The sequence below is a fragment of the Cheilinus undulatus genome, linkage group 21 (assembly GCF_018320785.1).
Source record: "Cheilinus undulatus linkage group 21, ASM1832078v1, whole genome shotgun sequence".
NCBI classification, from domain to species: domain Eukaryota; kingdom Metazoa; phylum Chordata; class Actinopteri; order Labriformes; family Labridae; genus Cheilinus; species Cheilinus undulatus.
The window spans coordinates 14,059,770-14,131,858 of NC_054885.1; the positions used below are offsets into that span (position 1 = coordinate 14,059,770).

At 38.1% G+C, this 72,089-nt stretch overlaps 2 protein-coding genes across 2 annotated transcripts; both read right to left on the bottom strand.

Annotated features, from left to right (window-relative positions):
• Window positions 1–5,365: 5,365 nt before the first annotated feature.
• atf7ip2 (activating transcription factor 7 interacting protein 2) lies at window positions 5,366–20,315 on the bottom strand. The gene is made up of 14 exons (XM_041778075.1): window positions 20,296–20,315; window positions 18,827–18,865; window positions 15,336–15,408; window positions 15,114–15,245; window positions 14,390–14,449; window positions 14,197–14,234; window positions 14,019–14,080; window positions 13,876–13,931; window positions 10,480–10,525; window positions 10,156–10,241; window positions 9,810–10,022; window positions 9,536–9,729; window positions 6,498–6,750; window positions 5,366–6,462 (listed from the first exon to the last, which is right to left on the bottom strand). Exons 3-13 carry the CDS (start codon window positions 15,405–15,407, stop codon window positions 6,540–6,542), a joined length of 1,170 nt encoding a protein of 389 aa, XP_041634009.1. The 5' UTR covers window position 15,408; window positions 18,827–18,865; window positions 20,296–20,315; the 3' UTR covers window positions 5,366–6,462; window positions 6,498–6,539.
• A 447-nt stretch (window positions 20,316–20,762) lies between these two features.
• Window positions 20,763–42,060, bottom strand: emp2 (epithelial membrane protein 2). Its single transcript, XM_041816854.1, has 5 exons — window positions 41,877–42,060; window positions 25,489–25,778; window positions 25,305–25,413; window positions 24,692–24,832; window positions 20,763–23,068 (listed from the first exon to the last, which is right to left on the bottom strand). Exons 2-5 carry the CDS (start codon window positions 25,564–25,566, stop codon window positions 22,899–22,901), a joined length of 498 nt encoding a protein of 165 aa, XP_041672788.1. The 5' UTR covers window positions 25,567–25,778; window positions 41,877–42,060; the 3' UTR covers window positions 20,763–22,898.
• Between the last annotated feature and the right edge of the window lie 30,029 nt (window positions 42,061–72,089).

Genomic DNA, 72,089 nt, shown 5'->3' on the forward strand with positions numbered 1-72,089 from the left:
ATTATTTCCTGTTTCCTAACGGGTACTGATATAATTTTACTTTTACTAGTTTAATATCTAAATTCAAAATTAAGGTACTGTTACAACCCCATAAGGATACACACTCTTCAGATGATCTTGTTTTCTCCTAAAAGAATCAAACGTGGCTGGCTGGATGGTATTTTGTGCCCTCAACTTCGCCTGTAAGGCAATAGTGATGGGTGTTTGTGAATGAGCTGGTTCAAAGAGCCGGTTCGTTTATGTGAATGAAATGAGCCTGATCCCATTTGACAGCAGTTTTATATCATTATTACTACTTTTATTATTATTATATTTTTTTATATAATAAAATATTTTATATTTAATTTATATAATATATGTTGTGTGTGTCTGTGTGTTATTTGATTGATTAGTGGAGATGATCTTTTCTCCAGGCACACCATGCTTAAGAGACTCATGCCTGATAACATTAATGTTATATATCAGGCGTGACAACAGCCCAGCCAGTGAGCAGATTTCATCTGACCCACAAGGTGTTTTGGGGAAACGGTACATTTTGAAAAATAATTATTCGACATTTACATCAATAAAAACATGAGCAAGGTGAGTAAAATACCTGTCCAAATATGAATCATTTGTCATGACATTCAAAAATCTGGCAGGTGCAATGAAGCCAAAGTGGTACCTGAATGAAGACCGTTTGGGAGCCAACGGAGCCGGCTGCTTATGCTGAACCAAACCAAATGAACCAGTTCACTGTAAAGAGCCATAATTCCCATCATTAGAAGGCAGCGGTTGCCTGGAAGGCACGTCCAGTCCTCCAATCAGGTGAAGTCATGCGCTTAACTTCTCATCCAATCACCAGTCACCAATGTATCGACTATGCAACTATGCTACTATGCTAGCTTGCTTGCTATCTTCTCTATTAGGCAGAAGTTTGTTAATATTAGCTACTTTAAGTCAAATCTGAATCATGTCATAGATTTAAACAAACAAGCAAACAAAACCAACTCAGTTGACTCTCTTTAGGAAATTAAGAGAAGCTTACTTCTTTGGTAGGATGCTTAGTAACTTATTATAACTTATTATATGATCTAGCTGACTTCAAGGAAGCCAAAGACATGGTTGGGACATGTGAATGTCTTTCAGGCTGCTTATACTGGCTACCTGCCAGGCAGCCTGTTGATTCTAATGCATTTAGACAAAGTGATCAACTATGTAATAACCATCAACCCAAAAAATAAAACCAAATGTCTCCAATTTCCGTGAAAATTTTTGAAAAGTTAAAAACGAATTCCTCCAGACATCAAAATTTCTTAAAACTTCCATGAAATGTAAAATTTCGGAGAAAATTATCCTAACATTTCAGGCAAATTACTTTACCTCCAGTGGACATTCTGGACAAACACTAGTGTTAGTGTTTTTGATGCAGTAAAACAAACATTTTTTAAGTAAAACACAAAAGTAGACAGAGTGCAGCAATGCTGCTGTCAGCGGACTAGAATTGATTGGAACACACATTTTATAAAATACACTGTATGGAACAGAGGTAGTGGATTAATGGTATAATAAGACTTTAAACCTTGTGGACATAAGAGCTGTGACTAAAATAAGCATATCCCTTTAGATTTTAGCTGTATAACATTCTTAATTTCAGTCTGTACTGATGGAAAATAAGAGAAGTACAAATATGTAATCACAGTTCAAATAAAATCACTTAAGTAAGGTTAATTTTGCTAAATAATTTCACAATAATGAAAGGATTGTGTCTTTAACGTGCTGAGTTTCTCCAGATTGCACCATGAATCTCTGTGTTCGCCTCCACACACTGACTCCTTGATCTTCCAGGTGATTAAAGCTTCTGTCCACCTCCCTTAGGCTGCAGACCTCAGAGCCGACACATCCATCTCCTGTCACTTAACAGAATGACGGCCTACAGAAATCAAACCGCTGACATTTTAAGTGTGTAGTGCATGCCCTTATCAGCTGCAATTTTATCTTGTTAACGTGACACAAGACCCATTTAAGTGGTCATTAGTCAGGATTTTCTTTTTAAGCAGAAGCAAAGGCGCCATACCTTAAAGGGATAAAGGCAGTTTTACTATACATATAGTTTTACTGGTATCATATCATTGCTGTTTTGACTAAAACTAGTAAAACTAGCACTAACATGCATTTATTTTGCCCTAATTGGTGAATGAAATACATTTTTATAATCTGTAAAATCTGTTAATGATTTATGATTTATACCAACATACATGCACAAACAAGTAGGATGGGTCATTAAAGGTGTGTAATCATTTTGACAACACACATAATTTTTAAAGTATTTAAGTATTTATTTTAGGGGGGATACACCCAGTATAGTAGCACTAATCAGTGAAATTCTGTTATTAGCCACAAATATTATTGCTGTAGTTTTGATTGTCCAACAGCAATCTGTATGTGATCAAAGAAGTGTCCAAAATCATTTTCCTGTTGTACTGATGAGTTAACAACACAGTCCACAATAGAAAACTACCTACAGTATATGGACAAAAGTATTTGGACGCCTTACCATCACACCAACATGGACTGTAAGGAAATTGTATTCAAATACATGTACTTCAATATGGAGTTTGCCCCCCTTTTTGCAACTATATCAGCTTCCACTCTTCTTGGATGGCTTACCACAAGACTTTTGAGTGTTTTAGCGGGAATTTGTGCCCATTCATTTTGTAGAACGTTTATTAGGTCATGCACTGATGTTGGAAGAGAGAGCCTGGTTTGGAATCTCCATTACAGTCCATCCCAAAGGTGCTTGATGGGGTTCAGGTCAGGGCTCAGTGCGGGTCGGTCAAGTTCTTCCACACCAAACTCATCAAACCATGTCTTTATAGTCCATGCTTTGTGCACTGGGGTACAGTCACATTAGAATAGAAAAGAGCCTTCCACAAAGTTAGAAGGATAGCAATGTCAATGTCTTGGTATGCTGAAGCATTAAGAATGCCCTTCACTGGAGATAAGGGGTTGAAAAACAGTCCCATACCATTGTCCCAAACTGAGTTATTGCAAAGGTGGCATCCATCACATGTCACATTTCCATGGAGACTGCATGACTAGTTGCTTGATTTTATACACATGTGGAAGCAGGTGTGATTGAAGCACCTGAATTGAATAATTAACAGGTGTGTCCAAATACTTTTGTCCATATGTAGGGAATAGGTATTAGGAAATCCATGTGTGATTTCAGATTTCATTTTCAAGATACAAAGTCCTCATCTACCCTTCAATAGTCGCCTATTGTCCCCTTCAAAAGCAAAAGTACAAAGCAATTTCCGAGGGGATCTTTGATGTGGAAAGAGATGAAGTAGTACGGCAAATATTAATAGATTCTGTGCTTCATATTGAAATCCAAACTCAGTTATAAAGTGTTCTATATATTTCAAGGATTAATGGTCCAAAGTAGAACGTAAAAGCTCCCGAAATTGAGACAAGTGGGACATTTTCCAGCAAACCTTTGTGAAAGCAGTAATATTCTTTCCACTTAATCCATTTTACAAGAGGAAAGGGACTGAGGAAGCAGGTCACCATTCTGCAGACACTTCACTTTAAAACTTTAAAGAACACATTTGCTCCCTAATCACATCTCTGCTCCACCTCTGCTTTTTTTTTCCTGTCAGGTTTTTCTGCGCCATCCTTTCATAAGCTCTCTCTCCTCTGCTGTCAGCTCTAATTAGGCCACTGTGTGAGCCTGTAGTGTGTGTGTGTGTCAGTGGGGGTGGGTGTTTTTTAAGTGGTCTTAGGAGGCCAATCACTCTGCTGTGTCCTGCCGGTCAAGAGAGACGTACGTACGCAGGGACTATTGCTGATGCACAGTGCAACTGTTCAATGTGGGTCTAATGACTCCCTCTACAGTTGTTCTCCCACTCCTTCATACACAGCGTAATATCACTACAAGCCTGAGAGCAACACAAAAGCACACCATCTTTGACACCAATAAGTCTGAATGGGTACAAACTTTATCAAAGGCTCACGCACACAACCTATGGGAGAGAAAACAACAGTAATAGTAGCCTAGCCAGAAAACTTCCTGACATGCTTGATCTCACTTGTCCCTCAGAGCAAGTTTTCCTGCATTTCACCTGTCAAGAAGGAAGGGAAAATTCAGGATGAAGAGTGTAAAAAAGAGCTTTCTCTCACATTCTGATGCTCAGTTTGAACCTCTGCAGATCATCTTGACCAGAAGCTAGAAATACAACAGTCTCTCCAATGTTACTGGCTTTTAGATAGTTGTATTAATGAGCACTTAAACAGGTAAATAAAAAAAGTTGACTGCCTTGAATCTTGAATATAAGTTAACAGAGTATATGAGCTCTATTATTGGCATGTAAAATGTCTTTGGATTGAGGTCTGAGCCATAATTCTCTTTCAGACTGAACAAGACTGTCCACCTACAGTATATTTTGCAGCATTCATTTTACCCTCTACTTTTACAAGCCTTCCTGGGCCATCTGCCTAGAAGCATCCCCACAGCATGATGCTGCCACTACCAAGCTTCACAGTGGGGTTGGTGTGTTTGTGGTGATGTCTTGTCTGATGGTCAAAAAGCACCATTTTGGTCTCATCGGACTAAAAATCTTTCTCCCACTTGACCATGGAGTCTCCTACATGCCTTTTTGCAAACTCTCATCAAGATTTAATCTTCAACAGTGGTTTTCTCTTTGCCACTCTCCCATAAATCTTTGACTGGTGAAGAACCCAGGCAACAGTTGTATGCAGAGTCTCTCCCATCTCTGCTGCTGAAGCTTGTAACTCCTTCAGAGTAGTCATAGGTGTCTCGGTGGCCTCTCTCACCAGTATCTTTCTTGCGCAGTCATTCAGTCTGTGAGGATGGCCTGATCTAGGCAGATTTACACATGTAACAGTTCTTCCATTTCTTGGTGATGAATTTAACAGAAGTCCAGGGGATGTTCAGTGCCTTGGAAATGTTTTGTAACCATCTTTAAACAACTTTTTCTTGTTTCTAGGGTTCTTGTCTTCATGGTGCAATGGTAGACAGGACAACTGATTAATCAGTTACTGCAGTTACTTAATACACATCCACTAAAAGCACTTACTGTAATGACGTTGCCGTCCCAACCCTATTTTCATGTCACCTAGGTATATAAGCTCAACAAGCTTTTTTAGATGAGAATTAGGTAATAAAATGTGTCTAAGACCCTGTATTTTACAGTATGTGAAACTGAAGGACACTAGAAACTGTTATTTCACCCATGAAGGCAACAAAAAAGACAGAAAGAAAGAAAGACAGAAAGAAAGAAAGAAAGAAAGAAAGAAAGAAAGAAAGAAAGATCTACTTCATAAGAAAAGACTCAACTAAAGTGAAAAATTCTGAAATAACAAATTTAAATACTTTTGATTTTATTACAACATTACAAAAAACAAATGTTCAACACATTGATGAAATTATGTTTACATAAGTTAGTTGAGGTAGGACGAATAATGACTGCTGGTCATGTTCTTATGAAAGATTTGACAGACAAAACAGAGAAAGAAACCTTATAGGAGACATATCATGAAAAAAACAACTTTTCAGAAATTCATCACATATTTTTGAGCATCTGGAGTGTCCACCAAACTAAAAAAATATAAAATAAGCCAGTCCATTCAGAATCTGCTGTCCTTGAGATATCATAGTGGTCACAACCTACTTTTTACACATGCAATAATGAAATGTTCTGGAAAATTAAGTGTAAAGCTGGACATACACTGTGCGATTTTTGGACAAGCCAGGCACAAATTTTGAGAAGCACAACTCGCAAGGAAGTCGTATTGACTTTCAGCCTGATTGTGCATCGTTTGTCATGCAGGGTAGAGGAGGGCAAGACAGCCAACCTATGAAGCATGCTGTCTGGACATTATTAACCAGGATATTAAAGCGCTGTTTTCACTAACAGTTTGATAAGTGAGGTGGAATTTTATGGTAGTTATTATTAATAAAGGTAACTGTTTCATCTCTAGTGAGCACTCAGGTCGTGCGCGACCATCAGACCATATCGAATGAATACATAAATCATGGGAGATGGTTGTGCATTGTAAATGATCCAGTCGTACAGTATGAACTGACATTTCCCCATGACTGTTACAAGGTCGGCTAGAAATTGCACAGTGTACATCTGGCTTAATGAACGCAAAAAAATCCTCATTTGCTTGTTCACATTTGTTCCTCATAGCAAGAGAGGGTGTTTTTCATCTGCTCCTTGGTCCATATCACATTTTGACAACATCAATGTTTTATTTGTACTGTGTTCACAGGTGTAAAGCGGTATATGTTGCCTTTAAATTCACATACAACAAAGGGACACTCCAGCAGCAGTCACGCGCCTATTTACAATTGCTTTCATTCCCTTTTATTTCATTTTAAAAAAATCAAAAATGCTGGAAACCTTCTTTTGGTATACACCTTGAGGCATTTTGAAATACTTCTTTGTAGTACAAAAGACAGTGGTTATGAAAAACTATAGGAATAATAATTATAGGTATAATCAACCCTGAAAGAACCCCTTTCCTCCTATCAGTTACTCAGGTAAGGCAGCAGTTACTACTTCACTGTAGGGTCCATACCTGCCAAATTTGTCTATGCCCACCACAGCCACACACAGCCTGTGCCCGGGCTTGTACTTGCTTATAAGCGCACACATGGGCAGACTGCGTGCTTCCACTTCTCCAAGGACGTTCCACATAACGAAGATGCCGCTGCCCTTCCCTTTTTCCATGGTGAAGTAGATTCTGCAGCAGGAAGAGAGGGAAACAGCAAGTTGAAAAAGGCTACTGACTTGATTGACTCTGCCTCCATCTGGTGGATGTTCACGTAAGTAGAGCAGTGTAAAGGTTTCTCTCCTGGATATTACCTGGGTGAGACTTGTCTCAGAAGCAGATGTTAAAACATCTGGCACTCTGCTGGTCTCAGGCGGCAGCAGCATTAGGGACTTCATAAAGCAAATTATTTCTTTTCATGTTACTCAATTAGCTTTAAAACTATTTGTCCATGAATCAAATACTCAATCTGCAGAAAATGGTCATCACTACTTCTGAAAATTAGCTGTTAAAAATGCAACATTCAATACTTTCAAACCTGAAACAGAAAGCAAAATCCAACTCCTATGTGCAAGGCCTGCTTATTTCTTTCATGTATATTTATGTGGTAAATCTTGTTAAACCAACATAACGAAAGCTCACAAACATTTTAAACATGCAACTTTTGGATGTAATGATCCCACAAATGTTACAAATTTCCGCAGTGATGTCACCTCTCAGGCTCTGTAGGATTAGACGATGGTTGACACAACAGACGTTTACTTACAGACCGTAAATCTGGTGTATAAGTCACACTTTTAATACCTATTTTTTCATCTGAAATGGTGGCTAGAGCTTGAATACTAATGTGACCACTAAAAAGTGCTGAGACATGCAACGTCACTACCATAAGTGCATGGAGCTGCACACTGCACAAGACTTTACATGATTGAGAATTCAACCCAATCACTGTATACTGCAAGCTGCCACTTCGACTTCAGCTTCTCTGCACAGAACATGCTGGGATGCATAATGATACAGACCACACCTGCAGGGGGTTGGGGCAAATTTTATACCGCTTTTCATTCTTGTTAGATCATAACCTTGCATTTAAAGTAAGTTCTTGTGGGCGGTAAACCAGTATCAATACAGTCGCTGGTGAAATTTCTGCCATGGCATGGATTTTTGCAACACCAGTTTAAAAGTTTATGGTCTGTTGTGGTGCACACTTTTCACTCTGACACTTAAGACCAGCCAGGTAACAGGCAAAACATCACCCATTTGTGTCAGTGTAATCATGTTAATTAATTAGGCACAGTAACGAAATAAAGGGGTGTTCTCTCCTCCCAAGGTTAATGTCTGTAATACCAGCAACATGACTCTAGTGTTTGCTTTGCACAGGCCTGGCTCAAAATAAACCATCTTCAGCCCAGAGCTGCAGTGACTTGTATTACAACAGCTTGTGATACTGTTTGAATTAGAGATGCATGATATTGGATTTTGCTGATATTGAATATGCAAAAACATTTTTTTCATTTTAAATTTAGTCAATACCGATATTTAAATGAGGTTTAAACCTAAAACTTCAGTCCTTAAAATACACAATTTAAAGTTCAGTTCAGCTATAAAGAAGTGAAAACAGAGAGATGTATAAAACCCCTTTCCTGTGATCTAATGCTCAGACATTAGTATGAAATCACAGAGGGTTTTTCGGGGGAGAAGGAGGTTGTTACCCTGGAAAAGCATTGAAATGCATTATCTTTTTCAATTTTGTAATACTGCAATATAATCCTGTTACTGCTGAGGGCAAAAAAGCATACGTGATATGATATTTAGGCCATATCACTCAAGCCTAACAGAGAGTATACAATTAAATAAACAAAGCCTGCAGAGTGCTGGCTTGACTGAGAACATTCCTCAGTTAGGACAAGTGACAAGTAGATGATGGCTGTGATTCTGTCTTACAACAGTCACTGCAGAGTGAGCTAAACTACCAAGCTAACGCGAGTAGATGCGCAAAAAAAGACGGTACTAAAAAGGCAACACAGCTGCACAGAACCTGCACGTTTTAAATTCGCCAAACACAATGGACATCATCATACAGGAAGATGGTTTAAACCATCTGTCCCTTTAAGAGAATACAAAAAGATACTGTATTTTACGGTAGTTTGGTGGTATTGATTGGCTACCTATGTGGACAGTAAGACTGGGCAATTAATTTAGAAATTTAGATTAAATCAAAATACGTCCTACCGCAATTTTCAAATTGCAAAAGGTGCAATATTTCTTTGAAATTAAAATGTGTTAAAATACCAGTTTAATAAATGTTTTATGCAGCAGAGATATGTTCTACCCATCATGCAGACTTGTAAGTGTCAAATTTTTTTACAATAATTTGCAAAAATCCTACTTTCCTTATTTTTCTAAGTTTTTCTAAAGCAAAATGAGATTGATATGAAAATGTTAATTTCTTTCAATACAACAATTCATACTGAATTTGCAATATGAGTCAGAATAATTGCAATTAAATCTTTTTTCAAAATCATTTAGCCCTAGTTTAATCTATTTAACATTGCGGGGGTTGAAATACAGAATTATTTACTGCTTATGTTTGTTGAAAATACATAAGATGAGGAACTTAAAAAAAAATAATTGCACATTAAATAGCCATCGCAATATTGGAAAATATCATCACAATTAGAATATTTTCCCAAATCATTCTGCCATAGTGGAAAGATAAAAACTTTAAGCTTTCACAACTTTTTGGACATCCCACAAATACAACCACAAGTGGTTGGTGAGTCTATATTCACCTACTTGTGTTTCTGTGCTGCTGCAATACTTGAATTTAGAGATTAATAAAGGCTTGTCTTATTTTGATATTGAGAGTAATGTGAGGCCAGAGATCCCCCACACTGTGCAAAAAAATCATCAAAATCTGCTTAAAATCTTGATATGTTTAGCTTCTTTACAGTTGGACTCATGTACATCTTCTCACTTGTAACCCTGCATCGGTGGAGCAGACGGGTCTTCCTGCTGTACGTTCCACATCACTGAGAGGCCTGGAGGATTCCTGATGAGAGCCAGACGGACGTGCACCTTCTGTGGGATGTTGTATGATGCCGCTTCCATATTCAGGGTCGAGGGGAAGGAGGGGGTAGGGAGAGGAGGGTACTGGAGGTTGTCCTTTGGCTAGGATAAAGAAGAGGCAGTAGGGTGAATGCGATAGGCCAACAATCCCATGAATTTTGTCTCTGTTTTCCCACTGTTACCTGCTCTGTGGTGTTGGGATTGGAGCTGTTGGTAATGCCAGCAGGGAACAATTTCTCTTCCTTAATCACTGCTTTCCGCTCCTCAGTCTTCATCACCTCTCTCTCTACTTTCTGCTCCTCGGTCTTCATCACCTCTCTCTCTACTTTCTGCGCCTCAGTCTGCATCACCTCCTCATAATTGTTAACATTTTCCAGTTCATCTTCTGGCTCTTTCTATAAACAATAAAACAGCATTGAAAGAACACGATGCAAAAATACATAAACAATGGGAATAATTCAATAAGGTAATGCAGAATGTCATCAATGTAAGTTGTTTAACTTCAACTTGTTATTTTCTATATCCTACCTTACACGGAAAAGACTGAAAAGGAGATAAAACTGGAGGAGGCAGCTCCTCTTCTTCTGTAAAATCTGCCATGGCAGCCGTCAAAGCTTAACAGGGATTATCCAAAATGACGAGTAACAGAGGACGGGACAGGAAGGAGTAAAGAAGAAAAAAAAAAAGGGTGTTAGTTATTTATTCATGCTCTGTCTGACTCTCTTTATTTAATTAGGGTCATTATAGCAGCTTAACATGTCAGGTTTTCTTACTACACGCTGTAATGTCACCAGGAGCTTCTTTTAACAGTCGTTTACAAACTTCATGTTTGAGTCACTAAAATCATCTTACCTTCCTCTTCTGCATGGAGCTTCTCAAGTGCTCTTCTGGACTTTTCCTACACAGAAAGGCAAAGGTGGACCAAATTTTTGAAGCTTTTTGATCCCAAATGTTTAACAATGGTGCAATCTTGATTTTTTTAATGAACAATAGCATACAAGAGTACCAAAGTTTTAAAAAAGAATCTACAGATCTTCAGTTGTATCCAAAGATGCATTGAGATAGAGAGTGTAGTGGATTAATCAAATAGGCCAGACTGGATTCAGTAGAAAAGTTGTCCAAAAATGTTGAAGTCAAATATCAGGCAAAGAACTGCTCAGCAGGCAAAGGTTTCTGATGCAAAAAAGAGTTTATTTAAAGTCTCAGGTGAGCACAAGCAATAAACTCTGAGTGGAGGCACCATACAACTGAAGAATTGTCTTTGTGCATCGCCTTTTATACTCTTTGGGTCTCTTAGACCCACCTCTCAGAGGGGCAGAGCTCCTGCCCCTAGTTGCTTTAAAATTCCCATATTCTGAGCTAGTTTATAATGGTGGCTTATTTGCTCCTCCCTGGCCACCATTATAAACTAGCTCAGAAGACCTTGATTTTTAAAAAATGTATTTAATTTCATATCTTATACATGTTCCTTTGGTTTACTAATTATTCTACATTCATCAGAGGGTTGGTTGCATGTTTGGCTTGTTGCTTCTCACTTATAAATGCAATCAGAGGGTTATACAGTGTATATTCATGGATACATTGGATACATTCAATACAAAGTACCATTTGTTATAAGTCACAGTAAAAGTAAATGATTAAGACATAACTTGTGTTCAAACATGGTACTGTTAAGTGTTAGGATATAATGCTGATATTTGATTCTTCCTCTGCTCACCCAGCACACACCTTCTCTTAACAATTCAGCAGTTCCCCTGGGAGAGTACATATTGTTTATATATTAGCAAGAGTGGGTGCCTCTCTGTGCCTACTACAGGAGAGCATCTACTCCTGCACCTGCGTTCCCCTGGGAAAGTGCATGTTGTACATACAGTACATGTTGTTTACATATCAGTGAGAGTGGGTGCCTCACTGGGCCTGGGTACAGGAGAGCGTCTACCGTCTTCTGCACCTGGCCTCATAAATCCAAATGTAAATATTTTGGAGATAGGGGCATTAGTGGTTGTTAGAGAGGGTCTAGTGTCAGGTAAGTGAGTTAAGACTGTAATATAAGGCTGCAGCTGTACGTACCGTACAGATGAGGTGATGCTTGGTGGGAGCTGAAGACAGTAGCTTGTAATTTTCTTCTCTAAATGATGTTTGGCCTTTATCTTTCTTACGGGCCTCAGGATGTCTCCTATTTGACTTTTTCCTAGATATGCTTGGGTGTCGTGTTAGATGTGGTCAACAAGTATGCCTAGTCCTGGTCTCTTTCAGGTGTATGTAAGATGTATATTAATATGCTCATTCTATTGTTCAAACATGTATTCTAGGTGTAAGCTTATTGCTCATTAATTTATCCAAAGATGCATTGAGGTGGAAAGAAAGTGCAGTGGTCATTTCAAATTCCCTGGCTGGTTCAGTGAGATTATCAGTGAAATACAGTTGGAATACGACCCCAAGTCGAAAAAGCTGAGCCATTAAGAAAATGTGAATACAAGCAGGATGCTATGATTTTCAAATCTGAAGAACCCATACTTTATTCACAATAGATCATACACAACTTATCAGATGCTGAAACTAAGACATTTTACCATTTCATGAAAAAATGTAGCTCATTTTGAATTTGATGGCTGCAAGGCATCTCAAAAAAGTAGGCACAGGGTCATGTTTACTACTGTGCAGCATTCCCTCTTCTTTTATCAACAGTCTGTAATCATCTGGGAAGTGATGAGAACAGTTGCTGGAGTGTTGGGAGAGGAATGTTGTCCCATTCTTGTCTGCTAAACAGCCCTGGGTCTCATTTGCCGAATTTTTCATGTTTACATCAAAAGGCCGGTTGGTGAAAGGTCTGGCTAAAGCCAGATCAGCAGCCGGACTCTTCTACTGTGAAGCCATGCTGTTGTGATGTATGTGGCACGTGGCACTCCTTCTCTAAAAGAGATGACTTAATGTAAACATATGTTGTTCTCAAAGCTCTATACTTTTCAGCATTGATAGTGTATTGAAAGATGTGCAAGCAGCCCACCAGATTGGCACTAATTTTACCCCATACCATCAGAGATGCAGACTTTTGAGCTGTGTGCTGAAAACAAGCTGAAGAGTCCCTCTCCTCTTTAGTCCACAGGACACGGCATCTGTGATAAATTTCAATTTTGATTCATTTGACAGCAGAACAGTTCTCCATTTTGCTCTGGCGTATCAGTATTCTGTTCACATACAGCTTCAACTTGCATCCGTTGATGTCATGGTGAACTGTGTTGACAAACTATGATTTCTGGAAGTGTTCTTGAGAGCATGCAGTGATTTCCAGTACAGAATCATGCCTGTTTTTAAGGCAGTGCCACCATCCAATATTGACCTTAAGCTTTAGATCCTTTGTGCACAGAGATGTCTCCATATTTTCTGAATCTTTCGATGATATTATGAACTGTATATGGTGGAATATTCAAATTTTGGAAAATCTTTCTGAAATTGTTGCACAATTTTTTGCACTTTGGTGAACTTCTGCCCATCTTCACTTCTGAGAGGCAGTGCCTCTCTGAAATGCTCCTTTTAAACTCAGTCATGTAGCATACCTGTTGCAAATGAACCAACTTAGCTGGAAAATGCTCCTCCAGCTGTTGTTTATTAGCACCAATTACACTCTCAGCCTTTTGTTGCTTTTTGCCTACATTTTTGAGACCAGTTGCTGCCATCAACTTCAAAATGAGCTGACATTTTTTTAAAGAAATGGTCAAATGTCTCAGTTTCAGCATCTGCTATGTTGTTTATGTTCTATGATGTGAATAAAATATCATTTATGAGATTTGGAAATCATTGCATTTTGTTTTTATCTACCTTTTGCATAGCACCCCAACTTTTTTGTAAAAATTGGGTCAAAACCTGGTACTAAAACAATGCTGGCATTTCTGTGACACAGACAACACTGAGAAGTGCGCTCCACACTTTTAGTAATTTAAAACCAGTCATCCATTATCCGGTGGCCTAGGATCATAATGTTGCCATTGAATCAAAACAGACAGTGTTTGAGTTTTACCAGCATTAGAGAGGATATTTAATAATTTCTGTTGTTCAAGTTACAACACATGGGTCTTCCTAAAGTCATGACACTATTATCTGACCAGCGAGTGCACCTGTTTAATGTGTTTTATTAACCCCTCTTCCTCATTTTTCTTCAGCCTATTACTTTGACGCTCTTTTACACCACATACAATTAAACATAATTTTAAACAAAAACTATTTTAAAGATGAACAGGTAATATTTACCTTAATTTCAAAGTGATTTGCTCTCTTCACTTTGGCCCCTGTGCTCTTTCTGCATGCTGAAAAAGAAAAAGACACTCAATGAATTTGTTGGGTTTTTTTACCCAAAAATGCAACTACTTCTGAGCTTTACACATGATTCTCACTCTGCTTTGCTCTGCTCTTTATTTGTGGTGCAGTTTCCATTGGATCACCAGCAGGGCATGACCTTTTAAGTAGACAACAAATAAAACAGTTTGATAAATAATCAGTCAAGAGAAATCCAAGTAAAAAAAGTCAAATGATTGTATGTTGATTTTAGTTAAGGACTAAATGTATACATACTTGACAATGGCCATGTTAACCGGACATGGTACTGCACCCTGAAACACAAAACAATTGTTTATTCATGTGCTCAAATACATTTACAGTATTTACCTATTTATACTCAACAGAGCGAATCTGATTACAGTGGAAATACATGTCAGCCTTCACACAATAATGTAAGTGTTTTGAGTGTGTCTTTCTGCATTCAAACCTTGTCTGCGGGGTGGGCAAAAGCTGTGTCCGCCCTCCTGGTTATCATGTTGATTTTAGCCTGTGGACAAGAGGAAAATTTAGTATAAACGTATTGCATACAAGATTCATTGTCAAATATTTGACATGTGTAATCAATTGATGTCTAAAGGTCAGGGCTAAAGACAACACAGCAAACACAGCTAAAGCTACATAGTGCTCAAAGCACGAGAAAAGTGGGCATCTCTCACTTTTGAAAGTAACTGTGCTGACAGGTTGACTTTGAAACTACTATTTTAGGGTGGAGAAGTTAGATATCACTGCTTTAATTTAATTCTTTGGGCTTTAAGAGGCATGAAAACAGGAAAATTTCCACCAAGAGGTTTTTGTGAATAAATAAATTATGAAAGTCTGAATGTTTTTCATTGTAATAAGAAAAATAGAAGTGATGGGGAAGATTGATGCTTTAAAGATTAACCAGCAGCTGTCAAACTTGAAGCAAGCGAAGGCAGAGAGAAGAAAGAAACAAAAGAGGCGAAGAGACTGCTTTTAAAACAGCTTGATGGAATTAAAGAATGATGGAATTAAACAAGAAAAACAAAAGAAAGAGGAAATTAAAGGAAGAAACAGAGACAGCAGTGAACATTTCAAAATTTTATACAGGAAATTATCGTCAACCGGTTGAATCCTTTCAGATTTAAGGATTTAAAGAGAATTAGAAACTAAAAAATAATGATTTCACTGACCTCCAGTTTCTGGTTGGATCCTGTAAAGTCAATGTACTGATCCAGCTGGAGAAGGGACTGCATTAAACCCTGCAGCTTGGTTTCTGACTGTTTAACTGCAGTTTGAACCTCCTGCTCGATCAGCGCTTGCACCTACACACAGGAAAAAAAAAAAAAAAAAAATTTATACATGCAGGAAGACAGCAGGGATGTAACTGTACTGTCTCTGATATGGTTTCTTACTTCAGAATTGGAAATTTTCATCTTTTTGTCCCTGGATCCAGAGGAAGCTGAATGGGAGGATGAGTTCTCCATGCTTCATTCATGAACAAAGAAAAACACATAAGGAGAGTGAGAGAAGGGGAAGGGAGGGGCTGTTATGATGATTTGATATACAGATAAGGACAAAATTATTAGCTTTGTCTTCCAACACAACAATGACCCAAAACATACGTGGCTCCTGGTGAAGAACTACCTCCAGAAGAACAAAGTGAACGTTACTGACCGATCTGAACAAAGCCCTGATTTTAACCCTTGGGAAAACCTGTGAGGTGAGCTTAGGACCAAGGTCCATGCCAGAAGGCCATCAATATCGGCCATGAGAGATTGGCCAAAGAAAAATGGGCTGGGATTCCTCAGGAGACGAGTCTGAGACTTGTAGTAAACTACAAGAGAAATAACTACAGGCTGTCCATCAAGCAAAAAGGACACACAACTGACTATTAGCATCAGGGGATAATGATTCTTGTTTTTTTTTAAATAATATGTTTCTGTTTGCAAAGTGCAATAATGTCCATCCATCCATGTTCTTCCACTTATCCGGGGTCGGGTTGCAGTGGCAGCAGGCAAAACGTGTCAACCCAGACGTCCTTCTCCTCTGCAACACTTTCCAGCTCCTCCTGAGGGATTACAAGGCACTCTCAGGCTAGATGGAATGCATAATCCCTCCAACAAGTTCTTGGTCTGCCTCGGGGTCACCTTCCAGCTGGACGTGCCTGGAAGACCTCCACAGGAAGGTGCCCAGGAGGCATCCTGATCAGATGCCTGAACCACCTCATATGGCTTCTTTCGACATGAAGGAGTCACAGTTCTTCATCAAGATCCTTCTGGATGTCCAAGCTCCTTACCCTTTCTCTAAGGGTATGGTACAGTGCCTGCAATACTGCTGACACCGCACCAATCTGCCTGTCAATAGTACAATGTAAGTATCCAAAATAAAACTAGGATGTCTGGAAAAATCTTCATTGCTCTGTTTGCAGCACTAGGAAAATACTATAAAAATTGATATTTTCATTGGAAAGCTAAACATTTTGTCCTCATTTGTAGGGCAGGACCCGAGATTATCTCCGGTCCAGCCCTATAAACGTTCCAGGTCACACTCAAAAAACAAGATCACACACACTATGCACTGGTGTGCCAGAGGATAGCTATATGTCAGAAAGTAAGCATAAAGGAAGAGAATAAAGCGTGTGTTTAAAGATAGATTTACTAGTATAAGAAAGTGTTTGTGGGATAACATGGAAAAGACTGAATTAAGCTTTGTAGCAAAGGAAAAAAATGAGGATTAGCAGTAAAAAAGAATGAAAAACTTGCTCAGCTTCTACAATAACAAAGACCTTTCCAGTCCATACTAAGGTGTCATCCATGAAACAACACTACAGAGCATCCCAGATCAAGCTGTTTGACTCCTTTCAAGATGTCAGAAACAACTAAAAAACAAGGTTCATAAGAAGACAAACATTCTATGAGAGTTTATCCCATGCTCTTAGCAGTTTGAAAATGCATTTAATACCAGGGTTATTAAATTTTTGACACTGTCATGTGAGTTTTTGGCGAAATGAAATCTCTTCTTTGTCTGTAAAGTTAAAAATAATGAATATATGTAATACATTCACAGAGCTAAAACCACATCTTTTCTTCACACCTGTGCACAGGAACGAATCCATCAAACGTTTCAAGTAGGGGTTCTCCGATTGCAATTTTCTGGCCAATCACCGATCTTTAAAAAGCCTGATCTGCCGATTCCGATTTTGGCCGATACCGATTTTTTTTTTTTTATATGTAACTGATGGCATACACCTTCAATGTTCCAATCTTATTTTATTGAAAAACATTGAACAATACCCATGAAACAATACAAACTTGTTGTTTTAACTGCACGAAAAGTTTAGAGCATTGCTGTCCAAACTACTAAATTATATCAGTTCCTTTAGTCTTTTATTTTACACATTTTAGTAGGCAGAGGCATATGAAACTGATCTTATCCACCGATCTTATTTAACTATCAGCCGATCACCAGTCCCCCAAAATTAAGGACATTGGCGCCGATTCCGATTTTGGCCGATCGATCGGTGCACCCCTAGTTTCAAGTAAACACATAGCCTGCTGCAAGGCAATATTTGTGCAATTTAGACATTGTGAAGGAGTTTGATTGCAATTTCTAATCAATGAAAACTTGAACTTTCCCAATATGGAATCTATGGCCTCTGTTTTTTGGGGGGATGGTATCAATATCTTTTGATTTGTACCATATCATGGATCAATTAAATCATATTCTGACAACTCTATATCATGTAGCCCAACATTTAGAAGGACACTCACAAAAGCAGGACAAACACAGACAGCATCATGCAGAGGATATGTTAGTCTGTGGGCAACGAAAGCTAAAGAATCAAGGAAGCTGCAACTGTTCTGCAAACATAAAGCTGTTAGAAGTTAACTCACTTATCCAAAAGACGCAAGGCCAAATCCACGTTAGTTTCCACTCCCATCCTTGTTTTCAGGTCATTCCACCTTGTAAATGCAGATCCGATAGTGATTCGAGTATCTCTTGATGCACTGCTAGCCCCCTTACTTTTCTTCTTTGATTTTTGCTGAACCCGTTTTCCGGAGCTCTTGCTATTGGTCTCATCTTGAGAACCTGCCATTTTTTTTTACTGAACCTTCAATGTAAGGGTTGGAAAGAGTTGTAGATAAAGGGAGGGGCAGATGACAGTTAGTAGACAGCATGAAGCCTGTATGATTATCAGAGCAGATATTTAGCATATGGTCTTTAATCTTTATTGGCCTTGTGACGCTGTTTTTACTCTCCTCAGTGTGCCCTAATGTCCTGTGGCCAGGAAGCCAAAGTGTTACTATGTGCCATTTCACACTGAACAAAGCTAAACTGCTCTTTTTATTTTGTTTTTTGGATCATGCAATTTCACTTTGTCACATTACTGATAATGAATATCTCTATCAGCCCTGAAAAAATCAGTATCAGCCAATCCTTATTTAAAAAAAAAAACCCTGCATGCTTGGTCGTGCATGCACATAAGCGCACGTTTATCAATCACAGCAATTTCAAAAATGCTACAGGAATCCCACTGTAACACATGCATAACCAAGCAACACTAAAATGACACGAGGAACATAAACGAGAATCCCCTTTGTTTAGCTGGAGTGATGATGACTAGGAAATGGTCAAAGAGGATACAATGGTTAAAATGTCTAAAACACAGAACAATCACTATAAAAACTAATACTTATAGTTATGCAATAGTTACAGTAGTTATTTTTACTTCCAATGTATTTGTTTTTATCATTTTCTTTATTTATTGGTGTCCTTTCTCAGTTTAAAATCTATTAGGAAAAAGAGCAAATTCTTATTTGTGTTTCCAAAGTCAAAAGCGCACTGATTTCACCAAACAAAGTAAAACTTGGACCACTTCATTTTCTTATCACATGATACAGACCTTTGATCACAGTCAGCAGATCTTAATCCAATAGAGGCCCTTTGGGAGGTGGTAGAAGAGGAGATTTGTATCATGGATGTGCAGCCAACAAATCTGCAGCAACTACAGCAGATGCTATCATATTATTATGGACCAAAATCTCGGAGAAATGTTTCAAACACCTTGTTGAAACTATGCCACGAAGAATACAGACAGCTCTGAAGGCAAAAGGGGGTCCACCCCGGGGCTAGAAAGGTGTACCTCTTAAATGGTGAGTGTATTTCATAATCAGTAGGATTTGGGCATTGGATTGTTTTAATATCCAATTTACTGATATTTACAAATTCATTGAAGCTGATGCAGATATTAAAATGTAGTTCAGATCTAATATTTCAGTCCTTAAACAAATTTTAAAGTTTGGGGATGAACAATCTCACAAATTTCAGTCTCTACAACACAGTTTTGAAGTGTGAGGAATGATGACGAATGAAGTAAAACTTCAACTGAAGTAGGTCATTTGGTCCAGCTGATAACTCCACACTTATGCCTCCACTTATTCAATTGTACTTCAGCATTTACAGCAGGTATAAGCAGATTTTACAGGCAAAAATGTTAGTTATAAAAATCAGCAGAAATCTTTTTATCTTCTGATACTGTTGATTCAATTTTTAAGCTACAAATACAATACCAATATCGTTCCAATAATAACATGCATCATTAATAACAGTTTATATATGTTATTTTTTCATTTGGTGAATGCAATGTGCTTCCATCCCCCAAAGGTCTAAGGGGGAAATCATATATCACTTTTATATAACCAAGTATTATGTTTCTTTGAAGTTAACTTTGACTAAGGAGAATCAAAGAAGCTGTAATACAAGGATTTTCACTTCAATATCATTTATACGTTAAGGTGTATTATGTGTCCACATTCACTGTTCTCTCACCTCTGCTTCCCAGTATGATCCTCTGTGTGCTGAAATATTTACAAAACTGCTCTGCTGACCCTGGAAAGTCATGATTTCGAATAAATTCTAATGTGAACTCAGAGTTTATAGTTACAGTATTTCAAACTGGAGTTATTCAACTAAGTACAATATTAAAACACTACGCTACAGAGCTTCTGCGTTTGTATCCCTGCATTTAGTAAAGTGTTTACAACACTTTTCACCCTCAACTGACAAAATACATACATTCATCATTCTTTACTCGTTAGCTACTTAATCACAAAAATGTAGCTAATTTTACTGCTCGTCTTTTAACATTTCAAAAATTAAGGAACCTAGCTAAACTTTACCTGGAGCTTTTAGAAGAACAACGGTAGAACGACAAAGCTCGCTAATGTTGGGAGACAGAATATATCCCACAGTTCTTATGTTCTTAAGAAAATATGCGATTAAATCTTACTAATGATATTTGTGGCGCTTAAAAAGCTATTTAGTTTTGAAAGGGAGGCTATTCCGGGCAATATAACGGGGAAATGAACTTACCGGAATGGTTTGCTGCTACTTCCGGGTCAACATTTTTTCTTACTGCCCGTTATGTTTTGTTTACGGACGTGGGCCGTTACTTTCAAAAATGCGAAACACTTTATGTGCAATGAAAAAAGAAATTCTCTATGTAAAATGAAAGTAGCATCAAATGATCGTTCTTACATAAAAGAAAATAAATAAAACAGTTATTCAATGTTTAAAGGAATGTTTAAATGTTAAAACGGACCTTTTTCTCTAAAAATGTAAGAAACATGCTTCTTGCCAAATAGTACCCTGGAAATAGCATTTTAATTTTTGTTTATTTCTTTCAACGTGAAAACTAAACAATCACATATTCAAAGACAATATTAAAAGATGAGTTGAAATAAGTCAGCAGTGTCTAATTATGATGGATACATGACTAAATGACAAATTTGGCACACACACACAAAAATGTTATTGTAAAACAAATTTATTGAGATGTACATCTGCTGAGTAGAGGCTACAGGAAAAATAAGCACCTGTAAAGAAATACAAATGTTGGGAGGTTATCTGATCGTTTGCTCTTACATTTTATAAGCAGGATTCACTCAGGTTTATTCTTTCCAAAGAGTTTGAATGGAGCAGTGTGAGACCAAGAAAACTGGGGAGAAAACTATCACATACACATTATGTATTTTATTTTATGTCCACTAGGTGTCGACAGTGGATAAACATATCACATTGATCATATCTGACCACATTAGGACACAATAATATATTAAATACCACAGAACTTCACTTGATGTTGCTATTAAGGTTTTAATCAATTGAATATTGTGATAAAATTTGCCCAACTAGTAAAAAAGCAGCCCTTGAAAACACAAAGAGTACTTTATTTTTCCTAATACACACAAACATTTGTCACAAATTAACTTTTAAGATGACTCCTATTCTTGAAAATAAAAGATTTGGTTAAATTTCTGAACATCAACTTGACAATAAAGCAACACAAGACCCTTGATCAATGTTGAATTAATACTTTAGTATATATTAGAAAATATCTCAACTTCAGAAACTTCCCAAACACATTTAATTTGCTTCAACAGGTAAGGCAATTCACTGCTTATCTTGTCCTGTGGTTATTCATATTGATCTAAAGATACAGTACATCTACTTAACATTAAAAAACAAACAACAAAATTACATTTTAAAATTCCAAATAAAGATTACCTTGGCTGTATCAACTCTTAAAAGTCATGTCTAGTTTACATCTTTCTTCTTTGAGGAAGCAGTGCTTAAAACATCAATATATAGTATTTTTCCTCTTTTAAGAATTTAAAAATGCTATGTGATTTCTAAAAAAATCTCTTTTGCATAAACTTACTTTTCATTTTAATTTAAGATTAGGGGGTTGGCAGGACCAAAACTTGCATGCAATCTTATAATCAAAGCAACACTAAAGATGACAACGTTTTACAAAAACATATGCACCACTAACATAACAATCTTGGCCTCTAGTATCTTGTTTTGATAATTTTCAAGTATCACCTTGAGGTGGCAGAGCAAAACCCCCAATTTCATGCATTTTCCCTGAAGTTTTGCTATGTGTGAGATAGCAGGGTGGCAGCCTGGCCTTTCTCTTATCTTAATACAAACCAGTGAATACCTTAACGAGCCAACAAATAGGTCTTTCTTCTTTAATTGTCCATTAAAAGTCTTGACAATGCTAATCAAAACCTTTTTAGTACTGTTATTTTGACATCAAACATTGCCATCTCAAAGGCTACAGATTAAGATCATGATGGAAACTGGGTAGCAGATACAATATAGTTGTTACTTTACTGTTAAATGGCAAAACCAAGAGGGATTATAATCCAAAGGAGTGCTTTAAAATGGGACATATGAACAGAAAGCTGAGCCATTATTTCATACAACCTTAGTCACATTAAGCTAAAATACACAACAGTGGTTTTAAACAATAAATATCTTTAGTTTTTTTTTTTTCTTACTGAAGCCTTGAATGATAAAAAGCACTACAAAAACAAAGAAATATTAATTCTTATTTCAAGTTTGCATGTTTCTACGTTGTCCTCTGAAATATCACAGCACATCATTGGTTCCTTTTTCACCATTAAAACACAAGTCAGTAACACAAAACTACAAACAAGTTAAATTCCTACATATACTTCACTACACTTCCTTCCTACATGCTATTGCTAACATAAAATATTTTTTCTTTTGTTTTACTTATCATTTTTAGTCTTGGAAATAGTTGTGTTTCAATTGACTGAACTATACATACTAAGCAAATATGTACACAAGGAATTCTATTGGCTATAGCTTCACAAATAACATATGGACCCTTTAGGAAGTCCAGGGGGTGTGTCTCAGTAAGACAAATCTTACCATATTTGAGGTTATAAGTAAGTTAAGAGGACTAAAAATGCATTCTTTGAAAGCTTTATTGTCTTGTTCTAAACCTGAGATGTGAAATTATTGCTCATTTGCCTGGTGGATCTTTACCTCTGATGGTATAAAATTAAAGAGTTATGGAGAGATGCATGACTTAATGAAGCGTAAACTGTAAGTCTCCTACATTTATGTCCATGTCTTCTCAATACAATTCAAGCCCAGTGCATCTATTTGCGTTTTCTCAGCACCAAGTACATGAGGCCACTGATGAGAGTCATGGGGAAGCTGATCCAGGCCAGGATGTAAGAGGAACCGTAGGAGCCTTGCTGGAGGCTGGCCACATGGAAGCTGTGTTTCTGAGCCGTGTAGACGGAGGCTCCAATCATCACACATAAAGCTGGGAAAAGGAGGGAAAAGGAGGAGGGGGGTTAATTTGGGATTCTGAAACCAGGAGAAAACAACTTGCTGATCTGTAAAATAAATATCTGTCCAAAAGGCTTAATTGAAAGTTAGATTTCTGTGCACACTCTTAAAATTGTAAAAATGTACCACGTGTTCCAACACTTTCTCATAGAGATGCTAAAGTTGTGTTTACATCTCTTTAATGCAGAAAGAGAAGGAAGGCTGTGAATGCCAAGGTAACACCGTCTATAGGCACAGAAACACTGGTAACATTTAATGTATTTGTGCCGTTTAGACAGTGTTCAAACGTTTCCCTGCAGTTTAAATTAAACAATAAATTAACCAATGGGGTGCCATGAAGTTTGAGTTTTGTTGCCATGGCAGACCTGCCTCCAGGGTTGGCTGGGCCCCTGAAGAAAACCTGAAGAACGGGCCCTCCCCTGTTGTGACTTGTTGATGAAATAAATGCATGTGTGTTGATCAGTAGCTTTGGTGCTAGCATCCTGCCCCATTTTGGAGCTGGAAAGTGTCAAACTGTTATTGGGTTGATGATATTGAATTTTTTTTTTTTTTTTTTGCGCTACTTTAAACCCCTTTTCACCACTTTTCCTGAAAATTTTTACCTCTTCTTTTTGCCACTTTTAACCCACTTGTGCCAATTTTTGCCCATTTTTGGTGCCACTTTCCACCGATTTTTTGCAACTTTCTTCCCACTTTTAATCCTTCACCTCTCATGCCCATTTTTGCCTTTTTCACAATCATTTTCCACTAAACTATCCAGTTTTGTTTTCTATTTTATTTATTATTACTCAGGTTAATAAAAAAATATGGGTATTTCAGCTTAACTTTATTATGGACCATGATTTTGCTGACCTCTATGGGCTCTTAGGGCCCCAGAAAGCTCTCCCCTTTACCCCCCTCCCCCAATAGGCGGTCTTGTCCATGGTAACGAAACAGTATTGATGAGAGCAGTCCAGTGACACTGAACATAAGCCCATGTGGTAGAAAACCGGATTTGTGTTGCAATTGTGTTGCATTTTCTGCTTCAAACAATTCAAACACCACAATTCACAACATTTTTTTCCTCAAATGATAAAGATGTACAGTAAAAAAGGCTTTGGGCACAAACTAGAGAGGAGTAAAGTGGCAAAATGATGCATCAGTATTTTATTCCTGCTGACTTAAAGTCAGCAATCGCTCTGTGACACCAGGAGTTGTAGTCTGTTAACAGATTTTTCACACGACCTTTCAATGACCTTTCAAAAGTTAAGATCACACTCTTTTGACATGGTAACAATACAAAAATAAGGCTAATGATGACAACTCCATACACAACATTTGTCCAGTGTGAGTCTAAATTGACACTCTTATCATATAATCCAAAAGTAATCATTTCATGTTTAAATCAGTGGCCATTACATTCTTCCTCTCTAGCTCCTCTTGACTGTTAAACTCTACAGTGTATGTTCTTTAAGCTGTTAATAATCACTAACTACTGCCTCGTCATTTGAGCAACATACCTACATGGATAGTTCTTATCATTCAGTACTGTCCAGTGTTTTCTAGCAACATATCTAAGTTTGAAATATTGGCATCATTACAACCCTGGTGCACTCACAGGCCATTAGCTGGATAATGGAGGTGAAAATGAATCTCTCTCCCTGGTTGAGCCTGAAGAGCTGAAGAATGAAGACAAAGAAGCTGACGCAGCACAAAATGGTGGCTAGAATCATGGTGGCCTGGACAGTCTGCAGATAGGCTGAGGAGAGAGAAGAAAGTGTTACATACGCAAATACATACATTCCACCTTGCCCCTGTCCATGCAGAACACACACAGGCTAATGTATGAAACGTGTAGGTGCCTGGACTAAATTAGCATTTGCTGCAATAATCCCACCACATCAGTCAGGAGGAGTTACTCTCAAATCAAAGAGGGACATAAAAGGCACAGTTGTCATCGACAGAATTAATCTGAATCTCATGTTTACAATGAGAGAACAGATGAAAGAATGATTTAAGCTTTCACAAGCAGTTGGCCCAGGTTCACGCTCCTTTCCTGCATTAGGTTCCCCACTCTCTCTTCCTAATTTACTACTCTATTCACTGTCCTGCCAAGATAAATGCATAAAAGCCTAAAAATATATATCAAAAATCAAAATCAATAGGATAAATCATTGATTCCCCTTGAACCGTTTAGTGCCAGGTGTAAGATGTAGCCAACACCATCTTACCTGCATCAGCACTGTGGCTGCTCTCCACAGGGTAGCAGGTGGCGTTACAGTTGTACCACAGGTCAGCGTAGATCGAATCCATTCCTGGTGGCGACACCACCCACCACGCCTACATCAAGGGAAGACAAAGAAGATGTGAATGGTGAACCTGCCCTTGTCTTTGATGTAATTTATTGGTACTCACATTATGGATGGTTGCAACGAAGAGGAGGATGGCTGCAGCCAGATGGAAGAGGATGATGAAGGCTAAGACGATCAACATGGCTGCAGTTTAGTCTGGTTAATTTGTCTGCTGGTTGTTGCCTGTAAATAAGGCTGGTTCAGTATTTCTCAGGAGCTTTGTGTGTTTTGAGATGGCTGATGTCAACGTGCAGACTGTATGTTTCAGCTTGACTTTTCTGTCGTGTGTGTTCCTCTTTCTGGGGTTGCTGGTTGTCACACAGGCTGGATAAAGGTCCGTCACATGAACAAAATCTGTTGAAAGCAAAATATGTTAGACATAAATACAGTTTCATCAGATTAACCCCCTTAACCCACCCTCGCTTGGATGCTGTTTCCTTTTGTACTATTTTCTTAAAAGTTTTTTTAATATGCTTTGTGTAATTATTTCATGCAAACTGTGAAATATGTTTGCTAACATTTGAAGCAGCAAACAAAGAACTCTGTAGCTGGTTCTCTCTGTATGCTAATGGTTGTAAATGGCATTCTAAACAGGCTTTATTATTGATATGTAATATGTTTAAGGATTTATGGCCAGGACAGCTATACATTTATCTCATTTATTATTGGTGCTCTACTTGTTTTTCACTCTTCTGCACCTCCCTCCTCCCTCCTTCTGTATTTCCTTCTATCCCTTTAGAATTCCAACACACCTCTGGCTGTTCATCATCAGTCTAGTAAAAGTTTTCCCTTTTCTTTGTGTTTATGCTAAATGTTGCTTAGTGCTGAGATCATGCTGGATCAACCTTGGGTCTCTATTAATAGTTTAAGAGTGTGGTTCAAGCCTGGACTCTTTGTAAAGTGTCATATCTTTAGTTATGAATGGGCACATTACAAATGAAAATTGAGTGATTGATTGATTGATTTGAGTCAAATTCAAAGAAACCAAGTGGTTGCCTGCTAATGTGGCAGAGTAGATGTGAGGTGAGGTTGATAAAGCAGAAAGGTTTTATTATTACACAGACTGTTTCTGCACATTCTCCTACAGCCTGTGTAATGTTAATGTCTCTCTCTCTCTCTCTCTCTCTCTCTTTCTCTCTCTCTCTCTAAATATAAGATAAGTAAGATTTTTTATGGGCACAAAACGGAACATCCATTACAGAAAAACTGAGACCTTCCAGTCAGGCCAGGAAAAAGAAAACTGGAAACTGAAGTCAAACAATAGCATTGCAGTTGTTGACTCTAGTTCATGGGTTCATCCAAAATCAAATGCACGTTCAAACCAATTAGCAAAACACAACATTACTGAACATCTGTGAGGTTAAATAAAACAGCTATGGCAGAAGTGTTATCCCCTAACCTAGCAAAGCAGATGGATACACCTGTTTCCGTGTTTCTCACTGGTAAATCCATCTTGCAAAGCTCCCATCTGAACCGTAAGTATGCAACAACAAGAGGCCGGTGCAATTATGGCAGAAGAGCTTAGCGTGGATGCTGCTAAAGAGCCAGTTTTATCAGAACTTGACGACATTTCTTCGTTAAAAGAAGAACAAAGAACAGCAGTGAGTTGTTTTCTTTTCAAAAACGACAAAAGTCGCGTACTGACATATCTACAGTTGCCATGGTTCACGTTATTCCTCGGTAATTACGCACGCGCACCTTGGTCGCGGCTACGTCACATGTTTTGTTGCTCTGATTGGCCCGTAAAGATGTGACAGACAGAACATTCATCTAATTACACTCCGAGTTTTTTTCTAATCCTCTGTCCTTTCCCAAACGCTTAGTATTGAAGGTTTTCCAGATGGGTGTGTGAAACAAATCCATCTGGTGGGTAAGATTAGTTATCCCCCGCTTTTCCCTCAAATTAAAAATACAAGGTGACAGGGATGTAAGTTAGACTGTGTCTTGTCTGCAAAGTCATGCGTAGATTTAAGAGATTGTCTTTGTGTGTTTGAGTAAATGTAAGGTTTCTCTGTGTGGTAGTCCACTGTTTGCTCTGCTGTGATTGTAGGTCTTAAACTTGACAGTGATTTGTTGATAGAAGAGAGGAGACCTCTAGTTGCAATCTTAAATGACTAGGGGTTCTTTTCAGTCAGGCTGGGATCTATTATAACATGGTATTAGAAATGCAGCACTAGCTGTAAACTTAATGCAAGATTTTGTGAATTTAGATGCTAAAATGTAACTTCAACCCTTACCCCAGCCACAGTGGGAAACATCAATTGTTACTAGACAGTTTATCACATGTTCTTAAACAATGTCAGCTTTACTGCTGTATGAGGTCGACATGATGAAGTTTGAGACCTTGTGTTATTTTGACTCGAAAAAGGTTGAGTTTATGAATTCAGACAACACTGTTGAGAGTCAAAACATGTCTGTTTTGGTGAAATGATTCTTTACTGAGGCTTTAGCTCTGTTAGGGTGCTACTCTACTCCAAAGTTTTCACTACAAAAGTAATTTAATTGATATAAATGAATATACATATGGTATTACTTTTTGTGTTGCTTATTTAGCTTTTGTTCACAAATCATTAAAAGAAGTCTCAGGACAGAGATATTGTTGCTGTAACCTACACCTTTGTGAACACATGATAACTGTTACATGCCCCCTGCATCCTCAAGAAAACACAATGAAGATGTAAAGTGCTGTATATACATTAGCAACCGATATCTATTCATCATGGCCATACCGGCGCCTATTATTATGGTTAACAAGATATACAACTAATACGTGTCAGTAGTACTCAGACTTCAGTGATGATTGGATATAATGTGAACATGAGGTGAGCCAGTTGAGGGCGAAAACATAGCAATAGGGGATGATCCACCTCACAGAGGAGCCAAAGTAGTTCACTTTTTATTGAAACTACTGGTGATAGATAAAATAAAATGCCAATACAGATAATCAGGCAAATGCTTGTAATCGGCCAGGCTGAGAAAGAAAAAGAAAAATTATCAGGGGATAGAAAATAAGCATGAAAATCTTTGCCATGGCCAAACTGTTTAAGATAGTTAGAACTAAATCACAGACACCACCAAGCTTGCAGTCTGTACTCACTGAACTCAGCCTAAATTTCCGGTAAACGCATGTAAAATTACATGTGTGTGCAAACATGCACATATGGGTTCAATTACAACCACCTAAACTCCCGCCAAAGTAGTTCAGAAGCTGAGCAAGCAGATACACAAACATGTTTTAAAGCACATGTGAATGCAGGCACACAAACACGGAGCCAGACAGCAGAGGAATTAGCCCTCTCCGCCAAAATGGAGTCACAGTAAAAACAGCCTCTCCCCACTGACAGGAAGCAGGCCACAATTTTTGTGTGCGAGCATGTGGCTGCCGGGGTGTGCCAGAGGATAGGCCTTCCCTGTCTAAGCTGGGAGAAGGGGGCACGAGGGGGTAACTAGTAAAACAGAGGAGGGGAAACATCAAGAGTAGTGAGCTTTGATTCATACAGCACTGAGGTTTGGGGTTAAGACAGGAATGTAAACAAAAACAGTTCTCTGTTCCAGTGTTCTGGATCATAATGGACTGAGACTGAGTTGGGAAAAAATGTGGCAACAAACATGTTAATTTGCACCTGAAGCGAGCATTGTAAACCTGGCTGTGGTACAAATGGTCGCGTGAACGCCTGGCCTTGGTAAAAATACGACTTTAGCAGAAACAATGTGCAGCGATAGCAGATTATAAAGACTAGAACATATGTGGTTTATACCAATGGTTCTCAACTTGGGGATCTGGATCCCATTGGGGGTCACAAAACACTAAGGGGGGGCCCCAGATGCCTCAAAAAAATGAAGAAAATGTTTGAAATGATTTTTTTTTCACAAAATATTGGTACCATTATTTGCCACTTTTCATCAATTTTGCACAATTTGGACCCATTTTTGCCACTTTACTCCAATTTTAACCCATTTTCATCCCTTTTAACCAACATTTTTTGCCAATTTTATTTTGCCACTCAAAACCACTTTTTCATCAATTTTAAACCATTTACACCACTTTTAACAACATGTTTTGCCACTTCTAAACCAATTCTTGCCACTTTACGTATATTGTTGCCTCTGTTGACCCATTATTGTCACTATCAACCCCTTTTTATTGCATTTTACGCCCATTTTTGCCCATTCAACCACATTTCACTGTTTGACATGCCCATTTTGACCCATTCAACACATTTTTGCCAATTTATGCTTATTTATCTGCTCCAGTTAACCCATTTTTGCCAGTTTAAAGCATGTTTTGCCACTTTTAAATCCCATTTCACCAATTTTTGCCACTTTAAACCCAATTCTGCCACTTTTCAATCCCCTTTACCACTTTACGTGCCTTTTTTTGCCACTTCAACCCATTTTTTGCCATTTTTCTGCTCTTTTTGCCACTGTTATCAAATTTGTGCCACTTCTAACCCATTTCTGCTACTTCTAAAATCCCATTTAACCACCTTTCCCACCACCTTTATTTGTACATTTTTCATTATTTTAATTATGTTTTTAAGAAAAGGAATTTGCATTTTTAAGGTAACTTTATACTACAGCACGATGACTTCAAAAAAACATCTGTTGCTATGTTAAGATTGGTTATTATTCAGATTAAATATTATCCAAGTAAATATAAAATATGGATATGGATAACCTATCTAGCTAACTTTATAATGGACCCTGATTTTCATCCCTCCATGGGCCCCAAGTTTGGCTGGGTCCCAGAAAGCTCTCCCATTTATCCCCTTTGAGGGCAGCTTTTTCTGCACATGACTATTCTTGAATGTGCATGGCTGTGTTCAACCACCAGCGGGGGTCCCTGGTCTCTGGCACCTTTAACTTGGGGGTCACGGGCTGAAACGGTTGAGAACTCCTGGTTTATACAATAGTTAAGTGCAACACATCTTATAGATGAGACCTAAATTTTAATTCAAAACTCTGAAATCTGCCATGACAAAATCACTGCACATTTGTCAACAAGGATTACTCTGTAATAAGGATATGAATAAGCAGAAGTTGGTAAGTGACAGGTCACACTGAGTAGGAATGTGAGACACAAGGTTTTTTTTAAGCATGGCAGCAGTATTTAAGAGGTCTGGCTTTTAAAATACAAGAGGTCTAAAAATTCCCTAAAAATCTGCCTTCATAGCCTTATTCTTATTATCTGTATCTTTATGTCATCAAATCAGACTTTTCAGTTATGTTAATGCAATAAAAGACAGCAAAGTAAAGGACAAAGTTGAGTGGGAAAAGCCAAATGAACATTTAATTTACTATATCCAATGCAAAGCATCTTTTTGGTATCTGAGTCTAATCCATCCGACCTGCAGGAACATTCTTTGAAGCGGCAAATAATCCTTTAGACATGTACACACACATAGACACACACAGCTGGATTTTATTCTGTCTGCAGCTGATCTCCCGGTAAAATGAAGATGAAGGAGGAGCTGAAGAGAGGGAGGAGAATGAAGGAAGGAATCCCCATTGGAGAAAAATGGATGAAAGGAAGGAAAACAAAACACACTGTACACACTCATACACTTATATGTTAGCCATACAAAAACCACAAATATCTAGCCTAAGCCTGCCAAGAATCTTCTGAAAAACGAGACCCACAGTCACAATTAAGTCAATATGGAATGCAGATGTAAAATGCAGAAACATGCATATATGTGCATGTTCAAAAAAGCTGATTTTATTTAGGGCCTGTTTCCATTGGTGTGCCCATTTTTAACATGAAACCAGTGTAGTTCTGCATTTTTAATACCAACCGATTTAAATCAAGAAAAGGTGGGACAAATGTAAATAGCTTTGTCAACTATTGAGGAGAAACTGATATGTTTTGCCTTTTTATGGGTTACAATTTCCTGGAGTAGAGGTGCTAACAAAGCCAACCTATTCTTTCATCTTGTCTCATTAGTGATGTAAGGATATATCCTGAATCAGCTAAAGATCCATACAAACAAAGGGGGATTTAAATCAATACAGCAAAGCTTGTGTTGCAATACTTTGTTTGAACAGTAGGTGGTTCTGCCTGCCTTTAACTCTGCTCATTCAACATCATACACTCTCTTCAGATGAACTGAGAGCAGCAGGTAAACAAAACAGTCATGGCTGGAGCCTGAGAACTTTGCAGTAGTGGACATGCCGTCCTCTTTGAAGTCAAACAGAGGTGCAGATAGTGTTCCAATAACGGACGGGTGGACCTCTGACCAACATGGCTCATCTAATACCCAGTGAGTTTAACCTTATCTTCTCTTCACCACCTTGCTAATGTATGGTAAACATTGCAGAGAAGGAAGCCAATTTAACACATCAGTTGCTTTGCCAAAATTGATTTGACCACTCAAGCCGGTCTGCATGCGCTCGTTTGATGGGACAGCTACAGAGTTGTAGCTTTCTTCCAACAGAAGCTCAGCAGCCCCCGATGTACTCACGACCTACTACTGGAACTGCCCCCACACCAGCTAATCAACAATGTAGCGATGCATTGTGAAGTGGAGCGGTCCACTCCAGTGATGGAAAGAAAACTCTGTTTTCTCTTCTAGAAACTCAAGCCAGGAACATAAGCTCCACTGTTGATATTTAAAGGGAATTAAAAGGGAATCACCTTACCTTTTATTTTGCTCTATTCATTTTATTTGGGTATTACTCAAAATGACATTTTTATGTTGTATAGATACATCCAAAAGAGACATTCTCAGTTTAACTTGTTTTCAAGGTAATAAATATGAAAAAGGTGCAGGGTTTTGAATCAGAAAGTTTCTTTCATATCCAATTGGCAATACAAGTCAAAATCATTATAATGCGATATTTTTAAAGGATTGTTCAGCCCTTATTTAGGAACAAAACAAAGTTAAGGAATAATTGTGTATCAAATCGCAATTGCAATATTTGTGGTAAAAAAATCGCAATAAGATTATTGTCCAAAATCGTTCTGCCCTAGTTGAGTGTATCCTTACATCCCTATATCTCCTGTTTTGTCTCTATTTCCTTGACAAGTTAAAATATTGAGCATACAAAGCTATTTGAAACAGACCTAAGATTACAACCAAGGGAAACAGAAGTCAACTTTAGCAACCTAAGTGCCATAGAGAAGAGTACCGAAACTCAACACTGCCCACACTGACCCTTGTTGTCCTAACTGTTATTATTCCAGAGAGGAGCCTTTAAATCGTCGACCACTTTACCTTTCACACATGGTATTGTATTGGTTGCTTCGTATCAAACTGTATTAAATCATCATACTGTATTGTACCGTATTGTGCTGTTAAACATTGCATAGTAATCTAACACATCACACTGGATCCTTATTGCAGTTAACGTTTTACTGGAGTGTATTGCATCTTGTATCATTCTATCATGTTATGTCACATTGTTTTGTTCGTATCAGAAACAATTTACTATCAACGAACAACATGTTCTTCTTGAATTCAAGCTACATCACTGAAAACAGAGAAGAGCTTGTTTAGGTCAACAATGAACAAAACAATGTATGCCTTAACTAAAATCTTACAACAGACTCTTGTGCCAGCCGTAATTCTAACACTTGGTCTTGTATTCCCAAATGATCCTTGGGAATTATGTAGGAGTTTCACCCAGTGCAGGACAGTTGAGTATGAAATCGCTGCTACATGCCTATAACTCTAAGCAACAGCTGCAGACACACACGTGTAGCATGTTGGACACATTAGCCCTGCTTGTCTGGTATGCATAACTCTGATTATTCACGGGTCTTCAAGCCTTATCAGTCATATAGATGTTTACACACAGTGAGTTGTGTTTCCTTCAATGTGTGTCAATCACTGGAATGAGGGACTGACATTAACTATCATGCAATTAAGAGAAAATCATGCATAGTTGATCATCCTGAACATCTACACAGAGCAGCTGCAAACTTCAGTTTAATCACCATGGAGCCATTTAGGAGTGCTATTTCCTTTACCAGTATTATAACACAAGCCATATCACTTTTTTCTTTGCATATCAGCCTGTTTTCTTGTCAATTTTCTGTCATGGGACTTTGTTATATGAGTACAAATAAAGGAGGATAGCGATACTGTCGTTTTGTGGCTTACAGATTGTATCAGACTGCAGCCACCTTGTCTTACTTGCACGCTGACACTCAGGCACTGATGCTGCCATTCCTGCTCTCCACTCAGCCTTATAATAGGAGGCTGGGGGACTGCATGAGCATAAGAGTGTATGCTCACTGATTCCCTTGCCTGGTGGAAAATGCTGACTTTTAATGTCTTTTTTTACCCTTCATAAAACACAAAGCCACAGACATAACTGGGCCTCTGAAACTTACTCCCCCGTCTCTCTCACCATCCCACTCTCTTTCTCTCTCTATCGTTCTCTTTTTCAGCTTCGGCCATGGAAAACTGTTTGGGGGGAAAGAATAAAAATCCTGGATGGTAGGCTTTCAGTGAAGTCCTCTGACCCCCTTTTGAGGTTGTACAGTTAGGACTCAATATGCAACATTTCCTTCTCCAAACCCCTGAGTCAGGAATACTTGCTGAGTTTGACATTCAGCTGATAGTTTTCCCAGAGTGCCGTCCAGTAATAATTTATTCATTGAACCACTTAACAGTAATGCAAACCTTTGAACCAAAATGGCACTGTTAAGTATACGTGTTTCTGAGGATCAAAGCTAAACTGTGCAGGTTGAGTTCAAACGTTCAGCTTTGCACTGTCTTTGAACTTTGAATCAAATCCAAATGAACGCTAAGCACCAAGTGTTTGACACTAACCTGTAGAAAAAGACTAATTTCAGGGGCAGTTTTTGACATTGATGTTAGAGTGAGTCTCCAGGAGATCTGTTAAAGTCTTTGTGATGACACCAGATGTGACCTAAATTGATGCCTGTGTGCAGGTATATGTGTACACAACAACACGAGCCAAGCTAAGGCTTATTTTTAGAGACAACACAAAGGCACATCTTCCTGGAACAAAGCCTGCAACCAAACAAAGCTTTGTTTAAAAGGAGCATTCAGAAACCTGTGGACTCACACACACACCTACACACAGTCAGGCATACAGTTAGTTTGAAATGTATCATCTCATTGGCAATGCAACAGGTACGGAATAATTACCAGAATGCCTGGGCAACTGTAAACCTTTACATTCTGGGTTTACAGACGGGACTTTTTCAGACAGCAGAGACAGTCCTATCAAGCCTCTTGAAGCAGGCTGCATAACTAGATGAAAGATACTGTGACATTTCTGCTATTTGCACCACTTCATGCTCCACAAATAAGAAATAAATATGACAGTTTGACCTGAGGTTATCACTAGAGAATCAGCCATGTTGGCTGTATGCTTTTTCACAGCCTGGATCCACCACAGTTCACATTTGTTCAAATACTGAACAAGCATGATAGTGCCACAACTGACATTTTCATAAGCTGCCAAGAAAGGCAGACTTTTGAAGAACAAAAAGGAAATTTACCTTCAATGCAGTCAGTTTTAAATTGCCACTTTAAGCTCCATGAGGCAAAAAAATACCCAAGTTTCTTCAGTCAACATTTTAAGACTATCTTATAAAATCCTCTTACCATTGGTATGCAATGTGTGGAGAAACTGCTATTGATATTTTAATAACAAAGAAAGTAAAATTGCACTGACAGATATGCTTGGCAATGTCCCTCAGGGCACCAATACCTAACAATTCCCCTTGGTGTCACTTATGAGATGAATGGAGGTAACAGAAGCAGAAGTTAAATGAGAGAAGAAGATAAGTGCTAAAGAAGAAGCTGACATGAGCGTAAATCAGACACTGTCAAAAAGAAATTAAAGAGTATAGCTGATGTGCAATTGACACCAGATTACAGGAAATGAATGCCTTGCTATATGTGTTTATGTGGCATTGTCTGGTTGTTTATCTGCATGTGAACTAATGCAGAACAGTTGTGTCAAGGGGATATAGAAATCCTGGACCATAAACTGCATATCCTATCGTGTGTTGCCCTGTCTTGCCCTTATGTTTGTGCCAAACCCTATGTTTGTGTCCTTGAAATCAAATCATCAGCCAACCCACAATACCAAGCATCATATGTGACCTGTGATAAACCGCTTTGCTGCTTTTAAGCATTTTTGCCACCTCTTATTACTACTTTTGACTCATTTTTGCCACTTTTTTGGAACTTTTTGCAACATTTAACCCATTTTTGCTACCTTTTTGCCACTTTTCGCCAAATTTTGCTATTGTTCGGCCATTTTTTTAAATTTTTGTCATCATTTTTAATCTCTTTTTACCACCTTTTAGCGACTTTAAACCTTTTTTTCCACTTGTGACCTATTTTGCCACCTTTTGACACTTTTAACCCATTTATGCCACCTTTTGCCAATTTCTGCCTTTGATTGACAACTTTTTTTGCCCAATTTTGCCCTTTTTTATTACTTTTAACCCATTTTGACCACCTTTTGACAACATTTTACCCTTTTAAGCCATTTTAAGCCTTTTTTGCCACTATTTTGACACTTTCCACAATGTTTTGCCAATTTCAACCCATTGTTGGGCCACTTTTTTGTTTTTTTTCCCAATTTTTGAACATTTCTGACTTTGTTTTACCACTTTTTGCTCATTTTTTTTTTCATCAGTTTTAACCCATTTTTGAGACCCTTTGCCCACTTCTTCCATCTCCATGATTCCCCAGTCGGCTGGGCCCCAGAAAGCTCTCCCTCTTATCTCCACTCATAGGCCACCTTGACTGTAACATTATTTAAAAAGTCTATTTCATATCGATTTAAATATGGTGTGCCTTGAGACTTTGGCTCAACCTTATGTGTGCCTTGGGCAAAAATTTTTTGGAAAATCACTGCACTAGACGTTAAACAGATGTTTTGGTTTCACTGATAATTTTCTCAAAATGAGGGAGAAAATCTGTTTAAAGTGCCCATCCTGGTTCATGTTGGAAGTGATCTCACAATACTTTGTGAGCTGCTTGCAGCATTAACCAGGAAGGCTACTTTAACAGCTTTTCTCCCTCATTATGTGATATTTTCTTAATGAAAGCAAAACGTTGGTTTAATACACCTTATGGAGAGAAGTTTTATTGAACAGATTCCTCAATTTAAAAAAAGAAGTTTAGTAAAAGTCAGAGTCAAGAAGCCTGTCTCTACTAGTCATGTTTTATTGTTTTGACTGAAAGCCCCCCTGCATGGCTGCAGAATTTACATTTATCATATTAAACATTAAAAGAAAAATCCACCATTTGACTCACACTCTCTTAATTCTTCACATTATGCCTCTAAATAAGAAAGGCGTGCACAATCTGTTGTTTTATGTTAGTTTAAATTTAAATTGGAAATCTGACGCCTGGAATTTCAGTTATGAGCTCATACAAACGATGCATTCACAGCCTAAATTGGAAACAACCCTGGCATTACACTCAGAATTCTTCTCAGGGTCATAAGACTTGTAAACACAGGCTGATATAACTTGACATTTTCATGATTTATACCACAAAAGCACAGTCTATCAATCCCTTTGCATTATTCAAATAAGGCTGACTGGCTGCATTGAGGCTTTGGAATAAATATTTGAACTATGCCGAGTTTTATGAAATACCAGGAGATAATGGAGAATCCACATGACGAAGATTGTTCTGCACAATGAAGCTGGCACAGCTGCAAAAGAAGTATTGTCTGAGTGTGTGTTTCTGTGTGTTCTGCATGCCTCCTTCAGGAATCTTGGACTTAAAAATTAACAGATGCATAAAATTGTTTTCCTGCTGGGTTTAAAGACTTCCCTCCGAGGGAGGAATTCTTTCATGTTTGACACTAACATGGTTTTTAGGTGAGCGTGTGTGTAAAGTGTGTGATGGTACATTTTCACACACATTCCTGCAGTGACAGTGCTGACATATGACTCCCACATGGTAGATAGACGTTGGGAAACACCTGATAGAGACTCATCACCCCGTTCTCTTCCTTTGCTCTGTCTCTTCACACTGTCTCTTCACTCCTGATGGTTTTCATCCGTCAGCACCTTTTACCTCACACTGACCCCGAGACTAATCCTACCCTTATCAAGTATCACACACCCTGCTCTCCTGGTGCATTCAGCCAGACTGAAAATGCTTCCAAATTGGCACTAGCTCTCTCACTTCTTCAACACTTTCAGGCTTCTTGTCTCCTTAAATCCTAATTAGTACAACTGAGAAGATCAGAAACATCAGAAACAGCTTTTTCTGCATGCAGTGTGGATCTATGCAGCTTCTTGTTGAAAAGGGTTCTATTTCCTGCAGGGACAAACACGCAACAACAGCAAAAACTGTAATAAGGAGAATTTTTTTGCACATTTAAAACCACTTATCCAACATGAACATAACATGGAAATAAATGCAGCAAAAGAATCAAACTGCAAGTGGAAGAAATGCTGAAGAAAACCACCAAAATAATGCAAATTCCAAAGCTCACACCATCTCAAAAACAACCAAAAATAGAGTTTTCATTTGTTGAGATTTATCTTACTAACTTGCAACAGCTCCACCAGGATCCTAAATTGCACAAACTCCACCAATAAGGACATAGGCTGCATATCAGTTGTCACAACCAAGCATACTGGCTGGCATCAGCTTCACTAGGTAGCAGGGGTTACATAAGTAAATCTACATTCACCAAAAAAAGCCAATCATATAATAAAGTTAAGTGTTTTTCAAAGAATTGCAGTAGTTCATTTCACAGTAGAAGAACGTTTGATTTCAGCACTGTCTTTTGATTTGTTCCAACCTATTCATGCCTCCTATTTGTGATCTAATAAAGAGAAAAGTCAACAAATCAATGCCTTTGTTATTCTCTAAAATCAGGCCGCTCTACTAGGTGCTCCCCCTATGCCTCAAGCTGTTTTCTTTGTTTCCTGGTTTGACTGTTTAAGACTTTGTTCTGATGAAATTGTTAATATGAGTTTGCTTTTATGGAATTTTTTGGCTTTCTGCAGCATTTTTTGAGCAATTTCCTACATTAAGCATCATGTCAGAAGTTGCAGGAATTTCTTTCTTCATGGGGCTGTACATTCTTTAAAGCAGCAAAGTTATTTGCTACAGTTTAATCATTCATGCATTCATTTCTTCTTTTCATCTATTTATGAAGATGTGTTCCACATAACTTAACGCATTAGTATAATCAATGAGTGTATCACTCATGAAACAATATTAGAAGTAAGGCTGAACGATTTGGGAAAATAATCTAATTGCGATTTTTTCACCCAACATTGCAATTGCAATTTAACATGATTATTCTTCAGGTTCCTCATCTTATTAACCATTCTATATTATAACACACAAAGCTATTTCCCCCAGGAATTTATATCAAATCGCCCAAAATCTACAAATAAATGTTCCAAATTTCTAAGAAAAAAATAAGAATAATAAATTTGCCCCCCACCCAAAAAAATCAAAACAAATTCCCAAAAATGTACAAATAAATAACTAAAATTTTAAGGAATATTCTAAAAAAAAAAAAAAAAATCAAATCAGTCTTAAAAAATTAAAAAGGCATATCTCAAATTTTCATGAAATTACCTCAAAGTTTGAAAGCTAATTCCCCCCAAAATTAGAATCAAATTCCCCCAAAATTTGCAAATGTTAAAATTTTCCCTACAATACCTAAAATTTTCTAAACAAATTCCCAAAGAAATTCAATAAAATCAAAAAATGTACAAATAAATTTATCAAACTTTCAAGAAGATACTTAAAATTTTCAAAGCACCCCCCCCCCCCAAAAAAATCAAATAAAATCCCTAAAAATGCCAAAATACATTTCTCAAATTTCCACAAAAATATCCAAAAATTTCTGAGCAAATTTACCCCCAAAATTCAAATCGATCTAACAAATATGCCTTATTGCAATTATTTTGTCCTATATCGCAAATATAATATGGATTGTAATGAAGGGAGTGATGATTTTATGGATTTCTTATTTTGAAGACAAAACTATACAAAAACAAGAAAAGTAGGAACCTTGTCAATTATTCTAGAAAATATTGGCACTAAAATGTTTGCACGATGTGAAGAGCAAAACACCTCTGCCTCAAAAAGTGTATTAAACTGGTATTTCAAAACACATTTCAGGTCAAAGAAATATTGCACTGTCTGCAATTTGAAAATCGACTGGGTCATATTGTGATTTAATCTACATTTCGATTAATTGCCCAGACCTAACTACTATTAAGTTCAGCTAATAAGTAATTATCTGGTGACATTACAGTACATTACAGTGCCACTTATTAGTAAGTTATGTGACCCATGGCAATTATTTTTAGGTGGTATGCATTTATCATCAAAGTGAGCCATTAGTTACTCTGAATACTTTGCATTTTAGATTTACAACATATGATCGGACCTAAACCTGCCATTAAAGTAGTAATACTCCTGCACACAGGCAAAGCTCACCTGCTATGACTATGGAACATCAAATGAAGCATTTCAGTAAAGTACTGATGGTATTTGAGGATCTTTAAAAGGTGTGCTGCTGATGAACACTTTCAAAGAACAGAAACACAAAAACATAAACCTATAAAATGAAGTGGGATGGGATGGCCCTCTCTGCCACCTCTTCCACCCAAGTATAGAGTGACAAACACTGGTAGTGGTAACAGTAGTAGAAGTAGTAGTAGTAGAAGTCATCATTTTAAAAGTACTGCAGGGTCTCACTAAGTAAAAGTAGCAGTGCCACCGTGTAACAAAAGGAGCACATAATTTAATATATATATATATATATATATATATATTATTGACTATCTGTAAAATAAAACACCTATACAGATAATCAGTCAGATGCCAAACATCAGCCACCATTAATCAAACAAGCCTGTAATTGGTGGATCTGCCGGTCCATCCTCAGGACCGACTACTACTAAGTTCAGTCACAGAAGACTCTATTCTCCATGCTGGTTTGATATTTCATTCCCTTTTTTATGCACTCCACCACACATGTTCACTTATTGTCACATAATAATGAGCTGTTCACATCACTTGGTCACATATCCAATAGCACTGCTCCACTCCCTCACTGTTAGCCTATCATATCACTGCTGTCCCTTTTAAATGTTTCTTTCTCCTTTAACAGTTCACTCGTGCTGTGGCTGCAAGCAACCCTCCACCTTCCCATGGCCACGAAGTCTACAAGATGTCGTGATCAGTCATCAACTTTAGTATTCACAGAGTGGTCAGCCTCTTTACTGCATGGTCCTTGGACATCATGGTGTCAACCCGGGACTTCACAGTTATCCACTTTTATCTAATAAGCCTCAGATGATATCACCAGCCAACACCACTACCACCAGTGTGGGATAAAAGATCCCATTAATATTTTAATCACAATAATATAAAACTGTTGTAATGTCAATTTACCTCTGCTTTAACTCTTGTTCATGTAGATATTTTATATTAATAAACTTTGACTCAACCCAGTCCTTTTAAGTCCCTAGTCCTTAATGGCATTTATGAGTCAGATCATGGCCAAAAACGCTTTTCCAGAAAACATAATTCATACAAGCCTTGTCTTAAGAGGTTTGTTCTGTAGCTTTGCAAAGGGGCCTCAATTTTCATGTCTCAGTTTGGGCAACAAGGAAAAAAAAAGTCGGTGTTTTCAACCACAAGAGGGCACCTTTCAATAAAAAAAGAAGGAACACAGCAGCAACAGCCTCAGAAAAAACTTCAATTCAGCAAAACTATCAGTAACAGAGAGGTGTACTAAAATTGCATTGTTATGTATGCACCTGGATGGATTTTAGATTTATAGTTGGGTCATAGTGACCTTTCAGTGACACACTTGCATAAAGACAATGTAATGTTGTCCAAAAACGTTTGGTGGGATAAATGTAAACGGTTCCTGCCAAGTGCAGAAGTCCATTGGAAAGTCTTTTCTAGCTTTCCTATAAAGTACATGGAGTTCAGTTAAAGGGCGTAAACAACAGATGCGATTTAAGTCCAAAAAAGGGAAAAACGTAAACTTTCAAGTTTATTGTCTCCACTAAAAAACGATCACGTTCAAGCCGATGTATTTACACTACTTATGCGCGCGCGCACAAACTAAGCACGTTTCATTCCAACGTCTGAAACTTGTGAGTGTTTTAGCTAGGTAATACCTGTATAAAACATACAACACGGCGAAAATACGACAGTAAATTAGTTTGAAAGTGCTCTTTAAATATAATTTTAATTTTAAAAATGACATTTTGAGAGACTGTGTTCAAATTTCTGTGAAAAACTTAACATTATTAAAAAAGCTAGCTTATTATAGGAAGCAACGATTGAGCTAAAAACTTATCAAAAACATATTTGGTCAACATAAAAGGGCTCGTCTGATCATTAGGGGGGCATTTCATATCCGAATTTGATTTGAATAGAGCATTTATACCATATAGTAGGTTTAGTGCAGCATTCAAACAATATGCAAACTTAAAAGAAAAGGTTTACTCACCGAGTTTTAGATCAGAAAGAAAGCAAAGCTGAGGAGTTCCAGGTGTTACACGATGTCAAATAAGGTAGACGTTAGGGTGGTATGTGTTTAAAAATATATGGCCAGAAAAACACGGTTGAAATGAACTAAAAACTTAAGCTGGAGGTCCAACTGGTTGTCCCCCCAAAAAGTTAGAAACGCTCGTCCTGGCGTCGTGAGCGCGCGTGGGAGGGCTTGAGCGCTGGAGCTGGGTGTGGTTTATGGTTCGGGGTTTAAAATACTGAGAGGTGCGCGCGCCCGTGTGTTTATTTGTGTTCGCGTGCGTTTGGATAGAAGTGACGGACGAGAAGCTCGGTGACAAGGTTTTAAGACTAGGCGGGAAAGTGTTTCTAAAGAATCATTAAAGGGAGTGAGAGGGGAAGTTTGAATCAAGTAGGTGTTTCCCCACATGGCGGACAGACTGTAAAGAAAACAGAGGAAAGCAGGGGTCAGACAAAGAGGGAGGAAAAGGAAATTAAAAGATAAAAGGGGATGAAAAGCCAGGAAGAGACAGATTTAAGGGATGGAAATAATACCAAAAGGAGGAGGAGCAAGTGAAGTTGTAGCTTATTGTTTTGTTTTTGCACATCTCATGGCCTAATATACCAAATGTGGTCTAAAATGAACTCGAAATATGACCCAGAAATTACAGAAAATACACATTTTTGATGGATTATCTGTCCACTTACATAAATAAGGGAAATGGAAGGGACTTTTTCCACAGCTGAAAGAATTATCTTCTTTAAACTATTTTTAATTTCAGTCATGGGCATCTGAAATACTCCTCCAAGTCAGCTCTATGTCTGAAACACAGCAAATTGTAATTACAAGGTCACATTCACATTAAATGTAAGAATTTAAAACATCCTATGTCAAACTCTCATAAGGCTGTAATCCAGCATTAATTGTCATCCCATGTAACTGCCTGAAAAATGCAATAAACTACATCCTACATGTCACAAACAATGCTCTCTTCATTACTTTGTGCCTGTTGTGCCTGACTCTCTGTCTCCTCATGACCTCTTAAAGAATCCAATCACGTAAGCAACATCAGACCATCAGCACAAGGAACGTGATGTGAGATCAGAATTTAATCTTGGTATAAAACGGATCTAAGTGTTGATTTTCACTTATCAGCTATTTGCAATCTTAATGGTGGAGCTGTTTGCTGTCTCAGCCCCAGAGCTGATATGCCTTTAGAGATGGGTGTGGCATTGTATAAACACAACACTTTTACTACCAGTGATGGACTCAAATGGTTTGGCGCAGGGAAAAATAAATGTATTGTGCACCATCCATCTTTGCTCTTTGATACTACGGAGATGAACATGTAAAATTTACACAAATTTTGTGCTTTGCAATGTCAAGTAATTTTTCAATTCAGAAATATTACTTTAAAACTCTTCCCAAAACAGGGCCTAGTCCATACTCTGTTGCAATGATGAATAGGAATATAGGAATGAATGATTAGAGGCCCAACATTATTGTCCTTCAGCCATGATTCTAGTTCACATTACTGATTGGAGTCATCTGGCTTCATAGATAAGCATAACTGAGTATCATCTGGATAGCTGTGAAAATGTATGAAGGGTTTCCTCATAGCATTACATGAGGATGGCATATATAAAGTGAAAATAATTGGTCCAAGCACAAATCCTTGAGAAACTCCATGTGTAACTCATAAGCAGAGAGGACTCACTGTGCAACTCCCTTTCTTTACTCAGTATTTTCACTCTATTTTGTACACTGCCATGGCCATCAATAAGGGCAAAAAAAGTTTAAAAGTCTTAAAGTGTGACTTTTAGACACTCACAGGGTTGTTTTGTTTGTTTTCAGAAACCTTTTGTTATCATTGTAAGACTGTGTCCTGACAGCATGTGTGCGTCCCCACTTAACTGGCCAGCCAAGCAAAAATGTTGCATCATTTTTTACAAATACACATGCATTTTTAACCATAATTTCCCCATTCATGAGCAATATTTTCACTGTTGGTTAAACTGAATTTACCTGCATTATTTTGCAGTGCAGGACTATCCCATTTGGACCTTTTTAAGGGAGGAGCAGAGGCCACCCAGTATTTATTTTACTCTATTTGATACAAATTTCAGCCTGTTGACTGATTCATTTTGTCACTTTTGATTCAATAATGACACTAATTACTAAGAAAAAATAGATACAAACACACTTTTCATTGCAGGCTCCTCATGGGCCCCTCCCTGCTGTGGGCCTGGGTAATCAGTACCCTTTTTCCCCCCTGTGCTACACCCCTGTGTGCATCAGAGTCAGAATGCAACTTTTCAAATGCAGATATGGATAATAATAACAACGGGCTACTGTCTCTTCACTTTGTAAAATAAGCTAACAAGCTCTGTTTGGTGAAAAAAGTGAAAAGAAATTAAGAAAATCTTCCTCTGAGACACTCCTGGTATCTTGTCATCTCCCTCTTTTCTTGTTCCCCGTCCATCTCAACAAAGTAGCAACCTCCGGTCCTGAAAAATGAAGCCAATGCGGAAGAGCAAAAAATTGCAATACAGCAAGCGTCCACTTGAGGCTGGCTGCAGAAACACCGATTGATTGACAGATAGCTTGAAAGGCAGAAGTTACGTTTCTGTAAACCAGAATGCTACGACAGGAAGTCGAGTGGAGTGGGCGTACGTTAGGTTGATCCAAAGTTCGGTTGAGACAGCGACTTCATTATGGAAGCCACCGCGGATTGGCTTCAAAAGTAGTTTGAATCTGCCTATTGTAAGCAGATGGCTGACGTCACACAGGCTTTGTCCAATTCTTTCCACAGTCTATGATCTCAATGCAAGTGATGGAGGAGAAAAAAGAAAGGGGCCACCAGGGAGAAACACTTTGCTGTGTTGCACTTCATCACACTGCATTGCTTGCATGCTGTAAGGATTTTACAATAGGAATCAATAGGCCCTTCATCTGCTTCAAGTATAAGATCATGTCCCACCTCTAGAAGTAAGACATGACCATCTTTATGATTGATTAATATGAAGCTAATAGAGTTAGCATTTACATTTGTGCTTTATCTTAGGCCATTCCTTCATATTGTCCTCTTATTCCTTGATTGGCAGTCATCACATGATCCAGTTTGGGGTGTAACTAGGTGACATTTATCGTTTCATCTCTGATCGCTCTAATAATCAAGATTAGGAAAACACCAGTTTGACAGAAGGAACTGGAAGTCACATCCAGAATCAAGTATCATAGGGGCTAAAGGAATAAATTGGAGGACATGTCAAGTTTACAGGGATTTCTGTTTTTAGAATCACTGATTTAGAATTTTGAAAAGACAGACATTTACTGGGAGACACTTCAATGCTTTTAGGCAAATTTTCATACACTGTCTCGTAGCCAAGACAAAAATGCAGTGGTAAAAAAGGGAGAAATTTATAAGTACACTCAAGTAGGAGATACACAGGTCCATTAATTATACTAATAGAATCTGACCCCTCCTTATTGCGGCGGAAGCTGCAGTCTGCTTCAAGCTATTAAAATTCTTTTAAACAGCCTCTGGATGCCTCACTCCTGTTGCTGGTTACCACAGACAAAAAATCTCGTTAGACCACAAATTGCTGTAGGAATGTGTGCATAAGTTGACATTTGTATATTTGCTGTGTACACACATTCCTACACATTCAATAGACTGACTGACTGAGATATGCACAATCATACTCTCATAGTGTGTTCTTGCAGGGAGGAAGAGAATGGATTGAATCTGGTGAGCAGATGATGCCACGTTATTCTAACACTTAAAACAATGGACTCTCTCTCCTAATCACAATCCCATGAGTGCACACACGCTCACTTAGCAACACGTTTACAGGGCTTTTCTGTTTGCAAAAGACGGACAAATTACCATGAAAGCACAGGATTTTAGATCTCCTCTATTATGAAACATCAAACCCTAAAATTTTGAAAGGTTTTGAATGAAACCCTGGGTTATTTTTTCAAGAATCAACATAAAACTGAAAAAAAATGCATGATAGGGATATCCAGGGACATACTGAGAGAAAAATTTAGCTCTGGACTTTGAGTAAGAGAGGCCCTAAGATTACGCTGCATTTTTTGCACTTATGCTTTGCATGTTAGGCCAAATTGTTGGAACATAAATAAGACACCTATAAAAGAAATATTCTACCCTTTGGACGTTTTACCCTTGTAATGGTTTTAGAAATCAATCTTGGTCAATATAATTTGGCTTTTCAACCAGAAAAAAGGCCAAAAAAAACCTGTCCAACATCAAAATGAAAACAGATTTCTACAATGTAATGTCAATTATATAAAATTGTGTAATATAAAATACGTTACTGCATAAATATTCACCCCCTTTAAGTCAGGATTTAGTAGATGCACCTGTCGCTGCAATCACAGCACGTCTGCATGGCTAGGTCTCAATCAGGCTTGTACATCTGGACACTGCCATTTTACTCCATTCTTCTTTGCAAATCTGCTCAAGCTCTGTCAGGTTGCATGGGGCTGGGCATGAACAGCACTTTTTACAAAGTCTCTGTCAGATTGAAGTCTGGGCTTTGATTCAACCACTCCAGAACACCTTGTTGTCTTTAAATCATTTCTGTGTTGCATTTTCTGTATGCTTCGGGTCATTGTCTTGCTGGAAGATAAATCCTCTCCCAAGCCTAGCTCTCTTGCAGACCAAATAAGATTGTCCTCCAGGATTTTCCTATATTTTAACACATTTTTTTCCCCTCTACTTTTACAAGTCTTCCAGGTTCGACCACCTAGAAGCATCCCCACAGCATGATGCTGCCACTACCATGCTTCACAGTGTAAAGTGTCTCATCAGACCAAAGAACTTTCTCCCACTTGACCATGGAGTCTCCCACATGCCTTTGGATGAACTCTACTCAAGATTTAATGAGTTTTCTCCAACAGTAGCTTTCTCCTTGCCACCTGGGCAACAGTTGTATGCAGAGTCTCTCCCATTTTAGCTGCTTAAGCTCCGCCCCTTGGTATATCCATGTTGCATGGTATTTTCAGTCTACGTAGCCTAGCTTACACTTTGTTGTTCATTTAAACATCTAAGCACCGCACACACACAGATTTAGGCCCTCAGCTAGTACCTGTTTAAACAACAATGCAATCCCATCATCCACCCCTCCTCAGGCGGTTGACCCTGCCACCACTGCTCTCATCAAAAACATGCTTTAAGTCTCAAACACACAGGAGTGGTGGAAACAGGTTTGACCTCTCCGCCAGGTGTCAGGTGTCAAGCACCGCAAATGCTAGGGGACCACATACACTGTCTATCACTGCCGACACATATCATTTACTTTCTATTGTTATGGATCTATAGGTGGAGACAAAAACATGTACTTATCTCTGCCCAAAAACCCTGAGGTAAGGCTTTTTATAGTACAGTGATATATTTAACCTGGGACAGAAATACATTACCTCTGCTTTCTGCTATTATACTGTATGTATAGTTTTTAACCTTTGAGGCATTATTCCAAGGACAGTTCTGCTCACTGGCCTATTTGAAATAGCTGAATGAAAGCCTGATGTTATGTACTCACTGTGACATTGAGAAATTTCTACTTACTTTGTTAAGATCACAACTTATTTATAGCATATTCCTTTGGCAAAACTAAAGAAGAAATGGTCCTAACTTACCGCATTAGTGTGGGAAAAAAACAGCATGGCCTATTGCATTTGTAGATCTCTAGAAAATTATCCCCGGTAATGCAACCCCAATTCCAAAAAAGTTGGGTCATTGTGAAAATTATAAATAAAAACAGAATGCAAAGATTTGAAAATCTCATAAACCAATGCTTTGAACCTAAAAAAACATATTAGATGTTGAAAGTGAGACATTTTAATATTAAATGAAAAATAGGAGCCCATTTGGAATTTGATGGCAGCAACAGATCCCAAAAAAGAAGGGACCATTATGTAGCATCGAGCCTTCGTTTAACAACAGTCTTTAAACATCTGGGAAGTGAGGAGACCAGTTGCTGAGTTTTGGGAAAGAAATGTCTCATTCTTGTCTTATGTAGGATTCTAGCTGCTAAACAGTCCTTTGTCATTGCTGGATTTTTGTTATATGATGCTCCAAAAGTTTCCTACTGGTGAAACGTCTGGACTGGAGACCTGCCAGTTCAGCACCTGGACTCTACTGTGAAGCAATGCTGTTGTGATAGATGTGCTACGGGTTTAGCATTGTCTTGCGAAATTATGCAAGGCCTTCCCTGAAAGAGACGTTGTCTGGATGGGAACATACGTTGCTCTGAAACCTCTATATACTTTTCAGCATTGATAATGCCTTTCCAGATGTGTAAGCTGCCTACATCATGGGGCACTTACACAACCCCATATCATCAGAGGTGCAGGCTGTTAAACTGTGCACTGATTAAAGCTAGGTGGTCATACTAGTCTTTGGTCTGCAGGACATGGCACCTGTTGTTTCCAAAAAGAATTTTGTATCTTAATTCAAATGACCACAGAACAGTTTTCCATTTTGCCTCAGTTGATTTTAAATGAGCTTCGACCCATGTTATTGACAAACACAGTGCCCCAACTTTTTTTGGAAATGGGGTTGTAATAAAAAAGCTGTTAATCTTGAGATTAGATAAATTAATCCCTTAGAATTGGAAAACCAACTTCATTATCCTCAGATCACGTGTAAAATATAGCACCAGGGAAAAATAGAATCACAGTAAATAAAATAGAGGAATACATCAGGGCAAATGAGGAATTTAACCCAAAAAAGGTCTTAATTTTCCTCTAAGAAGCTTGTCTCATATGTATTATCTGAATATAATAAGGTCATATGCTTCTTGACAGGAATCTGTTCTCCACACATATTACATACGAGTGTTTGTTTCAGGTGGAAGTAAGCACAGCCACTTTGAAACACCCTTTTTTTTACATGTCAGATTTCTAACACGTACAACCCAGAAGCAAAGAATATTGCATAACAACATGTGGAGGAGGCCCAACTGCTGAAAACTGCTTACACACATTAATGTCAGTAGAGGTGGAAGAAGGATGTTGAAACATTTCTGAAATCATCGATCATGCAAAATTCTATAAACACCGCTAGGCAAACTGGCTCCTTTAGGACTCAAATGGAGGCGGCGGTTGCTCAATCTGCACTGACTTTGGTTGGGAACTAAGGTCTCCTAGGGTTGCCTGTACAAGCTCTGCATTATATTATCAATCAATATCAATAAGTTCCCCATAATAAGGAAGAAAAGCTGTTAAAAGTGTCCTGTCTGGTTGATGCGGTGAGCAATCCCAGAACCCTTTGTGTGGAGCACAACCTAAAAACATCCAACAGAAGCACAGTTTTTATACAGCCAATAGGAAATTGATCAGATGATCCCAAGAACAAACCAAATTTCCATTGAATAAAAGTAATGGAATCATTAACACAGTCTTCTGTTGCCCTCTGCTGTGTGTTAGCTCCTTTCATCTACCGTGTGTGATATCAAAGCAGCGCTCTCTCTGTCACCCCTCCTTCCTTACTACTTCTACTACCTGAGTGCTGCCAGACAAACACAGACACATGAAAACACACATACACAGAGGCCTAACAGGAAGCAAATCCCTGCCTACCCCGTTCCTGTTTCTCACAACCTGCATGTATAACTGTGCATGTCCATGCTCACTCTGTAGAGGCCTGCTACTGTAGGCAAGCTGACCAACACAGGAAATAGAATTACGTAAAGATGTAAGATATCACATAGTGTAGGATGGAGGTTATGCTATTAAAAAAGGAAAAATACACAGAAAAGTACAACGACAGATTGTGAGCCATTAAAAAGATTTGACAGAATAATGCTAGCAGTCAGTATGTTTTCTAGCCTCTCTCTTTGGCCTCCCATTCGCCCTTAAATATGGTGTAAGAGATGGGAGAGAATAAGGCAGTCTTTGCACTAGCGCAGCTAAACAGGAAACCACTACATTTTCTGGATATCTTGTGATCTTTTTTCTGCAGGAGGCTTAAAACACTTACCTAATGCCTAATAATACTGAAGTGGCAGCCATTTATGAGCAGCATAATGGCCTACATAATAAGGGTTCCAAATGTAGTTTAGATCTTGCCTGTTACACTTGGTGCTGAGTAAGCTTAATCCAAATTTGGTCTAAATTAAATGAATCCTTGATTTTAGGGACTTTACATTATATTTCTTTATTTCTGAATTGAGCTCTTTAATTTATCTTGTCCTAAACTGTGACAGCGCAGTGTTACATTGATCATATTGCACTACATCATATCCTATCATACTGTGTCTCATCATATGGTATGACATGGTATGGTATGCCATGCCGTGCCGTGCTCTGCTATGCTATGGGTTGGGAAAGGATGTGATGCAATGCTATGCTGTGCCATGCCCTGCTATGCAATGCTATGATATGCTATGCTATGCTATGTAATGCTATGCTATGCTATGCAATGCTATGCTTTGCTTTGCTATGCTATGCTATGCTATCTTATCTTATGTTATGCTATGCTATGGGTTGGGATAGTGTGTGATGCTATGGTTTGCTATGCTATGCTATGCTATGCTATTCCATGCCATGTAGCCATGCCATGCTATGCTATGCTGTGCTATGCTATGCTTTGCTATGCTTGGCTATGATTGGATATGCTACGCTGTGCTGTGCTATGCTATGCTATGCTGTGCTATGCTTTGCTATGCTTGGCTATGCCATGATATGATACGCTATGCTATGCCATGCCATGCTATGCAATGCTATGAAATGCTATGCTATGCTATGCTATGTTATGTTATGATTTGCTATGCTATGGGTTGGGATAGTATGCAATGCTATGCTTTGATATGCTGCGCTATGCTATGGTGTGCTATGCTTTGCTATACTTTGCTATGCTTTTCTATGCCATGATATGATACGCTATGTTATGCAGTGTTACACTATGCTATGCTATGCTATGTGATGGGACAGTAGCCTGCCCTGTTCTTTCCTTTATTGGTTCATTGTTTATATCTCAAAGTGTAATATAAGAAATATATATCGTATTTTAGCGCATCACATCATATCCTACCCTGAATGAATTTTGTCCTACCCATGAGTGTAACAGCCAGACTTTGTTTGAAAGCAGTATTATTTTGGCAGCTATTTTTCATCTAGTCTTAGTTTTAGTTTTAAATGAAATGCACTTTAGTTTTAGTCACATTTGAGTCATTTCTATCCTTTTTAGTTTTAGTCTAGTTTTAGTCAGCGAAACTCAAAACATTTCAGTCCAGTTTTAGTCCGTAAAAAGTCCTCACATTTTAGTCTTTACTTTTAGTCCAAGCATTTATTCTTTTACCTAAATCTGGTACCAAAATTATGGTAGTGTGTTCTCTGCACTCTGCCAAACCTAGGTCCCTGCTTTCTACAAAACATTTTGAGTCGTAGTATTAGACGATGAATTTAACACTGTTTGAAAGTTGTACCTCCGTTTTGAAACAGATAGCGTCTCACATGAACAGTCTGTGAGGATGGCCATCAAAGATGTGCAGTCTGCAGCCAGACCCCGCTGGAAAGTTTGCCCAGCTCATGACAACACATACCGCATTTTAAATTTGCACAAATAGATTTATTTTGTTTTTAAAATACTAGCAGCCTTGATTACTGGCAACCATGAAACAGAACAAGACATATAAGAAAGCCAGTAAAATAAGTCAATGTCAACTGCTCCTCTCACAACTTTTGCTTTCCATTATTTTTCTCCCCAAACCTCTCCACCCCCAGCCCTGGTCTCATGTGTGTGTCTGTGTGTAACCAAACCAGTCTGGTGAAAATAAAAGATCCCACTCATAGTCATACAAACACACACTGTTTTCCATTACATTTGCATCCGCAGATTTTCATTCATTTGCTTAAACACCTGGCCACATGACACAATGTTGGATGAAAACAGAGAGCCAGCAGAAGTGCTCTGGAATTAAACAGGAATTGAAAATGTAGAAAGAAAAGAAACTGGGAGTGACTTAAAGTTAAAGGGCAGGAGTCTCTTAAAAACACAAACACAAAGAGGGCAGAGCCACTTATACATGACATGTCAACAAGGAAATGAGGACTGGCATAAGTATTACGCTGGAAAGAAAGCATTAAGGGTTAGTTATTTACACTATGATCTATTGTCTCTCTGTTTTCAACAGGTAAACAGTGGAACATAGGCACACCTAACGATCACACCTTACACACACATAGACATGTATTTACAGATCAAGGACACCACCATTAAGTCACCAAATGACTCCAAACCCAATAACTTTTAACTGTATTTGTTCATATTTTAATGTTTCTAAGCAAATATTTTCCAGTGTGAAACAAAATAGATAAAAGCTTTTAGGGAGAAACTGTTGAAAATGTATTTTTAAATAAAAAAGATTTTTAAAAATATATAATACACTATGATGTGTGATAAAAATTGATATGACACAATGCTATGCCATATGATATACTGTGATATCACATGATAAGATAAGAAATGATATATGATATGATGTAAATGGATGGTGTGACTGGTTCTTAGATGATGTGGCAAGGCACAATAATGTGCTTTGAGGCAAGTCTAGGTGTGCTGTTGGAATTTGGACAATCAAATGTTATTACTAAACTATACAACAAAATGGAGCTTATAGCGTCAGTTCAGGCAGACCAAGGTATCAAGCGCTACCATTTCACTGAGATCAGCTGATCTTACGCACAACCTCATCAACTGACTGCCAGCTAATTTCTGCACTCTTGCCACCATATTTAAGTTGCTCCGGCTGCCAACTCTTTGCTGAACCCTCTGTAAGCTTCTTTTGCAACTCCTCCACTCCAGCTCCTCCATTATGCTAGATCTGACTTAATCAATGTCATTCTGTTTTCAATGATGCCTGCTCTGCTCTGGGTTTTTCTCTGCTTTTCTCCTGGCCTCAGGCTTTCCTTACACAGGTAGGGCAGGGACCTGCTTGTTGCTTTCCATGAAGGCTCATGGAAGGAAATGGAGATCCCAGAACAGCCATACCGCCAAAAATAAATAAAAGCAATACATGCATAATAATTTCTGCTGATAAAATAAAATATTATAACTGCAAACTGGGCATTTTTTGATGAAGTGGTTCTGACTGAACTGAAGATACTGTAACATGTACTGCAGGGGTCATCAAGTACATTTGCAAAACGGACAAATTTAGTCTTGACAGAGATTCTGGGGGCCGAACATTCAAATAAACAAAAATTAAATGAATATTTTGGTCTGATTTACATATTACTGTGTTAGTATTTATATTTCCTTTCAAAATGTAAGACATTTTTAGAAATTACCAGTGAGATCTCTTCCTATTATCTACAATGCAGCAGGGCACAATGAGATAGGCCTACCCATAGAACTGGCAGGGCCCCTGAAAAATCCCAGAGACTAGCCCCTCCCCAGTTTTGATTTAGCACCAATATTAATTCATTTTTGACAATCTTAACCCCTTTACACTACTTCATTGGACTATTTCTACATGTTTTGCCCCTCTTAACCTATTTTTGATCATTTTTGCCACTTTTAAACCAATTTTTCGCCCATTTTGTCACTCGTTAATCCATTTTGCAACTTTCCTGTCAACGATCGTTCCTGTGTTCTACTCTTTAACCCTTTTCCGCTACTTTGCCACATTACTTTTGCTACATTTCTGCCCCTTTTAACCCATTTTTTGATACCCCTTTAACCCAATTTTTTCCATTTCTTAACCTCTTTTGAACCACTTTTCTTGCATGTTTTAGCCCCTTTGTGACACTCTTGTATCAATTTTTGCCACTTTTTAACCTCTTTCCTCCATTTTTCCTGCATATTCTTGTCCCTTTGTGCCACTCCAGAACCCAATTTGACCATTATCACCCATTTTGCCACTCTCTAACCCTTTTTCATCACTTAATCTGTCCATTTTTGCAAAATTTCTGCCAGTCTTAACCCTTTTTTCCAAATGTTTACTAATCATGGATGACAAGTGAATTTCTGTAAAAACAGAACAGATGTTAAGCCATTCTAAAATGGTTTCAATATTAGTTGTTTATTGTAGATTTAACAGCTGCAGACATTTAATACCAAAGATACTATTATAACCACAACATCTTTTCTGAATTCAATGATTTTCTGGGGGCTGGACAGGAAGCTTTCAGGGGCCTGATTTGGCCCTGGGGCCACCAGCTGATGATCAGTAATGTACTGTATGAAAGAGCTGTTTTGAATGGAAATGGATATGGTGTGCCTTGAGATTTTGGCTCGATCTCAGGTGTGCCATGGGCAAGAAAAGGTTGAAAACCACTGGTGTAGGGTATGATGTATTCCTAGAAAAAAGAGCACAAGTCAGTGATTCAAGATAGGCATATCATATAGTATTTTAAGTCCAAATGTGCCTAACTTCAACTCTGAGGCAAAACAATACAATGCTTTACGATAAAATGTACACAATGCATATGATATGATATTATTCTATGTTACGATACAGTACAATTCGCTGTATATCTTATATGTCATTCATGACAGGAGGGGATATGCTAGGCTAGACTAGGATAGGATAAGAATTAATATGATTCAATATGATACATTACAATATGTGCCAATGCCTGGATCGGTCCTCTTTCACTAGAACCATCTAGACTCTGTCTAGGCTGCATCTGTGGTTTTGATAACAGCTCTTCTTTGCCTTTCTACCGTGTGCCATACGCTCTCCAGAGAGACTAGTCTGCAAACCCCCAACATCCAACCTCCAGGCTCTTCTTTTGCAGTGTTTTCCTGCTGACATTCCTAGGATTCAAAAGAATAGACGCTTGGTTGAAAAGAGAAAAAGTGAATTTTTTCAACAAAAAAAAAAGCATTAGTGGTTAAAATAAATGAATCAAGGGTAAAAGAAACAATGCCATTCCTTTTTACATCCTAAAGTGAATCTGCACAGCTGAAAATAGCCTGTTGCACAATCTTTTCTTGAAGCAGTTTCCTATTTCCATTTGTTTTAGTGCTGCTAATGCATACAGCTTATTTTAGGCTCAGATTTTTGCTTCATTTGACTGTTTTGTCTTTTCCTCTGACTAAACCAGACCTCCATACAGATAATTTACAGAAGATGCCCTTACAGTTCACCTTTAGATCCATCTTTAGGATTCAGAATTCTTTGACAAGGAAAAGGTTAAATAAAAGCCTACTGTCCTGCCTGAATTAGCTCTTGTTTTTATATTATGTGTGTTTGTTTTTGTTCAATCTGCTAATATTTTCTTTTGTAAAGCAGGAAATACAGTGTGGTTTAAAACATCTGTCTATGCATACAGAGGAAAAAAACCCTTCTATCTAACACTGTGTGAGCAGAAATAGGAGGCAAGCTTTGCTAATCTTCCTTCCTTTCCATAAACACCGGGACACATGACGACGCACACGACCGGCCTGTCTTCCCTGGAAACAAAGATATTTTAGTTGTCATCACAACTGCTCACCAACTGTCTAATTCTGACACACAAACACATAACAAATCCAGACAGAGAGAGATAACAATGGTTATTCTGGGGTTACTCTGACAGCTGAAGGGGAGCAAGGGGACACCAACACATGACCTCTCCACTCTGCTGACCTCTCCTGACCGTGGGTGTGGGTTTGGTTTTTATCACATGCACACAAGTGTTGATGCTGTCAGTGGTGGGACGGGGGGCTGTTTGAGCTTGTGAAGGTTTTTGGCATGTCAAAGTTTAAGTCCCTACACTTTATCACCATTTCACATTCACACATGAAGACGTTGCAGTTTTTTACTTTAAAGCTCCTGTAGGGAGTTTTTAACTGGGAATGAAGTCGACTGAAATTAATACTGATGTTTCTAGGTGACCTTAAAATGCAAACGAGACCATCAGTGATTGGAATGATCATGTCTGTCTTGTTATTTTTAATGGCTATATCCAAAAATGCAAAAAAAAAAAAAACAATTCTCAAAAATTGTTAAATGTGACTAAAGTCATCACCAGCAATAAACTACACATTGACATTAGCCTTAACAAAGAAAATACAACCCCATTTCAAAAAAGTTGGGACACTGTGTAGAATATAAAATCTTATAAACCCACATTTTATTCTCAATAGAACATTAACAGCCTATCAGATGTTGAAACAGACATTTTACCATGTCAATAAAATATTAGCTTGTTTTGAATTTGATGGCAGCAACACATCTCAAAAAAGTAGGGATGGGGCAAGAAAAGGCTGGAAAAGTAAGTGATACTCATGAAATACAGCCATAGGGGCATTTTGCAACTAACTGGGTTTTACTGGTAACAGGTTAGTAACAAGGTTGGGTATAAAAGACACATTTTAGAGAGACAGAGTCTGTCAGAAGTAAAGATGGGCAAAGGTTCTCTGATGAGGAGGAAACTGTGTCTTAAAGTTGTGGAGCAATTTCGGAAAAATGTTCCTCAACAAAAATCTCTCAACATCTGATATGTTGTTCAAGTTCTATTATGAATAATTTAACATAGCAACACAACTTTTTTGTAATAAGGGATGTACGGGAGGTTATAATACCAGACAGCAATGGGAAAAAAAGCTTACATCAGTTCATCAGAGGAGATTTCGCTTTAAATTTGGACAAATCAGTGCACCCCTATCAATACCTATGCCATCTATAGGACTATTAGAAAAGAGAAAAGAGGTACTGCTTCGTGATGCAAAATTCAAAAATAAAAAATCTTAAAAGAAGCTGTGCTCTTTCAACCTGTTGGTTGGATAAACCAAGCAGCGTTGCAAAAACCTTCTAAATGTTGTAGATGTTGGTCAACATTTATCAGCTATGGCGGCATTCTGAGGTTGAATTACAAGGTTGTTTTGGGTGAAAGAGTTGGGGGAAGTGTGAGGTCTGTCACTGACTTGAGTTGCTGGCTGCTGAGATTGAGGCCAAAGGGTTGAGGCATGAAGACCGAGTGGATGTCTGGGATTTCTTTTGGCTGCAGCCTGACCAGAATAACTGCCAGAATAATCTGAAATTCCTCCTCCGCCTGTGCTGCATGTGTGTGCACACATTGCTTAAATATGTTGCACAATAACATGAATATAACACATTTTGACATACATCACTTTTATTTTAAAGGCATGTAATTAAGACTGAGAGCCTGTTTCTTCTGAATTTTACTTTAAAATGTGCACAAGCAGACAGGATTTTGCAAGGATGCAGAGTGTGTGGGAAGTCACTGAGAGATTATGTCTTTTTTATGACTGATTTCTGATTGGTGGGTGGAAACTTGTGTAAACAGTAAACAGTAACGGCAGGGTTTTGTGGCAAGTGCTCCCCACAGGCACATAAAAGGGAACTTTAAAATGTAAATTTCTAATTATTCTCCCATCACATTAACTTTTATGAAAGTAAAATGAACTTTACTGTCAGGAACTAAAGCCAGAATTTTTGTCACTCCTCAGACACACATAAAATGTGAGGCCAGACACTGGAGTGTCACCAAACAAGGTGCATTTAAAACATCTAAATTAGTCTCTGAGGGGATGACCCAACGTGACCGCGGCAGCTGGGAATTTCATAAGAGAGAGGGAGGAATGAAAGAGGAATGGAGGGAGGGGGAGGATGTAAGGCAAAGGAATGAAAGTGTTAAAAGATCTGAACCTGTGTCATGAAGCTGCTATGCTTCTGGCACAGCATCTGGTCCATCTGTAACTGCACACCACACCTACACCTATACCTATTGTCTGATCTGGCACTACCATTTACTAGATTTTTGAGGCTAATGGTCAAGGTTTCTGGACCTCATATTTGCATGATGCTTTTGAATGTGATATTGCGCAAGCCCTCAAAGAGGTTTTCATCTATCTTTGCACCAACAACTACTCTGACTCAAGGATAACCTGATTAGATGTTGGTGCACCAAGAAACGCTTTGAGGAAATTTCATCTGTAGTTGATACAATGTCCACTCTTTCTTAAGGACGAATGGATTAAGTTTTGGCGGTCGTAGATTAGAGAGCAAGTCCACTGGGCCTCATGTTCATCCAGGGCCTATGAATGCAAAATCTCAAAAATGCTTTATGGGGTTTTATTTAAACTTTGCACAACTATGCACAGGCGTAGGACAAGGGGGAAAACAGTAAGGAGGGGCTCTTGAGACTGAAAAGTGTGCAGATTTAGTTTAACCATATGAAAAATATTGCTCATATATTGGTAAATCATTGTTCAGAAATACATTAAAATGCATAGATAATTGTAAAAGTGATGCAACATTTGTTGCTTGGCTAGCCGGTTAAGAGGGGCCCTGTGTTATATTATTTCTGGGGGCCAGCTACGCCAATGCAACCATCTACTCCAGCATAAGGAAGAAATGACTGGGGCTATAGGACAAGGCCATTAGACCTCATGTTCATCCCTTGGTTATGAATGCAATATTGCATGAAAGATTTAGGGAATTTTCTGCAAACGTAACATAAATGTCCAGTCTGACACCATGTTGAACTGATTCGATTTTGGATGTTATATGTTAAAGGTAATGGGCACTGGCCCCTATGTTCATCCTTTGCTTTTTTACACTTTTTACATATGTCACTCTGACTCAAGGATGAACGTAATAGATTTTTGAGGCCAAGATCATTGGGCCTCATGTTCATCCCTTGCTTATAAAAACAAAAACTCATTGGGAAATTTTCTACAAACTTTATAAATACAAACATGCAGACACAACTGCAACAACAACAACACAGCAAAACACTTTGAAGGATTTCCATTTATTTTTTAAATGTTGTCATGTCATCCCTTGCTTTCGAATGCAATATTTAAAAAAATGCTTAATGTGATTTTCGTCAAACTTTGCACAACCATCTCCAAAAGGGGATGGACTGACTGGGGCTAAAGGTCAAAGTCATCGGGCCTCTTGTTTGTCGCTTGCTTTTGAATGAGTTTTTCATGGACACTTTGCAGAATTTCTATAAATTTAGGAGAACAGAACTGGATGGATTTTTGGAGGTAAAGAGCACAGTCTTTGGGCTTCATGTTCATCCTTTGTGACTGCAATACTGCAACATGTTGACTTTCAGGGTTTGGGCTTGGTCCCTTATCCCCAGTGAGGAATAATCTTAATGCTTCAGCATACCAAGACATGCTGGACAATGTTACGCTTCCAACTGTGTGGCCACAGTTTGGGGAAGGCCCGTTTCTATTTCTACATGATTGTTCCCCAGTGCATAAAGCAAGGACTATAAAGATATGGATTGATGAGTTCAGTATGGAAGAACTTGAGTGGCCCTCACTGGGCCCTGACCTCAACCCCATGGAGCACCTTTGGGATGGACTGGAACAAAGATTGTGAGCCAGGCTTTCTGGTCCAACATCAGTGCCAGTAGAGCTGGCATCCAATATAGAGGCTACAATTATCAATGCGTGGTTGCGGGTTCAAATCCCCATCGTGGTCTTGTTTGTTATCTTCCCCTACTCCCTACTCATCAGCTGTTCTGACTCATAAAGGCAAAAAGCTCTACAAATAAACTACAAAAAATTCACATATGTAAGGAGCCTGAGTGTGGATTCTTTATAAACTATGTGTGAATAAATTCCATCTGTTTCTCTCTCAACCTATAGAATCTGAAGAGAAAGACAACAAGAAAGGACTGAACACTTTGTAATTTATTTTCAGATCTTCATATGTAGAAATAAAATCCCCATGCTTTGTTTCCTGTTCTACTTCATTATTTTCGCACAGTTTGTTAGCAACCGTGCGTCCAGATCACACCCATCTTATTTTCCATAAACGACTTACTTCCTCTTTCCTCTTCAGTTTTGTGGCATGCCTGCCCCGCCACACTCTTCCTCCCAAACACACACATAAACACACAAAACCCACACTATACTCACTTCACTAATCCTTGTAAGTGTGAGTTATGTTAGGGTGTGTGTGTTGTATTGTTCCCTATGTGATGACTGCAAGGCTTAACTTTTCGCTGAGTAACTCAGTGACCATAATCTGACCCAAGTCTGTTAGTGTCTGTGGGTGTACCACTCGCTGAATGGACAGAATGTGACTTCAATATGGAGCATCCAGTTCACCGTGTAGAAGGTTTTGATAGATGATATCGCCGCTAAAATGACCCGCTAACAAAATCAGTAACTGTTCATCACATCAGAAACCTTTTCATTATTCTCTGGGATTCCGTGCAAGGTATACAAAGATACATGGAGTACACCTACTTATTTTCCTACTTCCAAATCCCCTCTGTCCCCAAATTCATATCATTCAGTATGCTACGTTTTTCCTAGGAGGGCAAGTGAATGACATTACTTGCTCTGCTGTCAATGGGCAGAGGGTAGACCTAGTGGCATTACTTTCTATTGAAGATTCAAGACCATCCTAATGGCCCAAAAACCCAAGAGGGTCTGGCTGCACACTAGGGATTTCAGCACTCTCGCAGACCCACATTTGCCAGGACAGTGAGCAGGTTTTATTTCATTCAACTTTATTATTGAAAAAAGTCTGGCAGTTACATTCGTTAAACAACAAGATTGCTAACATTAGAGATTAAAGTACACTTCGAAGTGTACACCTAAAAGTCCACTCTTTAAAGTGTAAACTTCAAGGTGCACACTTCACAGTGCAGAATTCAAGCGCATTCTTTAAAGGACACGTCAAAGTGTACACTTCAAAGTGCACACTAAAAAGTATACACTATAAAGTATACTTGGAAGTGCACACTTCAAAGTTCACAATTCAAGGTGCACACTTCAAAGTAAACTTCAAAATGCCGCTTCAAAGTGCAAACAAAAATGTGCACGCTTCAGTGTGCACACTTTTTATTTCACTTTGAAATGTACACTTCAAAGTGCACACTTTAAAGAACATTTGGAAGTTTACACTTCACAGTGCACACTTAAGCACACATGTTAAAGGACACACTTTAAAGTACACTTTAACATGTACAATTCAAAGTGCAGAATTAAAACTGCATACTAAAGGACTCTTTAAACTGCACTTCAAAGTGTAGACTACAAAGAGCACAATTTAAAGTGCACACTTAAAAGTACACTTCGAAGAGTACAAATTCAGAGCACACCTTAAAGTACTCTTCGAAGTGTACAAGTAGAAGTGCACACATCAAGGTACACTCATTAAAGTACACTTCAAAGCATACATTTCAAAGTACACACTTCATGCACTTCAATGTGCACATTTTAAAGTACACTTGAAAGTGTACACTTCTAAGTGCACACTTTAAGGTGCTCACTTTTAAGTACACTTTAAAGTGCACTTCAAAGTATGCACACTTTAAAGTACACTTCGAAGTGTACTCCTCAAAGTGCAGACTACAAAGTGCACACTTTAAAGTGCACACTTTAAAGTGCACATTTATAAGTGCACACTTTAAAGTACACTTTGAAGTACACTTCAATGTGCACACTTAAAAGTACACATTTTAAAGTAGACATGGAAGAGTAAACTTCAAAGTTTTATTTATATATTTAACCTTTATTTAACCAGGCTAGCCCCACTGAGATCAAAGATCTTTTTTTTAAGGGGGACCTGGCCAAGAATGGCAGCAATGCAGTTTCAAAATCAAACAAACTCAAAAGTGCTCACTTTAAGGTGCACACTTTAAAGTACACTTCGACATCTACACTTCAATGTGCACACATCAGAGTGCACACTTTAAAGTGCACTTCGAAGTGTACACTTGAAAGTGCATGTAAATCTTTGTTGTGAGTTTTTAATGTTTTGTTCATAAATGAGCTGCATCTTTTATGTGAACTACTGGATTCCATTTGAGATACGGTTTCTTTTGTTTGTTTGTTTGTTTGAGTGGCAAAGTAGGAATGCTTTTTCACTACACAGTTCTACCACAGGCACACCACACATTCAGGGCTAGAGAGCAAGTTTATCTGGCTCTCAAGGCATTTTGGGGAGTTGGGAAATTTCAGAAAAAAATACCAGAATTTTATTGATTGGTAAAAAAATGAAGCACACTGTGCACATCAATCACATTTCAAAAGACTGCTAAATTTGGCTGATTCAACGGAGCCAAAGTGGTACCCAAAGAAGACCTGTTTAGGACCAGAGGGCTCTACTTGCTGAGTTGAGCTGAATCATCTGGATCTCTAAAAAAAGCAGGAATTCTCATTCCTATGATGAGCACGTCATTGTTCTTATCATCTTCTCATAAAATTTTGTCCTGAGCATTGTTGACTATCTAGCACACACCAGGAGCTTTGATTTCCAGTACATGTCCCTATCAGAGCTCCATATACTTCCTTCACTTTCAAAAACCCATCACAGTCTCTTTTAGTGTTTCCACTAGAGTATCTGGGAGGCTGGGGAAGAAAAGAAAGGATAGCTTTTTACTTTTTAAAAAACTACTCTGACAAACTGCTCTCTCCACCGGTACAGTTGTTTATCTATGCTCTGACTTTCATGTTGCCTCAAGGGATGAATTACACAACTAATGACACCCCTGTCTTTGCTCTCTCTCTCTCCTCCGGCTGGAACCCTTACTCACTTCATTTATGTCTGCCTCAACGTCTGTAGGTCTGTCTGGCTTTTGATGTCCACTCTCTTTTATTTGGCTCATGAGATTTTCTCTAATCAGTCACTCAGGGGCTTTTCCCACTGTTTTCCTCCTGCATGTCCACATATAACAGCTTCATCTCGATCTACAAAAGTTTCTACAGCCATGACTCTCCGGACACAAACCCTTTCCATGTGACATTTAGCCATGCAGATATTCTCCATATCGAGTAAATGCAGCCCAATGTTGAAGCTATGGTGAGCAGTGACTGAATAGTGTGAAAAAGTTTGCCAGTTAGTGGCAGATAAGTGAGCACACAAAGAGGAATATCACATTACATGCTCTCCATGGGGCAAACAACAGGGGGAGGGGCGTGAACATGCAGGGCTAAAAAACTGATGCACCCATAACATAGTATAAATGTGTGGATACAGACACTTGAAAGAATATTTAAACTACATGCTCAAACTATTGTGGATCAAATGAATTTAAAGTTGTATGCTCTCTGCAAGGACAAAAAGTGATGCTGTGCTGACCAATCACCTTTTTATGCAATGCAAAACAGCCAGTGAGGGGAAAATATTTGCTACACCCACACATGAAACGCAAATTCACAGATACATACAACAGCAGCATTGTTGCTTTCTAAGACTATTCTTTGAAGTTCAGCATCCTCCTAAATTACTGAACTGCTTAATTTTATTATCTGTCCCATTTGTGATAATACTTCAGGAATCAGCTTCAGAACTGTTTGACTGCAATACCTCTATAATCCAAATCTTCATCCAGGGGGGCAATTGGACTTGAAGAATGAGAATCTGCACAGACATACTTATATAAAGTCAGAAGAGCTCACTGTATAAGCAATGCCTTTTGAATGAAAGCGTACATTGGTTTTGCTCTTTCCTACAGGAGGACTCAAACTAAGTCATATCAATCTTGAGTGCGAGCACAAAAATGTGGTCTGTTTCTTGGTGTGAACGTGACTGAGGCTACATTCACACCGCAGGCCTTAATGCTCAATTCTGATCTTTTCTAAGATCTGATTTTTTTGTTTGCCTGTTCACACTGCAGTGAACTTCCAAAAGATCAGATACGTATCTGATTTAGACCCACGTACGCAAGTGGCCTGAATCTGATCAAAACGGTCAGATTCAATGTGACTTGCGCTGTTCACACTGTCAGAAAAAAATCAGATACAAGTCACATGTGAACAAAAAAATCAGATTCAGATCACTTTCAACTGCAGTGTGAACATAGCCTAAGTTCTGCTGAATAACAGCACCCCCTTGTTGGCATACAGTGCACTTGAAAGTATTCAGACCCTCTTCACTTTTTTAAATTTCTTGTGTTGCAGTTACAGTTCAAAAAAAGAAAAACATTTTATTCCCACTGATCTCCACTTAGTACCCCATGGTGGCAAAGTGAAGACAAAAAAATGTACAATTTTGTAAATTTATAAAAAGTAAAAAATGTATATATAGCCAGATGCCAAGGGTCCGTTCGAAAAGTCCAAAGAAATTACCTCTTAAGTCCTTTCCGATTCACTTTTCCTTAACCCTGACGAAAAACGTCACAGGGTTAAGGAAAGGTGGGAGTAAGAGGATAGGAAAGAGATTAAGGAATCTGACTGCACTTTCCCTCAGCGGATGTTATGGACGTGACTTGCGTTATTTGTTTAAAAACTACAATTTAACATTGATGGACTACAAAATTCGCATCTACCACTCGGTACGTTCTCTGTGTTGTTATGTGCTGTGAATGAATCGCTAAAATGTCAGACATATAAGATTCTTATATGCAGAAGTCTCTTTAGGTAGAGGAACTGTGACTGTGAACGTCCAGAACATCAGAAACTTTTCTCTTAATCTGAACTTTCCGCTAAGTCAAAATGACTAGATGAGTAATGTTCAAGTCCTTTTATTTCACAACGATATTAGATTCTTTTGCTTTATTCCCTACTTATGCATTTTTTCTTCAATTTTCTCATCTCTGTTAATTTTATTACAGAGTCTACTCTGGTTCCGTCTTCCTTTCAGCTCATTATGTGAAAAGCTCTATAAACCACGTCTTCCCTGCATGATGATAGATCTAATATTCACAATATGGCAACATGTCGACTTCATTGCTTTGGTTGGTTGTGATTTACAAACTTATAACGTTTAATATTTTAAAATAGCAAAACAAATACAGTTTAAAATACTGACAGATCAGTTTACTATTTGAATAAAATGGAAATGAGAAGAAATGAAAGCGTTATCGTAAGTTGAATGACTAAGTTTTCATGCCTGCAATATTTCTGCCTTTTGTTTATCACATGTATTATACGTTTGACTGAATTTTACTGTTTAAATTAGGGCTAGTAAAGTCACAGTCAAGTTATTCACTTGTTCCGATGAGCAGTCAACAGGTGCGTCACTTTAAATGAAGTTTACGCAAAGCATTGTGGGTCATCTTTTCATCTCTCCTTTGGTAAAGGATGGGCCAGTGTTTCCTAGGTTAAAGGAGATAATAAAGGAAATAATGAAGCTCCTTTCCTTTTCAGTTGGAGAATTCGAACAGCCTTATCATGGCCGATACTAAAATGCTTTGTCCATTGGTGAAGACTCCCTCTACCTGTCATCTACTCCCGGCTGTGCATGCGCGGATTCTGGTCTGATGCTGATTCACTGAAAGCATCCAGCATATAAATGTTTAGAATATTGCAAGATTTGAACTCAGGACCACGTGAATTAGAGTCCGTTATACTACCACTCAGTCACTTGATCATCACATTCACTGTCAGCGGAGTAATGGGAACATTGTCAACATTGGTCGGTGCCATTCAGCTCCATGCAAGACCGACAATCTTTCTCTTACCCTGTTATTTATATAACATTGATCTTATTGCTAACATCACCCAGCTCATACAGCGTCATAATGGGGATTTCCATTAAATACAACACAATGAACCCCTGTCTTGTAGCGATGGCAATTCAACCACCCCTGCGAGACGATTTTGGAGATACTGAAGTCATTATTTTCTTCACTCTTTCAATGAAAACATGAATAATAACAGTATAATATGATAACATTTCTCCTTCCAGACTGATGTTATATAGAGCCCTTACTAAGTCTTAACTGCTGCCTCCTGTGTGATGCCTATGGGATGAGAAAGGCAGCCTTGCCTGTGAGCCTGTGCTGAGGGCAACAGACCCAGCCTTAATGCTTACAGATCTAAGTAAACGCTTACGGATCTGAGTACAAATCGTGTGCGGTACAAGTGTTGCAAAAGTCAGGTGTGTATGACAGCCAATTGAGAGGCAGATTCTGAACTAAAATGAACTAAGTCCACAATTACAAATTGGTCTACATATTTGCAGATTAGTGCACGCATTTGTGGATCTTTGTACAAATTTACAAAACTTTGCACACATTTGCAAATCTTTACATGGATTTGCAGATCTGTACACATGTTTGTGGATTTGTGCACCATTTGCAGAACTGTGATCTTTGTACGCAGATCTGCCGATCTTTGTATGCATTTGCAAATACTTTTTCAACAATAATAGCTCCATATTAGAATATCAGCATAACATACAACAGAGAACACCAACAACCATTACAACAAATAGCTAACTACTGGTCTGTTATTGTCAGACACCACATTAAAACTCAGCATTTCATATGAAAACGGAGTCTTACTGGATTCAAACACTTTATTTCTAGAAATGTAGTATTATTTCCTGTAAAATTCCCCTACTTATTAAATGGAAAATGCCTTATTTAATATGGCAGACACAAAAGCTTAATCTGCATAGCCACAGTAACTCAGGGGGTGGGGATTTCTATTCTGTCACACTATGACATCATCCTAAATGGAGAGAATGAAACTGATGTTCCAGATTCCAGAAGGCAGCTCAGGCTATATAAGCTCATTACAAACCTGTCTACTACTTTGTCCTACTAGTTTGTGAGTACGATTTGCGACACGACAACATCTACACTGAGATCGATTTTCTGTTCGTCAGGAACAAATAGAGATTTGCTTTCATTTTTCTTGGACAAAAATATCCAGACCAAGAAAATGAGAATCAGGAGACTGCAAAGAGGGGCAGCCGCCGATCGCCAAATTGGGGACTCGCCAATGGTGAGAAGGACCCCTAGTACAAACAGAGCAACCGAATCGAGTTGCGACATGAGGCTGCGACAGAATGAGCGCAGACTGCTTAACATCCTCCACCAAGAGAGGGAGGAAAAGAAGACAGTAGAAACTGAGTTGGCAATGATGAAAATTAAGATGATTCTGCTGTCGGGGGAAAAGGAATATTATCTGCGCCGATGCCAAGAGATGGAAAAACAGCAGAATGGTGATGCTAGTGTCCCATTGCAAGGACAGCATGGAAAGAAAGTCCACACTCAAGAGGACATGCAGGAGGACTCTGATTCTGAATCTGATTCTGAGGATTACAGCTTTGACCCCTCGCTTTGTGTGAGGAAGGCCAAAGACAATCTCAGAGAGCTTGACATAAAGAGCGCCAAGGAGCAGATGGACACCATGAAAAGTGACGTGGAGAAAGAAGCACGTGCTTTCATTGACAAAATGTGTCAGGACCATGCTGCCGAAAAGGACGCCCTGATCAAGCAGCTGGCTGAAGAGAGTGAGCGCCACAAGAAGGAGATCAAGGATGCCAGAGAGCATTTGGACTCCTTTAAACGTGAGCTCCAGAAACAAGCGCAGGCTGACACTTACAAAATCCATCAGGACCATGCTGCTGAACTGGACGCTCTCAACAGAAAACTGGCAGAAGAAAATGAGCGACACAAGGCTGAAATATAGGACGCTGAACAGCAGCTACACTGTAAAAAATGTCCGTAGAAAATACAGCAAAAGACTGTCAAATAGCAACAGTAAAAGACCGTAAAACAAATAAACATATATTACTGTATAAAATACACAGAATTGCTGTAAATCAAGCAACGGTATGAAACATAAATTTTTACAATTAAAGTACGTAATAATTACAAAATTGTACCGTTTAAACAAAAGAAGATTGTGAAAATAATGGAAAAATACTGTAATCTTCAAGACGGGCAATTACTCTAAAAATTACAGTAGTATTTTGTTAAAATTACAGACTTTTCTCTCATGTACATTTAAATTCACAGTAAAAATCTGTGAAAAAAATTGCAATCACATACCGTAATTTTAGCAGCGACAAGAGGTTAAAAATACTGCATGATCAGGAAAGTTCTGTAGAAAATACAGTAAAAACCTGTCAACCTGCAAAACCTGTGAACAAGCACCAATTTGTTGTTATGTTCACATTTGTTTCTCAGTGCTACACCACATGATGCTGCCTTGTGAAATAAACGGACAGTTACAGTTAATATGAAAACCTTATTGAAACAAGAATGGTACCAAAAATCATTTTGTTTGTTCTTAATTTGATGGATGAAAGTGGTCAATTATTTTAGTTTAACTGATTTATTGGAAAAGAATGATGTTAATTGCTCTCACAAAGAATGCCATTGCATTTGTAAAGCCATTCCACTTCCTTTAATGCATCTAACACAAAATACATTGATGTACTTTAATGTTTCAGTCAATCTTTCAGAACTGAAATTGGATGACACATATTACCGATAGGAAATATAACAAGGTAATTGGAAAGAACTATTTTATATATACATAAAGAGAGAGAGAGAGGGAGAGAGAGATACATACTGTATATATAATATGTATATAATACAATTGAATATATAGTTTATACATTATATAAATACAATAGTTATTTTTACTGGTTAAATAACTTAAACATGAATGCAAATAGAATGACAAGAAACCCTCCATAATCAGTTTTAAAAATGAATGGGAACTGTACATATAGTCTATCAAATTGATTTCTAAGGGGAAAAAAATTCTTAAAAAAAAAAAAACAATATGAAACCATGGTTTAGTTTCTGAAATTTTAATTTATTTCTCATACCTTATGTAATTTAATCTAAACTTCTCTTTACCTGTATGTGGGGTTATTTATGTCTAGTAAATACGTTTTGTTTCATGTGCCAATGCTGTATTAACTATTGGAATCTGTTCAATAAAGTTGTATCAATATAAAAAATAAATATATAAAAATAATTTTGAAAAACTGTTTCCCGTCGCCATTCAATCCTGTCTACACAGGAACGTTTTCTATTCTGTCTGTACTAGAACAGCGATTTGGGTGTTTAAAAATGGAACAATTTGGAAACGAGCTACAGAGTGAACAGTTTTCAGGTACCTCCCTCCATGTACACAACCAGTGCTGCTTTCTCGAAATGCGTTTGCGCACTACACGGGCATATTTAGCTAACTTTAGTAGCTTTATATCAGTATAAAAAGATACATTTCTAGTTTGTGGAGTTGCTGAAATTTTCATTTTACAAACTAATCCCTCTTAATTTTATCAATATAATTCCCATATTTATCCATGACTCAAGTTGCCAGCTCTTCAGTTTGGTAAATGTCAAGTTTTGTATTAAGAATTAATGATAAATTAATACTAAAAGAATCACATCCCCGATGCATTTAGACAGTGGACAGCATGCTGTGAGAGACATATTTAACTTTGTCATAATATTAGTACCATGAACATAGCAACAGGTACTGAGCATTACAGAAAATATGATTAAAAAATTTCAGCTCATTGATTTAACAAAAATTAAGCAGTATTTATTACAGCAAATATTTATTTATTTCAGAACAACCACTGTTGACACTAAATCATGTTTTTGCTATTATTGTTACTGTACTGGAAGTTCCACTTCCATTCATAGCTACAGTAGACCCCCAGGAATAATGTGGTATCCACCTTATTTACTTATCTACAGCCTATAATACAAACAATGTGAACATGTGATAACAAAAATATAAATATTTACAAATTCCAGAAGAATTCTTATTGAAACAACTGTCGTTCTTTGTTAGCATCTATAGTTAGCTGCTGTACTAGAATACATGTATTTAATGTAGCCTACTTCCGTTTTGGCACCAGAAGTTTCGCCCATATTCACATTTACAGTAGCGGCCCCAGGAATAAGGGGGATAGTGTGGTGGTGGACTGTGGTGGTCCTGGGCACTACCTGTTGGCTCCAGCACCTCCTAAATGCACAATGGGGATATGTGCACGTCAGTGTCATGGCACTAAAGATTTAATAGCTCACTTGATTTTTGCAGGATGCCACAAAGCTCAAGATTCAGAGAGGACAGTTGGAGGGCTGCTCAGTGGACATAAAGGGTATGGTGTTTCCCCTTCTCTCCTGTTTCGACAAAAAAGAAGACAACCTCTTTTGCCTTGTTGAAACATTCTTGCCAGATGGGGTACCAGTGGAAAGCCTGCCCCATGTATTGTTTTTTGTAGTAAGTGGATCTCAGAAACACTTTAAAGACTCATTTGGATGGTAATGGATGATTTGCTTGTAATTCTTTTCTACTTTTATCATCCTCCCAGGAGCCTCTTGCTAGGCTTCAAGGCAGCTCATGCTATGCATTGACCAGCATTGGGATCCACTCAGGAGTTCCTACAGAGGTAATAATTTTTCCTCTTTAGAGGTAGTTATATGGTATAGTGTAATGCTGGCAAAATGTTTTATTTCCTTCCAGCTATGTGCATCATATGATACAATATCAGTTATTTTTATAACTGTGTTATCGTCACCTGTAACAACTGCTATCCTGAGGAAGACGGTTCAGGACAATAAGAGCCAAAACTAACAGACTGAAAAACAGCACATATCTCAGAGCAGTTGCAATAATAAACTAGAAAAGCACTCAGAGAGCGCAGACCTCCGCCATTAGCCCTATCTCCCAATAGTGAAGAGTCCTTTAAAAATTCCTAGATCCAGACGATGATCTGGATCAGTCCCAAAATCAAATCAGTTCTTCCTTTTGCCATTTCTGACATTTCCTGGAAATTTCATCAGAATCTATCCATAACTTTTTAAGTTATGTTGCCAACAAACAAACTAACAAACCCTGCCGATCACATAACCTCCTTGGCAGAGGTAATAATAATTGCACTGAATGGAACTGTGATAACAAAATTTCATTGTACTTGTGTACAATGACAATAAAGATTCTGGTTCAGATTTTTAGGTTTGATAGTATCCAAATTTTCAAATTTAAAAACAAAAAAAAATAGATGTGCAGCATTTTTTCTAAACCAAAACTGTTGTGAGCAGAAAAAGCGCAAGGGCAAGCAAGATGACTTACAGAGCTGTGGGATCAACACACACTCTAAGTGGAGAGGGTGGCACCAGTCACAGCTTAGTGTTGATTTTAGAAGAACATATAAACACAGCAACACCCGTCTGATAACTGCTTAACAGCTGGATCACTCTACATGTATGTCTGCATTTTTGTGTCTGCTGTAGCTTCTGCCACAAAACACAAGGGATGTGACAAGACATTCAGCTCACAGGACAAGAAGAGATTGGGTCCACTCCTTTTTTGAGTGAATTCAAAAATTGGATAGTACTTTGCAATCAGTGCATACATAAGTGTTCAAAACTTCTAAGTTGACATGATTTGGTGCTTTACCTTGTCTTTCTATTTTTCCTTACTCTTTTTTAAGGTCCTGTTTCTTCTGCTAGTAGTGACTAGGACTCCATCACTTTATACTGTCTCCGGTATTCCACTCTTCTAAAAAGACGCCAGTTATCAAGGATTAATAATGGTAAGCCTTGCACAGCATTTGTACATACCTCAATAAATTCTTTAGATTAATCTTTCTTTAAGCAACATGAAGCCATTTTATGTTTATTTTATGTAGTTTACACCAAGCACTGCATTAATCTGGTCATGTAGAAATACCCAGAATACTGCCATGCCACTGCTTTGTCCAGCTTGTTCTCAGTGTTCTGATGATCACTCCATATGGGGGCCAATACATTTTTCTGTGTGAGTCATATGTTTTCATTATGATTTATTTAAAATTCAGCGCCCATCATCTTTGTTACAGCAAAATCCTTTTGTACCCCAAAGCATTTAGGGTAAGTGTACCCATTAGGCCCACCAAAATCTAAGTTCACGTATTTTTCATAGATACTAAGATGGTTTATAAACATGATCATTTGTTAGAATGAAGGATTAATCCCTCATTTGAAGGTATATTTATTTACTTATGCATATTTTAAAGAAAAAATTAAAGAAATGTTATGAATAAAGTCAAAAGTCTGACATGGCCTTAATTGGTACCTAAGTACCATTTAAGCCCATGTGTGTTTCAAATAAGCCCACAACCACGTTTATTGACAGAAATTTAAAAAATTATTACATTTTTCAAGTAGTAAACATATATTAATTCAGTAACATGTTATACATGTTAAACACAATTTATTTTTTGAACTTGGATTTAATGTTTGGCTTGTAACAATGAACCACCACAAACATGACTAAGTAGGCCTAAAACTAATTTTCATTGGCTTCAGTATTTAACATTTCATTGAACATTTTATTTAATATTGACAAAATTTGATTCAGTATTGACAAAATAAAAAAATGTGTTTGTTTTTAAAAGTATTAAATGACATTACAGTGAATCAACAATATCTTATTGAACTTGGATTTAATGTTTGGCTGTAACAATGATGATTTTAGGACAGTTGCTGTAATTCCTCTTTTTTGTTGGCATTTTTCTCACTATAAACAAATAATTATGCAAAATTAACTGACATTACAATTCTTCTGGGCAG

Bases quoted from the DNA above. Each gene is read 5' to 3' on its own strand.
- atf7ip2 (XM_041778075.1), bottom strand. From the start codon at position 15,407: ATGGAGAACTCATCCTCCCATTCAGCTTCCTCTGGATCCAGGGACAAA. The intron at 15,246-15,335 runs GTAAGAAACCAT...TCCTGTGTGTAG, and splicing joins TGAAAATTTCCAATTCTGAA to GTGCAAGCGCTGATCGAGCA. The intron at 10,526-13,875 runs GTAAATATTACC...CTTTCTGTGTAG, and splicing joins CAAATCACTTTGAAATTAAG to GAAAAGTCCAGAAGAGCACT.
- emp2 (XM_041816854.1), bottom strand. From the start codon at position 25,566: ATGTTGATCGTCTTAGCCTTCATCATCCTCTTCCATCTGGCTGCAGCC. The intron at 25,414-25,488 runs GTGAGTACCAAT...CCCTTGATGTAG, and splicing joins TCGTTGCAACCATCCATAAT to GCGTGGTGGGTGGTGTCGCC. The intron at 23,069-24,691 runs GTGAGTGCACCA...TCCTTTTCCCAG, and splicing joins CATTATCCAGCTAATGGCCT to CTTTATGTGTGATGATTGGA.